The sequence below is a fragment of the Delphinapterus leucas genome, chromosome 20 (genome assembly GCF_059928025.1).
Source record: "Delphinapterus leucas isolate spDelLeu-1000000601 "Yukka" chromosome 20, BTC_Dleu_Yukka2, whole genome shotgun sequence".
NCBI classification, from domain to species: Eukaryota; Metazoa; Chordata; class Mammalia; order Artiodactyla; family Monodontidae; genus Delphinapterus; species Delphinapterus leucas.
In genome coordinates, this window is record NC_143148.1 from 2,600,644 (window position 1) to 2,671,900 (window position 71,257).

The window sequence follows — 71,257 nt, forward strand, 5'->3', positions numbered from 1 at the left end:
ACCCCTGCGGGGAATTCCTGTGGCATGCCAAAGGTTGTGGTTGTCAGGGATCTCCAGTCCTTAAATGGCCTACAGGGCTTTGCAAGGTCTGACTTCTTGCTCCATCCTTTGTCTTAAGCCAGTCTGTATTTTAGCTGCATGGTTCTCCATACTCCTCCCTGCCTCCTAACCTTTGTACGTACTGTTAATTAGGCGTGGAATGTCCTTCTTCGGCACCTGGTCCAGATCAGATTCTCTAATTATACATGCTTATAGCACAGTGTAGATCAGATTCTCCCATTATACATGCTTATAGCACAGTGCATCTTCATCACATTTACTGCTTGTCACTCATCTTATTTGTGTGGCTATTTTTAATTGTTTGGTGTTATCCATATACCCCATGAAAGCAGCAACTGCATCTCCTTTATCATTTTATCCCTAGTGTCTGGATGTATTTGATAATACCTGTTTATTGAATGGTTGAATAAATGAGTGTCTACCATTTTGCCAGTTCAGGATTAGAGCTTTCTGGTTGGCAAACCAATGTGAGAAAAAAGTATGTGAATACCTGGTGGTGCAGTGGTTGAGAGTCCGCCTGCCGATGCAGGGGACACGGGTTCGTGCCCCAGTCCGGGAGGATCCCGCATGCTGCGGAGCGGCTAGGCCCGTGAGCCATGGCTGCTGAGCCTGCACGTCTGGAGCCTGGGCTCCACAACGGGAGAGGCCACAACAGTGAGGGGCCCGCGTACCGCAAAAAAAAATAAAAATAAAAAAGTATGTGAATAACCCTGTATTTTTTAAATAAGTATTTTGATTAGCATGCGATAACTTGACTTCTGAGTGATTTTGCTTCCTGTGAGAGAAGGTGCCTAGTGTCCTCTTGGACAGGGACATGTGAGTAGAACTTTGTGTAGATGAGCCTTCCTGGCATACAGGAACTCTTGTGGTTCTGAACCTTAACCCCATCTGCCAGACTTGACATAGCATTTTTCTTTTCTAACATCAGACTTGTGACAGGGTTCTCCTTTGCCTATCTTTAATCTTATGTGTAATTAACTGTTTGTTTAATATTTGAATTTAGAAGCAGTTTTTGTGAAATAGTTGGTTGCTTTTAATGTGAATGTTTGGTTTTCTGTTATCTTGAAATTCCTTGAGAGGGTTAACAAATAAAAGTAAGTTTACTCTTTAAAAAATTGGTTAGATTTGCATTACTGAGGAACTATACAAATTTGTATACTAAGATAATTACCTATCCAGCACTGAATGTGTACGCGAGAGTACTAAATACTGAAGAACTGATTTTTTTTTTTTTTTGCCGTACGCGGGCCTCTCACTGCTGTGGCCTCTCCCGTCGCGGAGCACAGGCTCCGGACGCGCAGGCTCAACGGCCATGGCTCACGGGCCCAGCCGCTCCGCGCGGCACGTGGGATCTTCCCAGACCGGGGCACAAACCCATGTCCCCTGCATCGGCAGGTGGACTCTCAAGCACTGCGCCACCAGGGAAGCCCTGAAGAACTGATTTTTAAATTTATTTTGTAAAGTAGTGTTTATCTTAACCTGACTATTCACGCAACAAACCAGCTCTGTGCGGAAAACTTCCAGAGTTAGAGCTCTAGCAGACCTCTCCCAAATACCCACTCAACATCTTCACTTGCTTGAGCATAAGCATTTCAAATATAACATATCCAAAAGAGAGCTCTAGGTTTTCTGCTCTTCCCCTGCCCAAACCTGAGACTCGAAGACTCACTAAATAACACTTCCATCTACCCAGTCACTCAAACCAGAAATGTAGGAATCATTTGCAATACTTTTTTCCTTTGCCACACATACCCAAATTATCAGCAATTTTTGTCTCTTTTGTGTCTTGTATTTGTTCACCTCTCCTTGTCTCCACTGCCACCATGCTAGTTCAGAGCACTGTCATCCTGCCTGGACAGCTGCCTCCTAACTGGTTTTCCTGCTTCCTCTCTTTCCTATCTCTAGTCCTCTAGTTTTCCACACAGCAACGTGAATCATCTCTCAGTGGATTATGTCAGACCTTATTTAAAAGTCTTTAATGGCTCCTTATCACATTTAGGATTAAATTCAAGATCTTTATCTTGGCCTACAGTTCCTAAAGAACTGGTTTTTGCATACCTGTAAAACCTCATTTTATGCCCTTCTACCCCATTCTTGCTATCCTCCAGACATTCTGGTGTCTTTTCCATTTTTTTCCTTTATGGTCTTTGTATATTGCTATTTTATCTGTCTAGAATGTTCTTCCCCTTGCTCATCCCAGGGCTGGCTCTTTCTCACAATTTAGTTTTAGCTCCTTGTCCTCAGAGGAGCCTTCCCTGACTGCCCTATCTAACCACCATATAAAACCCTCCCCCTCCCCACCTCATTTCAGCATCCTGGTTTTTTCTTCAAAGTCCACACCGCAATTTTTAAAGGTTTATTTTGTCAACTTAATGTATGTATCTTCCCAGCTAGACTGAAGCTCAAAGACATATATATCAAATAAATGAATTAGGGCAAGGGCCATTTCAATTTTATTTGCAATGAGCCAAGAACCTGGCCTAGCACTGGTCCTTATATGTAGTAGGTAGTCAAATATTTGCTGAAAGAATGGATGAATAAGCATTCATTGAGAGACTTACATGTATTAAGCTCTGTGCTAATCCATGGGATCATACCACCCAGATAGTAGCCCAATCTAGTATAGATTTATTGTAGACCAGAGGTTCTCAAACTTTTTTGTCTCAAGACCCATTTACACTCTTGAAAATGATTGAGGACTCCAAAGAACTTTTGTTTATGTGGATTATACCTATCGATATACATAGTTTTAGAAATTAAAACAGAATTTAAAATGTATATTAATTAATTTAAAAATAGGTAGTCCATTACATGTTAATAGAAGCAACATTTTTTAAATTAAAAAAAGACATGATTCCCAAGACAAAAGATTACTGAGAAGAGTGGCATAGTTTTACATCTTTGCAAATCTCTTTAACATCTGGTTTAAATGAAAACAGCTAGATTCTCAACTGCTTCAGCATTCACTCTGTCATGATACCACATGTCATATAGCCCCAGTAAAACTCCATTGTACACTTGGGAAAGAAGTGAGAACTACTGCTATAGACAATTTAGAAGATAATATTTTTGATTGAGATGGTGCTGTGAGTTCTGCATTCACACTTCAAACCAACCTCTTTTAAATATAAACTTGTAATGATCTAGATATATATGACATCTGTATGGATCAAAAACTGAACAGAAAAACAAGGATTTGTGGGGTTAAAGACATGAACCTGCTGGACTTCTGATCTTTAAATAGGCAGAGGTAGTTAACAATTTGACTGCTGTGGATTAATGAGGTCCAGAAGTACCCTGTGCCTATTGAGGTCCCAGGCTTATTGTGTCAAACAGGGGCTGGGGTGATATTCTCCTGACATGAAATGAGACTGCAAAAAGACAGTAATAGTTACTCAGGGCTCCAGCTTATATTATGAGCAGTGGCAGGAGATAAAAACATGGCCATGCAGAGTGGACCCAGTCTAAGCTTAAATTTTGCTCAGTGACTAATATTACCCCTTTATCACATGGCACAGAGCCCCCAGTTGACGATATAAGACTTGTCTCACGACTAAGTTTCTCAGAGGCAAAGCAGACACTACCAAAAAAAAAAAAGGCTAGATATGGAGGGAAGATGGGTGGGGTAGGGGGAGATATCCCATAGGAGAAACACTTAGAAATTAAAATTGCAAAGCACTCAGTTAAACATAGGAAAACTTAAAATAAATAAGACAACAAAGTCAGTCAGGATATGAATTCATTCCTGACAAAATGCCATTCTAACAGTTTTAGTTTGACTTTAAGATTCTTGAAAGATAAAGAACAGTATGAATAAAATGTTCATCCATTTGAGAAAGGTGGATATAAAAGAGTACTGATTAAAAATCTTAGACATGAAAACAAAATAGCCATTGTAAAACACATCAAGGGAAACAGTACATTGGATGCAGTTAGAAAGAGGAGTTACTCAGAAAACAACCCAGAAAAGAATATGAAAAATAGAGAAGATAAATGGAGGATAGATTAAGAAGGGCCAATATACTCTAATAGTTTGAGAAAAATAGAATAGAGTTGGAATGACAGAATATATTGGCCAAGAATTCTCCAGAATGGAAGAAAGACCTTCATTGGTCACACAACTCCTGAGCAGGAGAAACAAAAATAAATCCATATGTAACAAACACCTTTTGAAAAGCTACAGAGGGAAAAACCAGTGTTAGGAACATTTAGATTATAGCACACCTCATCAGCAATGTTAAATGTTGAAGACAATAGAATAATATCTTCAAAATAAGGAGAGAAGATAAGGGTCACTTCAGAATTCCATACCTAGGTAAACCGTCATTCAAAAAATATCTTTTAAAGCCATTGTTAGAAATGCAAATAGACTGTCTGAAAGGCTTATTTAAGGATTTATTACAATGAGAAAAAAAAGAACCTAGAGGGAAGGAGTAAAATTCAAGAAACAAGAATAAATTATCAAAATATCAATAAATTAATCATTGACTGTAAAAATTGTGCTTTTAGTTGTTTTAAAAATATATAGCTAAAATTCTAGACAATAACCAGGAAAATGGGTATAGGAAATTCAATGAATTGCTAAGATATGCCAGGATCCTTTATTATTTTATACTCTTAAAAAATATGTACTTGTATATAAATTAGGAATTTAAAGATAGACAATAAAACAACTGAAATATAATTCAAAGCTTTCAAATTAGCAAAGGGAAAAAAGAGAAGTAAAGAAAACTTGATCAACTCAGTAGAAGGCAGGAAAGGAGAAAATAAGCAAAGGAAAAGGCACATTTAACAAGCAAATATATCAGAAATTTAAAATGGGATCGATTAACTCCCCTATTAAAGGCAGACTTCTAGATTAATTTCTTTGATATCTGATTTAGAGGAAATCATGGACTTGTTCCTACCTAAAAACATGGCCTTGAAATATATAAAGCAAAAGCTAAAAGAATTACCAGGAGCAATGGGTGAAACCGTAGGCATAATGGGAGATTTTATTATAATTATTTAGAACTGATATATCAAGCAGACAGAAAATTAATAAGAATACTGAAAATGTAAACACAAAGAAAGATTGCTCTTATGAACATAAATAGAAACTGGTACCTGATAGTTAGAGAATGCTTATTCTTTTCTAATACATTGAACAATTAAAAATTGATCACATCCTAAGATCACAAAGGAAATTTTAACAAATATCCAGTAGTAACATATAGGCCATATCATTTGGCTATAATGCAGTTAAATTAGAAATCTATAATCAAAAGATTTTTAAAGAACTTGAAAACCTAAACACATTCCTTAATGTGACTAAGAGGAAATCTAATTGAAACAATGGAATATAGTACCAAACAACAATGAAATACATGGAATGCAGTTCAAGTGGTACTTGAAGGGAATGTTACAGCCTTAAATGTACCTGTTAAAAATTAAGAAAGGTTAAAGGTAAATGAGTTAAATATGCAACTTAAGTTGCTAGGAAAAGAAACTCAAATAAATAGAAGGAAGGAAATAATAAAATAAAGAACAGAAATTAATTAAATGGAAAAGAAGAAAGAATATGGTCAAAAGACCAAAAGCACTTTAAAAGACATAAAATTGTCAAATCTTTAGTGAAACTGATGATAAAAATAATAGATTAAATGATATTAGTAACAGAAAAGGGGACAAATTATTAATTACCAATGAGGACTAGATTAAAAATCAAAAGAATACTGTGAATAATTATGTGCTAATAAATTTAAGTGAGGTGGACAATTTTCTTGGAAAATATAAATCACTAAAATTGACTCAAGACAAAGCAGAAATATAAGTACAAAGCTAAGGAAACTAAGTCAAAAATATTCCATGCAAAAAGACATCAGATTTAGACAATTTTATAGTGAGTTATATTCAACTTTCAAAAATCAGAGAATCTCTATTTTTTATGAACTGTTGTAGAGAATATAAGCAGCAAGGTAATAATCCAAATAATTTTATAAGGCTAGTGTAACCTTGATACTGAAACGAAACAAGTATAATAAAGTAAAACCTTAGGTGCAAAAACAAAAGTAAAATATAACCCAGTAGAATCCTCCTGTATGTGTATATAAATCAGACCCTCATAATCATGATTAAGTAGGGATTAGGAACGCAACATGTTTCAACATCAGAAAATTTGCCTTAATTCTCCACATTAACAGATTATATAAAATAAAGTATAATCTTCCCAATAGATAATAAAGTCATTATATAAAAATTAAACTTATTCATGATAAAATTTTTAGAAAACTAGAATTAAAGGGAATTTCCTTAACCCCCAACAAAGAGGCTCTACAAAAAAGCTTATTGTAAACATTTTTACTTGATACTGAAAGAAAAGTATCCCCTTTCAAGTCTAGAACAAGACTTATTCCGTATCACCCCAGAACGCATTATGATAGAAATGAGATATAATTGTCAATAAAAATTAAAAATTGTCATTAATAAACAGTTTAACATTTTAAAAAATCCAGGAAAATCTGAGAGAAACTATTAGAACTAACAAGGAGAGGTCAGCAAATTCACTGAATTAAAAAAATCAACATATAAAAGGCAAGAGCAGATAATTCTTCTCAAAAACTCATAACCCAAGACAAATCATGAGAAAATATTAGACAAACTCAAATTGAGAGATTTCCTAAAAAACCTGACTAGTACTCCTCAAAACTGCTAAAGTTATGAAAAACAAGGAAATACCAAGGAGCTGTCACAGCCTGGAGTTGTCTAAGGAGACATAACAACTAAATGTAATGTGGCGTTCTAGATGGGATCCTGGGACAGAAGGAAGACATTTATGGAAAGTTTGTAGTTTAATTACTAGCTTTGTACTAATGGTAATTTCTTCATTTTGACAACGTACCAAAGTTAGGTAAGATGTTAACATCAGGGGAAACTGGGTAAGGAATGTTTACACTATCTTTGCACCTTTTCTGTAAATAAGTTATTTTTAAAAAGCTATACTACTGTTGTAACCCCAAAATAACCAGTTAGGTAAGTAATAGGAAGAAAGACCTCCTAAAGCCAAATAAGATCTTAAAGGGAAAAAAATTACAATGTACTGTTGATGGCTGTAGATGACATGAATAAATGGGTAGCACAGATGATAGGCAAAGATGGGAGGTGTTGATAAAACGTTTTTAGTTCTCTTTAAATTTCTCTATGGATTTAGTAAAATGTCAGTCGAGGGCTAAGAATAACCAAAGACACTTTTGAAAAACAAGCTAGGGCAAGTGTCCTTCCAGATATCAAGATACTGTAAAGCTCCAATAATTAATATGATGTGTAAAATGCATACAGATAAACAGATGGGCCAGTGGGACAGACTAGAGAGTTTAGGAGCAGGTCCACTTGTACAGAAACATGACATATGTCAGGAGAAAAATTAGATCCATACCACAGAACATATATAAAACTAAACCTAAAAAACTAAAACTTAAGGCTATTATAATATCTTTATGACTTCAATGTGGAGAGGGATTTCTTAAGGTAAAAAATGCAGAAATCTGAAGGAAATTATTAAATTTTACAGCACAAATATTTAACATTCTTCCATGACAAAAGATATTGACGCCTTTTAACCTTATATGGATTTTAGACTTATACTGAAGTGTGATTGGGGTAGGGAATAGGAGGTAATTCAAGCTGCAGCACGATGTCTTATTCTCAGTTAAAGAAGATCACCCTGGATGCTGTCTAGAGAATATTGGAGGGAAGGGTTTGGAATGGAAGCAGGTAGTCAAATGAGTGGGCTAATATCTAGGGGAAATCATGGTAATTAGGACTATCATGCAGAGGAAAAACATAGGAAAAATTTGGGATGTATCTTGGATGTAGAGTCAGCAGGACTTGCTGACGAATTGGATGTTGATGGTAAGGAAAAGGGGAATCGAGAACAATTGTGAGATTTTTGGCTACTGCAACTGGTGCTGTTTATAGAAATGGGGAAAAGGGAAATTACTATTTGTTGTCAATGTTTTGAGTTGCCCATTAGGCATCCTGGTAGAACAGTCAGCTGTTAAGAAGATAGTGGGATATATGAGGCTGGGCTTCTGTGGAGAGTTCCGGGGCAGAGGGAGCTGTTGGCATGCAGGTGCTATTTAAACCATATGGCTAGGTGAGACTGCTACCTAGGGAGTAGACGTTGATGGAGAAGGCTAGTGACTGAGTTCTGAGCCTTGGGAGGTTGAACAAAGCAGAAGCCAGCTAAGAGGACATGGGGGTAAAACCAGGGCAGTATAGTGTCTCTGAAAATAAGATAGTTTTTGTTATCATTGTTTGTTTTAATGAGGATGTTGAATGTTACTGAAAGATCAAGTGAGATTAAGAACAAGTTTCCTAGCCACATGGAGAACTGCTGAAATTGCCAGGCAGTTTCAGGGGTGTGGAAAGGATGGAAGCCCGTGTGGCATGCCAGGGGGAGAGAATGTGTGGTAAGGCTGTTGAGTCGGTGACAGAAGGCCACTCTATCAAGAGGGCTTTTTTGGTGGGGGCAGGGAGAGAGTGCTGAGAAAAGGGGTAGTAGCTGGAGGAGAGCATGTGATATTTGATGGGAATGAACGACCTGGGATCCGGAGAAAAAGCTGTGTTGCAGATAGAGGTCTTTGAGAAGGAGAGAGGGGATGGGGTCCCTAGATTGCATTAAAATCACCTCCTAAACCATAACCAAACTTGAGGAGCTCCAAAACAAACACCTCTCTGGGACCCTGGGCACCTGCAATATTTGACAGCTCCCCCAGGGGATCCTAATGTGCGGCCAGATTTGAAAACCTCTGACCTAAGGGTAGTACCACATTCACTTCTAGTGGTGCCTCTAGAATTTCTATAGAAGCTCCCGGGGAATAATTTTCAAAGGTACAGAGCAAACACAATGTTTTCATTCAGATTTTATGCTTATGTGGCACTGCTGGGTGAGAAGAGACTGCTGAAGACTTGGGGAGTTTCAAACATCCCCCACCCCAAAAGCCAGTAGTTCTTAATGTACCCAGCAACCACTGATTTATAAATATTTATACTTATTAAGTATAAAATTTAAATCTGGGTATTATGTTCTTTGTGCTTAGGTAACCTGCTTTTTGTAATTAACTGTATTTTATGAATCTTTTCCTTTAAAATTAAAAAATTACATTTTAATTGGCCACATAAAATTGCAGTGTATGGCTTTGCCAGAATACAATTTATTTCTTCCGCAGAGTACATTTTTCTAATAAAAAATGCTACGTGAATATGCCTGCATATAATCTTTCGTACCTCTTAGTTTAGGTCGTTTCCCTTAGCTCCTGGAGAGTGGAATAGTTGGATCAAAGGGTGCATCAGTGAGCTTTTCGTAATTCATTGATTCTACTACTGGGAAAGAAATGCATATTTCTGGCCAGGATATTCAAACAGTATGGACTGGAGACGGGAAAGATCCCTCCTCCATATCCCTTCCCCTCATCCTTTTTCCCTAGAGGTAACCGGCTAACAGTTTCTTGTACAGTTTCCCAGAGGTTTTACCTGTGTGTGTGTTCATCCTTAACAAACAAATGAAAACACTTACCGGGTCATGTCTACAAACTTCGGCCACTTGAGTGTTTGACTAACTCTATTGAGTCCTCGGCCGTCGTTCGTCCCGAGCGGCGCTACCTCGTCGTTTCCCGCCGCATACGGGTTTCCTCACGCGTCTGTGTGCCCTGCACGGCCGACGGTCCGGGTGGCCACGGGTGGGACTGACCCAGCCTGTCCCAGGCGGCGACGCGCGAGGCCGCCTCAGGAGAGCATCCACTAAACCGCGCTGGTCCGGGCTCTCGGTTTTACGTTTCTTTGGGAGTCAGGTCGTGAGTTTTGTCCTGTAGGTCTGTCAGCCATTTGTATTTTCCTGTGAATTGCCAGTTTCTTCCCTTTTTGCCCAATTTTCTGGCTTAGTTTGGTCTTTACCGTATCGGTTTCCAAGAGGTCTTCGTTTATTAGGGAAGTTAGCCCCGTGTCTTTCATGTGTCCCAGGCGGAAAAGTCTCGTCTCCCACTTTCTCGTTTGTCTTTAACTTCAACATACATATTTTTGTCCGCCGGATTTTCATTTTCTTAGACAAATGTATGGTTTTTTTTTTTTTCTTTTTCTTCAGAGGTTTTGCGTTTGGGAGTTGCTAGCGGGCCTTTCTCTGCGTCACCCCCCTTCTTTGTTTGGGGGTCGCACACTCACTCCCCCTCCCCCTTTTCCAGACCCTTCCTCAGGGCCCCTAGCATTGGCTTCGTTGACGTCAGCCTACTGCCTTCGCGCCAAGCCGTCGCCACGGCAACTGCGGCCTGATTGGCAGGGCTTGGGGGCGTGGCGAGGGGGGCCCAGGGCGCGTAGCGCTGCCTCTGATTTGCCCGCGCCGGGGCCCCGCCTCTGCGGAGAGCCTGACAAGGAGTCGCGGGCCGGGGCTCGGTGCAGACGCCGGGAGCCGCGGGAGGACGAGGTCGGAGCGGAAGAGTGGACATGTCCACCATGGGCTGGTGGCGCTGCCGGGTGCCCGGGGCCGTGTGGGGGCAGTAGACTGTGCACGGGCTGCGCCGCGGCTGACCTTCGGCCAGGGGCGGGGCGGTGCCTTGAGGTGCGGTGTGGCGAGGTGAGTCCGGCTGCCTCGGCCCGCACATCCGCGTCTGGACAGTGCGCGGGGATGGGATGCCGCAGGTTCGGGACCCTGGTCAGCGGGCCGGGGCTGCCGCGCTTGCCGCAGCGGCGCCATCTTGCGCTGCCGGCCGGAGTCTATGGTGGGGGCTCCCGTGCCACCTTTCCTGGGCATAGTGGAGGACAGGGATGGCTGGCCGTCCTGGGTAGGGGGCGGGAAGGCCGCGGGCTCCTGTCACCGCAGTCCGCTGGGGTGGGTGCCGGAGAAGTGGCGGGCCATCCCTAACGAGCGCGGGAAGGCTCAGCGCGCCCCCGCCCTGCGCCCCGCCCTCCCGTTTCCTCAGCTTGGTCGGGGGGCTGCAGAGGACACCCCATCCCACGGGGTCCCAGATTGGCCAGGTCCGCTCCGGCCGCCCCTGCATCCTTGCCGGTCTTTGGGGATGGGGCTTGCTTGCCGCAGTGGCGGCGGGAGGAGCTAAGGGGCGGGGCCGAGGGCGGTCGTGCTGCGGAATGTTTTTCTCTGGGCGGTGACAGACTGCGGGCCCGCCCACCCTGGCGTCACTTTTGATGTGTCAGATAAGAGTGGCTGCGCAGGCGCTGTCCTGATTGGTTGGTGCGGGCTGGGGTGGGGCCAAGGGCTGTCTTGACTGCAGGTCTCAAAAGAGATCGACTGGTCAAGCCCCGCCTACCTCAGCGCCATCTTTGATGGGGGCGGCTGAGGCTCGCTGCGCATGCGCGGCCTGGTCTTGGCTGGGTGGCCGCAGGGGCGGGGCTGAGGGTAGCGGTGCCCTGTGTTCTTTGCTGTGATTGAAGGCTGCGGGGGTCCTGCTACCTCACACCTTCTTTGCTGGTCACGGGCCTGGCCGCCAACCTTTGCCGCAGACGCTTGCCGCGACATGCCACCCTGACTAGCGTAGGTTTTGAGGTCTGACTTGAGATTGGGCGACGGCTGGTGACTGGGGGGGCTGTTTTATCGGCAGGGTCCATGTGGCCCAGAGTTTGCCGACACTGTTGTTGCTGGAGAGCTGTCTGTCCTGAGGGACAAGGCTACGGGCTATCATTGTGCCCGCTGTTTCTCCTTGGTTGGTCTGGGGGTTGCAGAGCATCACCCCTTCCCCTGTCGTTGCCTTCCTGGACTGCTCTCACCTTGGGATGTTTCTGGCTAGATCTTTTGGCTGGGGGGGGAGGGCTGGGGCGGGGGGTACCGCCCAGCCGTGTTTCGCAGGTGCCCTGTCGACTGGGCTGAGGGGGTGGGGCCATGGGCCGTCTTTGGGGACTGACAGTGCTGCAGAGCCCCGCCCACTCTGATCCAGTGCTTGTTGGCCGACAGGTGGCGCCGAGGCTTATTGCGCAGGCACTGTTATGAATGAGGACGGAGCTGCAGGGGGCGGGCCAGAGGAGGGGCTGCAGAGCCCTGCCCACTCTAGCGCTGTTTGTTGGCCGTCAGGTGGCGCCAAGGCTTACTGCGCAGGCGCCATCTTAAACTACTGTGGGGCTGCAGGGGACGGGCCGAGGGAGGGCTGCAGAGCCTTGTCCACTCTAGTGCTGTTTGTTGACTGACAGGTGGCGAGCAAGGCTTACTGTGCAGGCGCTGTCTTGAATGACAGTGGTGCTGTCTGCTGGGGTGGGCCCAAGGGAGGGGCTTTTATGCTTTGTATGACTAACAGGGGACTGCAGACCATTTCCCATCTAGCGCTGTGTACTTTGGCCTAGGGGTGGTAGCTGAAGCTTATTGTGCAGGCGCCATCTTGAATGACGGTGGTACTGCAGGGGCAGCCCGAGGGAGGGGCTGCAGACCCTTGCCCACCTAGTGCTCTGCCGGCCAACAGGTGGCAGCCAAGGCCTACTGCGCAGGCGCCATCTTGACTGACACTGGGCCGGCTACAGGGGGCGGGTCCGAGGACGGGGCTGTGGAGCCCTGCGGCCCTTGCTTTCTGCGCATGCGCCATATTGAGAGCCAGTAGGACTGCGGGGCGGGCTGTGTATGGCGTCCTGGGAGATGGAACTCACCCTGCCGTCTTCGCTGCGCAGGCTCCAGGTGGACCGCTGCTTGCCGCTGCGGCACATCTTGGCGGCCGCGCGACGGCGTCGTGTTCCCTGGAGGGCGTGCAGAGCCTTGTCCCTGGGACTGTGGGACGGGTTTCAACTGCGCATGGCTGGGGGTCACATAGGAAAGTGGGAATTTTAATAGATTTGGGGAAGGGGGGATCTAAGTGAGAAGGTGGGGGAGAGGGTGGCAGGCTCTGAGGGCGGTGGGAGGTAACGTGAAGGAAAAGGCCTCAATCCGTAGACAGCCTGGAGAATGCGGAGCGCGGACGGTGATGAGGGAGGCGTGGCATGAGAAACGATGGGACGGAGGAGGGGCTGGCAGGTGGGGCGGGGCTGGGAGGGGCGGGGCGAGAGGGAGCAGCTCTGGATTCCTTGTTTGTGGGCGGACCTAGTTATATATCTGCCCATGACTGATAGCGTTAACATAAACCAGAGCCATAGTCCTGAAGGTGCATCCCCCTCGGGGCCTCTGATTGATTGAACGCATGCTCTGAGGCACAGTGGGGCTTGAAACATGTAGTGTCGTCCACGGGGATCATGTTGACAACCTCAACTATTGTGTAAGGTTAAGTAATGATACCATTATCTACTGGTAATGTTGATGATAATAGCATTAAGATTGTAATATAAGCTAGTCTTTCATGCTACTTAGGTGTACAGCACAGTAAAATTTCTGGCATTGCATCACTGGCTATCGCATGGCAGAACTGGAGTTTTACTCACCTTTCTAAGGGGTGCCTGTATCATTTATTCCACAAGGTTTCCATGAAAAATGTCTGTAGATTACTGTTTTCCAAAAAGACGTTAGTTGATCTGTAATTGCCATGAGTTCTGAGGTTGAGTTCTCTGAGCCTCTGCTTTTTTGTGTGTGAAATAAGTAGAAAATAATGTTGTGGTGGGAATTAACAGAGATGCTAAAAGTAAGGTGCTAATAAGCACTGTATGAGGCACGTAATTAGCAGTAAATAATACTACCTTCTTAGCCATTTTTTCCCTCCAATTTGTACCTGCAGTGTGTGTCCCTTGCCTTTAGAGGGATGGCCAGTGCAGCATAGCTAATAAGTGGGAGATTGGGGTCTTAAATAGGATTTCTCAATCCCAAGTCTTTACTGTTTTGCTCTGCTTATTAGAGAAGTTTCTAAGACACTCAGAGATTGGCTTGCACACGATTGACATACCCTCACTAGAAAAAAGCTATGATTATAGCCAGGGTACAACATACACCCCAGAGAGCAATGCCGATGGCCCTTCCACCCTGGGAGGAAAAGCTGTTCTTCTTGGTATCATTTTACCTCTACCACTGTAGGAGGCAAAGATGCAGCTGTGTGGGGTCATTTCCAGCCTGGAAATTCAGTAATTGGGAAGTAAGTTCGGTGGCTCACATTTTCTTTTCCTTCCCCAGCTCTACCCTTCTCCGAGACGACTTGCGAGAGGAAGAGGGACTAGGTCCAAACGCTAGGTGGCGGTGTCCAGGTGAGCTGAATTCCCTCCTCGCAGTGCCACACCCATCCTTGGAGTGAGCACATCCTTCCTCAACCTGACACTTTCCTACTGTACACGTGTTCTGTATGGCCACACGAGCACCCTGTGTGCTCTCTGAGAATGCACATGCTCTTCTGGTGGGTCACGTGTTCACCAAATTCTCCTTGGTCTTCGTAACATTCAGCTACTCCTTCAGGCCTGCCCTTTCTTTCTTATTGGATGAATAAAGAAACATGAGAAATTCATTGATTCATCTATCAAACATGGCCCCAAGTGGAAAAGGAAGTGTTTTCCTGGAGCTCATAGTCTTTTGGGTAATGAAAGACATTGAAAAAATAATTCTGTGATTCATGCCTTTGAAAGAGAAGGTTCACTTCAGGCAGTTAACTTAATCTGGGAGAGGCCATGTAGGGTCTCCCTGAGAAAGTGAGGGACATTAAGGCTGAGCCCTGAAGCGTGGTGGATGGCAGTGTGTCGTGAGAAGAGCAGTCTTAAGGGAGCTGGGAGTCCAGGATCTAGTCTAGACTAGAAGCCTAGAACAAAGGAAAGAAAAGAATGGTGTTTGAGATGAGAAAAAGGTAAAGTGGAGCTGCACTGTGAAAGGCTTTGCAATCCGTGGTAGGTAATTGGGCTTGACCTGAGGCACCATGGGAAGCCATGGCAGCACCATGATAATCAGATTTGTGTTTTAAAAGTATCATCTGGTTGCAGGGTTCAGAAGGGGAGGGTAGAAACAGTGGGTCCAGGAAGACCACTTCGGATCTGGGTGAGAGATGGTGGCTTGGGTTAGGGTCACAGAAGAGGGATAAGTGAATTGGATGGATCTGAGAGAGGTACTGAAGAAGGGGACTCAGTAGGTCTTGTACTCTTTGTTCATGGTTTGCTGACTGATTCAGACCATACTCAGTGAATCATATCATGGGGGTAAGTGAGCAAAATAGCCAAATATTGCTCATTCTGTCAGCAAGCATTGATACTGTGCCTGATCTGGGACGTGATCATGCTGGACTTTGGGTCTCCGGAAGTGAGTGACATAATCCCTGGTCTCAGTGTCTATTGAATGAGAACTCCAGTTAAGTGGAGAGTAAGAAAACATGCTTACCAAGATTGGTGGCCATGCTGATGGCATATTACCACCCAGGGAAAGATTAACATGCTGTCCCAGTGAGCCACCGGGGGTGGGTTGGTTTTTTCTGGCCTTGGTGAATGCTTCAGACAGCAGTCCAGTGTCTGGCACTCAAGCCTTTGGAGACTCAGAGGCCCTACTTCACCTGGGGACTCATCTTACATCAGTAGATCCATGTTAACGAAGCTAAGCCATAATGAATTATTGGTTTATGTCGGAAAATAGTGTGACCAAATACGACGTTCCTGTTTTCTCAATCTTGGTAATCGATTCATGGTGGGAGAGCACTACCGCAGGAACCCAGATATTCAAAAGTACGCATGATCAGCACATTCTCTCCCTGTCGGCAGACCTACATGGGAAAGGAAGCCATAGTGAGAGCTCGCTTGGTGAGTATGGAATCAGAGTGAGAGGATGTGGAAAAATTTTGGTAGCGCTGGCCTGTAAGGTCACCTGGGGATACCATCTGGTTGCAGTGAAGCTCTTGCTAGGGTCACCAGGACACCAGAAGCCCCTTGTCTGCAGCCCCCACTCTCCCCAGTCTCCATTCACATTAGGTCTGACCAGAGTAGCGTGCTCTCTCCTATAGATGGTTAAATGAACCATGCTTTGTGGTCTGCCTTTTCATGCCCTCACCCCTTTAAAAAAAAAAAATCTGATCAGCCAGTTACTGATGTAAAAATTGGTCAGATATGTCCTACTGGCACAGAAGAGGTTTTATCTCTTTAAAGTAACTCTTTTTCTTGAATCATTTGGGGGCTGACCATAAAACTAAACTCTTAGTTACTGTTTCCTCTTTTTTGAAATTTTTGGGGAAACTCCTCCAGAATGGACAACGATAAGGAACTTTTGCTGCAGAGTGGTAAGTGCTCAGTTTATATGATGGAGGTAAGCCCAGGGCGACGTGGCGATTATCTGCGAGGAGCCACCTGAGAGTCCAGAGGGTGGAGTCGTGGCTGGTATGGTAGGGGTAGTGGTTGTTTACTCCATGCTCACATTCCCCTGTGAAATTGTTACCCAAACAGCCTCTGTTGTCCACATGTACCTGTTCATGGTTGTGGACCACACTGGACGCATCAGCCTAGAGCAGTGGTTCTCAAAGTACAGCTCCTGGCGTGCTTCCTGCATGGCTGTTTCCTGGGGAGCCACAAACCTCCTAAATACCCACCCTGGAAAGGCTGGTGCATTTCTCCCAGTCACCCCAGGCTTGAGAACCACACCCTAGAAGGCATCGAGCTGTAGTGTGCACTCATAATGTCGGAGTGGGTGTGAGCAGAGGCACGGGCTAGCCCAGCTGCTAGAGCTGGGAGGTGAGGCGGGCCCAGGCTGGGACAGCACTTTCCTCCACGTGGTGCTGAAGGAGAGAATGTCGGTTTGCAGAAAGAGGCAGGAGAAAGGAGCAAACAAGAGCAGAGAAGAGACCGCACACCCTGCTGTCCCTGAGAAGCGAAGAAAGTAACTTCCTCGGTTCGTGACTTTAAAGTTCTCAATTCCAGCCCCCTTTAATGAGGTAGGTAGAATGAGAGAGGGGCTGAATCTAGGTGCACCATGATGAGGCACCAAATTAAGTAAGTAGAAACGGGCTTGGAGAAGAGACCATGAGCTTCTCTCACTCGTGGTGGGATGTGGGGAACCTGAGGTCACACAGGGGGCCACAGAATTTCTTTACCTCTCCTCACACATCCGGCCACATTTTCAGCCACCACTAGTTGAGTTCCTTCCAGTTCAGTTGAACACTTGACCCACTGATCCTTTGATTGAGGCCAAAGACCCCCCCACTTGTGGCAGGGGTGCCTGATGACTTCCATCTTTGTTTCAGATGAGTTAATTGTGAGACTGTGCTTTTGTTTGCTATGCATTTTTATGAAATAGAAGTAAAGGGCTGTAAAATACTCAGAGAATGGCATAAACACCTCCACGTGGACCACAGTGGCAACACTTGTCCATCAGGCAGGACCACTGCCCTGTGGTTGGGGTCCAGCTCTTGCCCGAAACTAACTCTGCATACGGTGCTTACGACACACACCTTTCATGCTTAGACATCCCGTGTATTTAAGAACAGGTCTTTGGAGGGTGAAGAACAGCTGGAACCCCGTAAGCCCCTCTGCCCGGTGTGGAGGGTAAGACCTTTTTCTGACCAGCTGTCCTTGTTTGTCTCTTCTCCTTCGAGTTAGTGGCCTCCCTTGGCCTGTACGACCAGAGTCAGGCTGGGTCCCTGTGTGTCCCCATCTTCGCCCCCGTCCTCTGAATGTGGTCAGACCTTTGGCTTTTAAAATCCTGCCCTTGGGTACTACTTGACTCACGCTGGGACTCCTGCTGCAGAGAGAGTGCGGAGGGAGCTGTGGGAGCTTCAGTAACTAGGGTGTGTGAGAGCCCACCTCCAGGCCCGGAAACAAAGCTGATGGGTTTGCCGCGTGGCCAGAATTGAGACCGAGAGGACAGCTGGCAGTGAGGTCAGGGTCTAGGTGTGGCGCCCCAGCAGTGGTGTTCTGGCCCAAAGGGTGTGTGGGGAGTGGAGGACTCCACAGGAGCACTGTGGGTGGTCGGAGAGAGGGGGAGCCACGCAGGGGAGGGGGTGCTGATGCTCAGTGACCGGCGCAGAGGAGAGGACAGACAGACAGCAGCTGAACTTCCAAATTTATATTCAGCTACTTTTTTCTGATGGTGAACTTAAAATAACATTCTAAGTTGAAATGCAAAATGAAGTATCTTTTATTCATCATTTATTTTTTCGATTTTCCCCGCTTTACGCATGGTCTTCATACAAGTTTTTATGGAAGTTTTCTTCCAGTTTGCTTTTGTATGTACTTCCATACGTTTAAGTACCTATGTAGTTTTTTGTTTTTTGGGGTTTTTTTACGTAAATGAGATCATGCCCAATTCACTAACACTTCAAACTCAGGCTACCAGAGTGAAGTATGCGGGGTGTTAGGCAGTAATATTTGGTTGTGGGGGAGTGCGTGGTGTGGCGTCTGGCGAGCTCGTATCACGTGCCCGTCACGTTTACAGCCTCCGTCGTATGCATGTGTCTGTGTGTGCGAACGCGATACTGTGCAGCTATTTAACAACATCTACAATAACTTCTGTATAAATACATCTCCATCATTTTATTCCATTGTGTGGACATCCTCATTGTTTTCTGTGTACATATAAATGAGTATATGTGCGGTAAGAATGCCACATATGCTGTATAATTTTATGCCCTTGTATTTTCATTTAATGCTTTAGACATTTTTTACATTGGTCATTTCCATCAAGTGTAGATAAACTGGTATATCCATAGAATGGAAGACTATGTGGCCTTTAGAAAAAATGATATAAATCTATATGTACTGGTTGGAAAGATGTCTACCAAAAATTACTGGGTTTAGGGCTTCCCTGGTGGCGCAGTGGTTGAGAGTCCGCCTGCCGATGCAGGGCACATGGGTTCGTGCCCCGATCCGGGAAGATCCCACATGCCGCGGAGCGGCTGGGCTCGTGAGCCATGGCCGCCGAGCCTGCGCGTCTGGAGCCTGTGCTCCGCAACGGGAGAGGCCACAACACTGAGAGGCCCACATACCGCAAAAAAAAAAAAAAAAAAAAAAAAAAATTACTGGGTTTAAAAATACACACAGAACTCCTGGTATGATCTCATTTTGGTAAAAACAAGATGTTATATGTACAGACTTTAAAAGTTTTAGTATAGGAACAAATGTGATCACTGGATGTGGCTTGCAGTTTCTACGTTGGGTAATCTGTAATGTTTGAATGTTGTACTGTCTTCTATGTTTGTAATCAGAAAATAAAGCTACAAAGTTTCTTGGCAACATGACTTAATGTTACATGACATTTTCTTAAAGATTCTGTTTTCATTTCTTCTTGCTTGATGAAATTTTGGAGGAATGCTGTCTTTTGAATGCAATGATTTCCTTTTCTGAAAACAAAGTATGTTTGTCATTGGCCTTAGTGGCCTTTGCCTTCTAGAGATGAAATACCGAATTTCTTGGAGGAGAGGCCAGACACCGGCACTGATGTTATTGGTCTTTCCTAATGTCAGACAGAGGCCTGCTCCAACCTTCTTAGAAATCCATACTCGAATAGCTGGTCAGAAATGGAAGTGTTGGCTGATTTTTCTTGCCACTTTCCTTAAAAAGACCCTTTATCATTTACTCCTAAGGAAGTTCCTAGTTCGTATTTAAACAGTTAATGCTTTTCTTGATTTAAAAGTCTTTCTTTACTATAAACTAAATTCCCACATGTGTATATACTTTCACACGAGTCAGATTCTGGAGTGTATTTTGCTCCATCAGTGTATTTATCATCGCACCCCCATCCTTGTGTTGGAAAGAATACTTTATGTTCTTATATGTTTGGGTCACTTTACAGACAATCCCCCACCCTTGCTGCACACATACCTTCTTGTTCACAGTTGTCTTGATATTTCTGTACATTTAGTCTTCTGGAGAAACTGGATTCTCAGTTTGTCAAAACTCCCACATTTTATTGGATTTTAACTTATATCCAAGGGAGGATTGACAACAATTTTCATGGTCCTGTGCAAAAACATGTCTTCATTTATTTAGGACCTGCTCTGTGTCCTTCTGTACATTAAAAAAATTTTATTTGGAGTTGCAAATACTTCACTGAATTTATTAATGAGAATTGGTTTATTTATTTTGCTATTCCTGGAGGTTTTTTTCTTGCTGTATTAACTGCCAAGGTTTTTGAATTCAAAATAATGCTTTTTCCACATTTATACCTTTCACTTCTTTTTTATCAGTTGCATTAGCTAATAAGACTTCCAAAATAGTGCTGAATGGTGGGTATGGTGGAGGGCTTCCCTACCTTTAGTGTCTAATGCTTGCTTGCACTTGAGATAAGTCTTCGTTGTGTTTAGATGGTCTCCTAGTCTTACTCTTTGCTAGGGACGTACAAGGAAAGGTTGAAGTCTGCAGATGCCTTGTCATGTGCAACAGTGCTCGTGGAATCCCCTTCCCCCTCTAATCCCTTATATAACAGCCTACCTTACTGGGATATCATCCTTGTATTCCTGGAATAACCTTTCATGGTCAAGGGCTACTATTTAGACTTTTCTAGATTGGATTTAAATGTTTTTGCATCTAAGTAGAAAAAAACCCAAACACAGTTTGTTGAACACCCTCTACGTGCCAGTCCTGTGAAGGTAACAATACAGTGATGAGAAAGGCGATGTAGTCCTTGCCTCAGGGACTTTGAGGCCTGGCCTAAGTACAGGTGCTCCCTTTCTCTGTTGGGCTGTGCGTCCCCCAGCACATCTTGATTCTGTGATGGCCTTTCTGGGCCGTCCTTGGACAGGCATCCCCCTCGGCCTCAACACTGCCTTTGGTCATGCCAGGCAAGCCCATGGATGACTCTTCCCTGATGCTTTCTTCCTCTCAGCCACCCCCGACACGTATCTTCTGTCCTCTTCAGTGGTAGGCATGGCTGTTGCCATGGAGGCAGGAGCTGGACTGGGGAAGTGGGGGCAAAGTGGGAAGAGCAGTTATGCTTTCGATTGGCCAGAGTCGCTGTCACAGGAGGAGTTCACCTGGGTCTTCCAAAGGGTGAGGTGAGTATGGGGCCCTGGCAGGTGCTGAGTCCTCACTCCTGGGTGCCCTTTGGGCTGCCAGCGGAGGACAGGGTGAGTCGGGGCTGAAGGCTGGGTCACTCGGCTCCTCCTGAGGGGCCACCTGCAGTCAGGTAAGCCTGTAGGAGAACGTTGACCAGTGCTTCCTTTCCCTGCTTTGCCTCTGGTTGGTGTGCAGGGATCTGCCCTGTGTTAGGGCCGCCATTGCATAATAGCACGTTCCCGGATGTGCTCCTTGGGTGACGTTATGTCACCTAACATCACTCCTGCAACATATTTGAGAGTAGATGTACATACAAGGACTTAGTGGTGGTGGGCAGCTGACTTTGTAGCTTTTTTCTTTTTTTTTTTTTAACTTATATTTTTATCTACTTGACTGTCTTTGTCCTTAAGTGGAGACTTGCTGTTTCAAAAGGAATAGGCATTTTTAATGTTTTTTAGATATATGCCAAAATGATATCCAGAAATAGGATTCACACTTGTACCAGCCAGCTTCCCACCAACACTGATTTTTATTTTGAAATAGTTGCCCATTTGGTAAGCGTAAAAAGTGTTCACCATAATATTTCACGTTTCTTTGATTTCTGATATAGATATTGGCTCCTATCACTAATTTTATGAACTGTGTATTAATGTTCTTTATTTTCATGAGGAGCCACTTACTTTTTTCTCACTGCTTTCTAAGACCTATTAACTGTCGTCTATGTTGCAAAATATTTTTCCCCGTCCTTTTCTGGTTTGCTTTTATTCTGATTCGTTTTTATAGCGTGGAAAATGTGTACCGTTTTTATTTTCACGTCTGCTGCGTAGCAGTCAGTGGCCTCTGCCATTGAACCTGCTCGAGCATTCTCCTGCCTGTCCCTGCTCTTCACTGTGGAAAGCAGTGCTTCTGTGAACACCCTCGTGAACCGTGTCTCTGTGCTCATGGGCACATAGGTCTGTCAGTTCGAGTTCAGAAGTGGAATCGCCAGGATAGCGAATGGCATTGCATTTATGTACTAATAGTTGCTAGAGTTGTGAGTGCTGTTTCAGCTTGGAGCGGCAGTACTTCTTGGGTCTGAGGAGTTTCAAAGTTGATTTTCGGGCGTTTTCTAAATTGCCTATCATATCATCGGCAAACGGCCAGTTCAGGGTGTGACCTTGGACTCAGACCAGGGCGGGGGTGGGGGGTGGGGGTGGGCGGGGGTGGGGGGTGGGGGGGTGGGCGGGGGAGGGGAGGAGACCCCTCAGCGTTAAGGTGGTAGTGCTGCCGGCACCCACTCAGTGGGCGGCACGGTCTCAAAAGACCTCCACTAGTGCTTTTGTTTATCGTTTTGTTTTAACTGTGAATTTATTTTTTTGACTAGGTAATACATGTCATGATAAAAGAAAAACAAAAGGGGAATATACAATGAAAAGGTTAAGTCACCCTTCCTTCCCTGGCCCCCAGTTCCCTTCCCCAGGGGCAATCACTATTAATCACTATTAACAGTCTCTTCTGTGTCCTTCCAGAAATCGTTTAAGTAAATGACATCTGTTTTTATAATTCCTTAGAATGCTATGCACATTGGTGTGTCCCATTTTGCACTTAACTACCTTAGAGGTCGTCTCATATCCATTTATTTACAATTGCCTCATTATTTTAAAAGGTTTCATAATCATAATATAAACATACCATATTTTGCCCATTGTCATAACAGTACTTCAATGAATATATTTTTGCACATATGTCATTACATATCTCTGGGATAAATTCATAGTAGAGTTAATAGGACAGGATATTACATTTTTTAATTTTGATAAGTAACCAATTTGCCCTTTATAAAATTTGCAGGATATGTGTATCCAGTTTTTTCTTCACATGACATATATGTTATCTATCTTTATGATTATTCTGTTCCCAAGGCCCTTTCTTACTCTCAAATGAATTTCCTCTGCCATTGTGGGAAGGAGTAGGTAAGGTCCAACTGTTTTTCAGGTTTTTCTATTAAAAATCTTTTCTTTTTCAACGCCCTTGCAGACCAAGGGCTGTTTCGTCGGCCTGGTCAGAAAATCTTGAGCACATTTAACAGAGATCACATTTGTTGACTCTAGTCCTGAATTTGAATTGAGCAAAGGAATAGGTGAATTTTCAGCATACACGTTGGCATCTACCTTGTGACAGGATATTTATGGGTGTTCACAGAGTCATATTATCAATGAGCAGGAAGTCCTCCGTCTCTTTTCTGTGCTCTGGAAGGGTTTTTATAACATGGTAAATACTTCGCTCATGGAAATTTTATGGGAAGTTGCTCCTTCGGTCATTTCATCTTTTTAAATTTCTTCCCTGGATTTTCCTCTGCTTCCTGAGTCAGGTTTACCAAATATTTATATTTTCTTAGCAAAATTGTTGCTTCCTTATCAAACTTTTTAAGCCTACAGTTCTTAAGTATAATTTTTACCTACTGGTGCTTTATGCTTCAAACACATGCCTAGTGGGAAGAAAAATTAATGTGATTAGAGAAGTATGTATACAAAGTCAAAGTTGTCCCTGTTTCCCAATTTTATTGTCAGGTTAGAAGATCCCGTCCCTGCTCCAGGATTATAAAAATTAATCTTTTATTTATTTTATTTTGATCTTAGTTTTAGCATTTTCATATATGTTGTGACCTCTTTCCCCAAGTGAATGATTGGCTAGATCTCCTATTACCATTATTATTTATTGAAGTAATCTATATACATTCCTTACTATTTTTTAATGCCACTTTCATAGAGTTCTACATACTCAATTGTGTACATACAGTAAACTTATATTACAATTCTTAAGTGAATCAGTCTTCTTGTCTTTTTTGGTGCTTTTTTAGATGGTTGATTTATTGCTTTGGCTTTGATGGTATAGACAAGAACATCATTTGTTACTTTTTTGTCGTCTTTCTGCCTTTAGGCATCATACTAGAAAAGAACTTTCTTAACCCTGAGATTATATTAAGATACTTCTTTTTTGTGTGTGGTTTGTTGGCCTTTTGATGTATGAACTTTCAAAATATTGATCCAAGTGAAATTCTTCCAGGTCAACTTTAGAACCATTGTCAAGTTCCCCAACATTTATATTCTTTGAAATTCCACTAGGTAGTATAGGGGGTATTTAGAGCTTTCATATGCTAGATCCGTATATCTTCCATGATTATCCTGTGTCTCTCTAGTTATTGCCTTTTCTATTGCAATATAATGTATAAGTTTGTTCCTATGGGTGCTGTCTTCTTCTGTTAAATCTTTTGTATTTTTACAATGGAGTTCTTCCCATTTTTTCAGATTGGTTATTGTCGGTCCATATTTAGGGAGTCTGTTATAAATGGGTTTCTTACTAAATTATTATTACTATTATAAGGTCTGTTTCCACTGATTTGCAGTATCTGAGTGGACAGTCTTACATAAGAGAGTGATAATTTTATATCTTTCTTTGTTCATGCCCCAGATTTTCTTGTAATTGGCTGAAACTGTAGAATGATGTTCATTAGTCATAGTGTTAAGACTGTTATGTCTGCTTTTATAAGTGAGTTTGGTCTGCAGTTTGCTAGTGCTCTCTTTGTCTTAGATGTTTTAATTATTCTGGTTTCATAAAGAAAATTTGAAAGCTTTCTGCTTCTTGTCTCTGGTTGGTCTATATGACATGGGAATGGGCCTTTTCTTGAATATGGTGTATAAGGCCTCACTCCCAGTGCTATCTCAGTCCACAGCCATTTGGAGAGTGAATTCTCTGACACTCTTTACATTTCTTCCGTGTTTATTTGTCCATGTATTTCTTTAAAATGTCTGCAGGTCCCTGGCATTTTGACTCTGTTCCTGTGGATAAGAACACTTGTTCTGAAGTTCCAGAAAGGATCCTATTCCCAAACAGGTGATTTACATACCCAAGGGTGTCCTGTGGCCTCTGAGAGGTGGGGCTGCTGTCATCTAGGGGACTGGAGTTCTCTCTGGAATTGGATGCCACAGAGCAGGCTTGGGCTTCCTGCCCGCCCCTCTGTCCCGCACAGGCCTGCTGGCTTTTGAGGGCCCTGCTCTTGTCACGGCAGTCCCTCTTAGCCAGTCGTTGGGTAAACTCGACTGTGTTCTCTTGTCCCAGCTGTCTCATCAGCTCTCCAGAGCCTGGACGCTTGCCCTTTCTTTCCCCTGCCCAGCAGGGTGGTATCTAGTGTCCTGTCTGTCATCGAGGAGGGCAGGGCAGGCAGGGCGGGAGTGGCAGGGTCTCCAGGGTCTCCGAATGGAGGTGCATCTGTGTGGTTGGTGGTGAGCTCCAGAGGATGATGCAGAGAGAGTGGGAGGGCAGTTTACACGGGGCGGAGTGGAGCCCACCACTGTCTGGAGAGAGTCCCCTGCATTCATGCCCAAATGATGAAGGCTACTTTGAGACTGAATAATTGAAACACCTTTTGTTTTCTCTTTAGACATTAAAAAAAAATCCTTTTTAACTTACTGGTTTTTCCTTTTAAAACAAAAAGAATTTTTGCTGCATCTGGTTTTGTTCTTCTCTGGAAGTAAAGCCAGAAGTACAAAACTGTCAGGTAAGTTAATTCACCCAAACCTAGATTTCTTTCCTGTATTGCCTACTTCCTTGCTCCAGTTGTGGCTGACCACTAATAACAAGGCTACATAATAGAAACCACATGCAACTAAAATGGTTTAGGTGAAGGGAAACGTATAGCCTTAGTTGGTTACGTTAGAACAAAAGGAAAATGGAAAATCAGCTTTTATAACTTGGTCTAAAAAGTTTTCTTAAGAAGGGAGGGAGCAGATACTAAAAGACAAGTAAGGAAATAAATGATACAGAGGAGTATCGAAGTAGAAAGCTGGTTCTGTGGAGGCAAGCTAGATATTTGAAAAGATTGATAAAGCAGGAGGATGTGCAGGGGTGTGAAGAAGCCCTATGGTCGCTTGATCACTTTCTCACCATTGATATGAATAATAGGTGTTTATCACCTGTGTAGGGTTTCTGTGGGTTCACTGGTACATCCTTTAACCTTCCTCCTCTGTGCTAGGCAGCGCTGTAAGAGAGCTCCACATATACCGCACAGTGCTTCCCATGCCTATTTGTCGGGAATACCGGGAAGGGGCGGGTAGAAAAGTGGGCAGGTGAGGGTAAGTGAAACGCCAGGGTGTTCTTTTGGAAACAGTGCTGCAGAGCTTAACCCAGAAACTACACTGTGCTTCTGCAGGCCTGTAGTAAGAATGCATGCCTGTGTCTAAAACCAATTATAAAATGGGTTTGTGTACATTACCTTCAACATGCTCTATCAGTGTTGATAGCTGACTCTTCCAGTGACGGAAAAGTTCGTCTCTCATCCCTTTACCAGAGTTTACAGTGGGGGCAGAGGCACGCGAGCTCAAATATTTAAGACTAAATGCAGCAAGTGCTTGGAACACTAGTAGAGGAAGTGAGTCTCGGGAAGGCTCCCAGAGGACGTGGTGTTAGCACAAGCCCAAGGCTGGGCTGTGGGGCAGACGCTCCTCAGAAGGGGGGGCACTGCTGACGCAGGGGTTCTGAGCTTCCCTGCAAGCTCAGATGCTGTCCAGCCACCCTGGCCAATAGAACTTGCCCCCACGAGGGAGATGTTCCGTGTTGTGCAGTAGGGTAGCCACTGGCGCTTGGAATGTAGCTGGTGAGACAGAGGAGCTGAACTTTTAATTTCATTGAATTTTAACTTAACAGCAGCGCGGGTTCAGGAAAATTATTAAGAGCACTTGCAATCGCATTACCCAGAGCTGAGCACTTGTAACATTTTTATGCGGTCTTCTACCTTTCACGTGTTGTATGCTGTTTTAACAACCATGTTAGGGGAAGAAATGCTCAGAAATGGCAGGATTGAGCCCCTCACGACCCCCTTTCCGTTTTTGCTAAGGAAAAATACCGACATCTCATTTTAGTAATGGCCAGCACCTTGGGCATCCCCATGTGCTGTGTGCTGGGTGGTTAGGCCTTTTAGGTGTATTGGCTTATTTAAGCCTCACAGTTCTAGAAGGGGTGTAGGTCTGTTGTTCCCATTTTGTAGATAAGGGGACAGACTGCAGGACGTGGGCTGTGTGGCCCAGGGTCACAGAACCAGTTAGTAGCAGAGCTCACTCCTCACACGGGTGTGTGTGGTGCTTTAACGCCTGCCTGTGCATGTGTCTGTGTGCTGGGGTTTGATGCCTCTCTTCTGCCCTTGGCCTGTTCACAAAGCACTGTTGGTGCCCTTGTCGGGCAGCCCCACACTGCTGCCCGGTCCTCGACTTCTGGGACATGTGTATGTCTCCTTACGATCCGCAGGTCCCTGAGTACTGACTGTCCCAGGCTGCCGCGTCTTTCCTGTTGACTCATGTTGGGTTCCTCCAGTGAAAATTTTCCTTAGAGAGATGCTGCCTCCAAAGTACTTGTCTGCCACCAAACCCAAGAGGTCTTGGGCCCCAAATCTGTGTGAGCTAGACAGTGACTTGTCTCAGGAGCCGGATGCCGCCATAGGAGAAGCCGCCACTGACTCTGAATTCTTTCATCAGAGGTTTCGGAACTTCCTCTACGTGGAATTTGTCGGGCCTCGGAAGACCCTGCTCAAACTCCGAAACCTCTGCCTCGATTGGTTGCAGCCGGAGACTCGCACCAAGGAGGAGATTATCGAGCTCTTGGTCCTCGAGCAGTACCTGACCATCCTTCCAGAAAAGATCAAGCCTTGGGTGCGTGCAAAAAAGCCAGAGAACTGCGAGAAGCTCGTTACTCTGCTGGAAAATTACAAGGAGATGTACGAACCGGAAGGTGAGCGGGAGAGGAAGGTGGAGCTCCCTGGGGTGCCCCGCGCAGTGCCCCTGATGTTCTAGGCCGATCGACCTCTTCGCGGGGAGTGGGGGACTGCCCTGCCATAGGACATAGGTGGCCTCCCGGCCTTTCTGCCCACAGCGTGCCAGTTGCACCTCCCTCCCCAGCTGTGACAGCCCAGTGAGAGCTGGTGCCCCGTGTCCCCACGGAGCAGAATCCCTCCTGGTTAGGATGCGAGAGGGAAGGAGACCGTGGGCCTCTGACTGGAAGGGAGCTTGCACACACCGCGCCCTGGCCCAGGCTCTGTGGAACCGGGGCGGGGGCAGGGGGCACCCCAGCAGATTGTACCTGGCGCTGCCATCGGGAGGGTCACAGCCTCGTTCCTGCCCAGCACGGGCAGAAGGGCGGGGCGAGAGGGTCTGACCACTGCAGCAAGGGGTGGGGGCCACCCGGGGGGGCTACTTAGAGGGGACTGGCGAGCACGGACGAGACCTTAAGTCGTGTGTGGTGCCCCCTCAGACGACACCAGCAGTGACGCCCACAGCGAAGGCAGCATGAGCCGGAAGGCAGCAGAGTCCCCGCCGCCACACTCCGCCTGCTGCAGTGAGTAGCCCGGTCGCCGTGCCATCCAGGCCGCGCAGGACTTCCCTGGGGCAGGGCTGCTGCTCAGAGGTCTGAGGGGGAAGGAAATCAGTGAGGATGGAAGGAGTCGTTCTTACATCGAAGCAGACACGTGTGTGGAGTGAAATACAACTGTTTCTCTTAATGATGAGAGAAAATGTTTAAAGCTATGTGAATTTTGCAGTAGGCTGTTTCAGGTTGTGTCCACAGCCTCCCAGGAGGGGCAGAGTTCATCACCCCTTTGCCTCCAAAGCTGTTTTATTTGTTAAAGGTTCTTCGGTGAACTTTTTGAAGGAACGTTGCTTTTGGGGCAGGTGGGTGTTTCATTTCTTTGGGGTAAAGTTACGTGCACATTAAGACTGACTGGGGTAAGCGAGGCGGCGGAGGGTCTGAAGTCCATTTTCCCAAACGTGGACCTGACCACGTGGGAGTTGGGAGACCAGGAGAACCTGAAGGGGGAACCAGCTCCTCAGCTCAGTGTTAGCCCTGACTGAGACCAGGCCCACCTAGGCGAGGCCCCCAGAAACAGTGGTCCGGGGCCCGGGTGTCGGGTTGCACTTGGGACCCCTGTTCGGGATCCGTCTCCTAGCATCCCTTCCAGAGGGGTATGTGCACGTGAAGTGAGCGCACTCGTGTCAGGGCACGTGGTCAGCTCCTGAAATGTCTGCTTCCTCAGGTGACCGGGACTGGGACCGGGACTGGGACCGAGACTGGGACCGAGACTGGGAGCGAGCCCGCGAGCGGGAGCACCGGAAGGGCAGAGGCAGGGGCCTGGAGTCCCGGGCCCGCTGGCCGTACGCCCGGAGCCCCAGGAGCAGTAGGTCCTCCTCCGACTGCTCCCCAGTGCGCGTGCCAGGTTGACTGTGCCTTGTTCCCTCATGACGCCTGTTGTCTTCCAGGGTTTCATCAGCGGGATCTTTCCCTTCCTCTGATGGAGAAAGTGGCTTTTGCAAAGGAAAGAGAGCACAAGCGTCGGGACTCTGTGATGGATTACGAGACGAGATCACAGGTATGCTTAGGTCTCCACTCATTCTGGGAAGGCTGTCTTCATTTCATGGCAGAGATGCCTTTCTTTCCCGAGAGGCTGAGTTATCGGCCCGCTAGAATCCTACCTGAGTTGGGGAGAGCCCCAGCGACTCCCCAGGAGGCTGTTCTGTCCCCAGGGGTGACTGGTGGCTGGGGAACTGCTGCCTGTTTTCTGGTTCATCCACGGGATCAGAGGAGCGCTTTTCTGCTCAGCGTTTGTGTCTCGTGGTGCGTCGTCCGCAGCGGCTGTTCCTCCTGGGCCAGGGAAGCCCATCAACCCTGCAGGTGTTTCTGGTCCTCAGTAGGGAGCCAGGAAAGTTGCACATCCACAGAGCAGACTTGGGGGGAGAGCAGAAGGCCCCGGGGCCTGGAAGAGCTGGGTCTGGAGCCTGGCTCTGCCACCTGCTAGCTGTGCAACCTCAGACCATTAACGAAGCCGAGCCTCGGTTTCCTCATCTGTGAAGTGGGCGGGCTGTTGTGAGGAATGGGTGAGAGTCACACGTAGATAGAAAGGGCACAGTGCGATGCCTGGCACGAGGGAGGCATTGTGGGAATCACTGGCTGTGGGTACAGGGAAGACGGGCCTTGAGAGAGAGGGTCACGTGTGACACGGCAGCGTGGAGGAGGGTGCAGGGCCTGCGGCCCTGGGCGCGTGGTGGTGACCAGGCGGGACCCGTCCTGGGAGCCTCCTGTCTTGTAACAGGAGGGTGTTCAGCAAGCATGCGGGGAGTCTCTGTAGAGAGAGATGCTGTGCCTGACTCTGGCTGTCGAGCTCGCTCTTAAGGAAGAGACAGGGTAGCGGACTGTCACAGGGACAGGAGCAGCTGACCAGGTGCCCCCTGGGGCGGGGGATCCCAGGTGTTCAGGAGAGCCCGGCGCAAGCCCCAAAGCGGCACCAGATGAAAGCCAGAGTGGGTGGAATGCAAGGGCAGAGGTGCAGTCTCTCCCCAGTGCCCCGAGATGCGGTAACGGTGCTCCCTGTGGCGGGGTTTGAAAGGTGGGGTCAGGTGACAGAGGGCTCTGAATTCTACCCCCAAAACTCTTGTCATTTGTCCTGTGTCCTGGAGGCAAGCCAGAACGCGCAGGTGTGTGAGAAGGAGGGGGATGGCATCCCGTTACTGAAAGCAGAGCTTCTGCGGCAGCAGTACTGATGGGGGAGGGGATGTGGAAGGGAGGGAGGGATGTGGAGGGTGGGCTGGGTCGGAGGTGACCCCGGTGCTCCAGATGTGCGTTATGACCTTGTCCCAGGGAGAGGCCTCTATGTGTGGGACACACTTAGTTTGTCACTAATTTTGGTTTCTTATTCGGAGAAACCAAATTGACCAAATTTTAGGAATCCAGATAAAAACATTAAATCGTAGAAACTCTGAAGAAGAAACCTCTTTAGTGTGCATTTGCCCCCACGAAGTGATGGATGTCAGGGGTTTCCAGTTAACTGCTCTGTGAGCCTGGGACCAAGCGTTCACTCATCTTCAGGGAAAACAGGAACTGCGGGTGTCCTTATTTGGGGGTGTTAAAGTACTCTTATGAAATGAAGGTGATAGCAGATTGGCAGTGGGATTGTGTCTTATTTTGCTTTTCAAATGCCCGTCCTCGCTACTGGAAAGCGTTGGTCCCCTGTGTGTGGTCCAGAGGTCTGGGAGCCACTGGTTCCTCCTACCTTGGTGTCATAGAAATAACAAACAAAGTTCTCATCTTCCTTCAGCATGCATTGTTCGTGTGCGTAGGTCATGTGAGGATGCAGCAGTGTGGGTGCTGTTCTCCGGACAGCATCTGTAACAGGGAACGTGGCGGTGGCTTGTGCCACCTTAGATCCGTGGTTGATCACAGATACAAAGAGAACAACTGCTTAGGGCTACCCACTTGAATAGGTCAACTTAATTTAAGTCAAAGCAGCATTTTTCTTTCCTAGCAACAACGTAGTCCAAAATTTAACATACATTACATTTATGTTACTCAGATTAGGCAAGCGGAGAGAAATATATGAGAAATGCCCCTTCCCTTTTGCCATCGCCCTTTGGCGTCTGTTAGCACCAGGGATGGTGCCCTTCTGGCACCCTCAGCCCCCCGGGTTCTTGAACTCATCTGCTCTCTGGCAGCCCGCAAGTTAGGAATTCTGGTTCCCTCCCTCTCCCACCACAAATACATCTGTGCTCCCAGCGGGCTTCTCCTGCTTTGCAGTAATCCAGGGCTGAAGCCTTAGGATGGAGGCACTATCGCCCCCAAGCACAGCGGGGTGCCCGCTCTGGGGAGCCGCCCTCTGACAGGAGGAGACAGGCTCCCACCAGAAAGGGTGTAGTCTAGCTTTCTGGCCGGTGGCGGTACCAGCCGATTTTGCAGTGAGTGCTTCCTGATCTTTTGTAGCGTGTTGTCCTAAATTTCCTAAGGCCTGGCCTAGTAAGAGTTTTCATTTTTGAAGTTCTGCTTAGTTTTGGTGGTGGCTCTTTGCTTTTTAATCACTGCACATTGGCAGTTGTATTACAAATGAGGCTTTCCTCATAAACCCCAGTGCCTGTGCCTGTTTATTTTTTTCAGTAGGCGATGCACCTGATTGTGTCTTTTTGTGTGTGTGTGTGTGTGTGTGTGTGTGTGTGTGCATTTGTGCATAGCTATAATATCTGTGCCACTTTCCAGAACTGTAGCAAATTTAATATCAAAATATCTTTACATAATAGTTCAGTAGTGACAACAATTTACCTTTCCCTTACACGATTTTTCTCCATGCTTAAACAACAAATCACATCGCAGGACATCCACTCCCACAGTGCTACAGGGCAGGCCGATGCCCTTCTCTCCATTTCACAGATGAAGGACCTGAGGTTTGGAAAGACGTCTGCTCCCAGGGTTGCTCGGTCGTAAACGGTGCATAAGCTCCTTTGACCCTGGAGTCTTCTCTGGCCCCACAGCCTGCGGGCTTCCCACGGCTCCACCTCGCTCCTTGAGTCTGTCTCCAGGCTCCCTGGGACCACGACTCCCCGAAACTAGTGACGTTCTAGTGCAGCAGTGAGAAGAGGTCCTGTGAGGTCCTGTGCAGGAGGCTGTCCCGCGTGATGTGGGGACTCCTAAGATGCTTTGCAAGGGAATGTGCGTCAAAGCAGAAAAGGCAGCTGGGAGAGGAAGGTGCTCTGTGCTTAAGGTCACCCCCGGGTTCTTCAGAACTTGTCCATACCCAGAAGGGCCCACAGTGTACGGCGGAGGCGGACACAGGACACAGCGGGCCTGGGGATGGAAGCCGGTCACTCTGCTGACCAGGTGTCTGGAAACGCTGCGTGCAGTTGACACTGAGCCTGTTGAAGCTTCCCACCCCTGTCCGGGCCAGAGTCCCACCACCACTTACCACCCCACCCACGGCCTCTGCGGTCTTTGCTCACCGTCCCAGCCCACCCTGAGCTGTCCCCCTGCTAAAGCCGCTTGGCGCTGGCTCTCTGCACCCCGCTTTGTTGTTTACTGCTCTCTGATTGTTCCTCTCCAAACAAATGATAAGCGCATGAGGGCAAGGAATATGTGTCCTGCGTCTTTGGGAGCTTCCTCAGAGTGTAGCACCAAGGTAGGCGCCAAGTAGGTCCCTGGTAGAACCTGACTTGGATCATTCGGAACCCCAAGTGGCGTGAGCACTTGCTGCACACCGTGTGCGCGTGTGTGTGTGGCTCCCATGCCGCCAGCGTTGTCCTGTCCTTGTCGCCCACGGGAGTGGACTCCACTGAGGAGAGGTGTGCATTTGCTGTTGCAGGATGCGGTGTCGTACCAGGATGTGGTGGCCCTCACCGAGGACCGGAAGCCCCAGAACCCAGTTCAGGACAACATGGAGAACTACCGGAAGCTGCTCTCGCTGGGTGAGCGCTGCTCTCCCGGCCTGGCCCCTCAGGCTGCTGCACGGAGTCAGGGTCCGCAGTGTGTGTGGACTCGGGTCAGAGGCCCTCAAGCGGCTCCCAGCAGAGACATAAACGATGAGGCTGTGTTTTACGAATCCTCTGGCTTTGGGGGAAGAGTGTGTAGTGTGGGGTCAGGGAGCCCAGGAGACAACTCTTGCCCCCAAGAGTGCTGACCCTGGAAATTTAAATACTCATTTCGGATGGGGTTCCAAGTTCCAGTTTGGATTCCCCTGGAAGACATCTGGCTCAGGTCCTAGTAGGCGGTTGGCTCTGCAGGAGTGTTGTGTGGGCAGTGGAGCCTTGAGGAGCTCCCATGTTTGGAGACCAGGTGGGGAAAACAGGCACGAGTAGGAGGAGAGCCAGGAAGCCCAGTGAAAGGATGTCAGGACTGAGGAGGTGGTTACGAGAAGGGGAAGACTGAAAAGAACGCACTAAATTTAGAAGGCACTCGGAGGTCTCTGTACAAACTTCTAGGTGGAGTCAGGAGAATTAACTAAAATTCAGACCAGCAGAGGCTGAGGAATGAATAATAAGGAAATGAGACTGCAGACAGAAGACATGGTAGGGCTTGGATATGGGCCCCTTCACACTTCGTGGCTGAGAGAAAGACAGACATCATTTATGGTGATGAGTCTTGGTCCCCAACTCGAGTGTGAGATGTTGTGTTCTTCCTGTGGACAGGGGTTCAGCTTGCCGAGGACGACGGCCACTCGCACATGACCCAGGGCCACTCATCACGGTCAAAGAGAAGTGCCTACCCGAGCACCAGTCGAGGTGAGCACGCGAGGCCCTGTGGAGTGGCGCTTGCACCAGTGAGATGGGAGCCGTCCGTACACACTGATACATGATGATACACAATTGATGCACAAAAATACAAGCATTTTACAGTTTATCTTCACACCACCATCACGGAGGTCCCAGTGTTACTTTGCACAAGTACAGGGACGAGGGAGCATTTACATTTGGGATTTCTTTTCAGGTCTGAAAACTATGCCTGAAACCAAAAAGTCAGCCCATCGGCGGGGGATCTGTGAAGATGAATCTTCCCACGGGGTGATAATGGAAAAGTTCATCAAGGACGTTTCGCGCAACTCCAAATCGGGAAGGGCAAGGGAACCTAGCGATCGGCTGCAGAGGTTCCCCAGGAGGCCAGACAGTGACTGGAAGGAAGTTCCATTCAACAAGAGGGAGTCGGTGATTCAGGAGAGGGGCCATGAAGGGAATGCCTTTGGGGGAGGAGGCTTTAATTTGAACTCAAACCTTGTTTCCAGAAAGAGAGTTCTTGAGAGAAAAAGGCGCTATCATTTTGACACAGACGGGAAGGGCTCCATGCACGGTCGGAGAGGTGGTGCAAGGAAGCGGCCCTTTGAGCGCAGCGAGGTGAGGAAGGCCGCTAGCGGGAGCAGCCTTAGCGCGCCGCCCTTCCCCCAGTTGCAGCCCTTCGACTTTGGGGCGACGCCCTATGTGTGTGATGAGTGCGGGAGGTCCTTCAGCGTGATTTCGGGGTTTGTGGAGCATCAGATCACGCACACCAGGGAGAATCTGTATGAGTACGGCGAGTCCTTTCTTCATAGTGTGGCCGTCAGTGAGGTTCAGAAAAGGCAGGCCGGAGGGAAACGCTTTGAATGTAAGGAGTGTGGGGAACCCTTCAATAAGAGCGCCGCCCTGGCCGAGCATCGGAAAATTCACGCTAGAGATTGCCTTGCGGGGTGTAAGGACGAGGAGTACGAGGAGCCCTTCATGCCCAGCCCAACCTTCAGGGAGCTCCAGAAGATATACGGGAAGGACAAATTCTATGAATGCAGGGTGTGCAAGGAAACCTTCCTTCATAGTTCTGCCCTGATCGAGCACCAGAAAACCCATGGCCGAGATGACAAAGGTAGTGAGCATGGGGAAGCCTTCAAACCCAGCCCAGCGCTTAACGAGCTTCAGAAGATGTATGGGAAAGAGAAAATGTACGAGTGCAAGGTGTGCGGGGAGACCTTTCATCACAGCGCATCCCTGAAAGAGCACCACAAGGTCCACACCCGAGGAAACCCATTTGAAAACAAGGGCAAAGTGTGTGAGGAAACCTTCATTCCTGGTCAGTCCCTTAAAAGACGCCAGAAAACCTACCCAACAGAGAAGGCCTACGACTTCAAAGATGGTGGAGATGCCTTTAGGCAAAACTCAGACCTCATCGAGCATCAGAAAATTCATTCTCGGAAGAAGCTCTTTGAAGGCCGGGGGTACGAGAAGTCTGTCATTCACGGTGTGTCCTTCCCCGAATCTCAGAAGAGTCACACTATAACAAGGCCACCTGAGGACGAGGAAGACGAGAAGGCATTCACTGTCAGCTCCAATCCTGATGACAGCCGGGAAGCCCTGTCCTACGAGAGGAACCCCTATGAGAGGTCTTTCATTCATAGCTCAGCCTTCCCTGGGGCTCATAAAAGTCACAGCAAACCGAGAGTGATAGCAGAGGCGACCGTTCAGAGCTCGGGTGCCACCGAACATTGGAAAGTCCACGCTGGGGAGAGTACCTCTGAAAGAAAGGGGTATGAGAGGTCCGTCATCCACAGCCTAGCTGCTTTCAGGCCTCCCCGTGGTCGCGGTGGAAATGAGCTCCTTGGCTGTGACGAGCAGCAGGAGTCCTCCGCTTACCTCTCAGACCCTTGTGGCCAGCCGCAGAAGACCCTTGCCCTAGAGAGCCCCTATGCAGGGGGTAAGAACAACATCTTCAAGGGCTCTTTTGTGCACGGTGCGTCCCACACCGTATCTCAGGACAGTCTCGCTGGGGAGGGCCCCAGTGGATGGAAGAAGGATGGTGAACCATCTGTTCCCAAGTCAGATGTGCGCGAGCATCAGAAGGCTCGTGCTAAGAAGAAGAACATCGAGCGTAGGATTTATGAGACCTCTGTAATCCACTCCCTGCGTTTTGGTGAACCTCAAACGTTTCACCCGAGAGAGAAGTTTTACGAATGTCCGGAGTGTGGAGAGTCCTTTGTTCATAGCTCTGACCTCACTGAGCATCAGAAGATTCATGATAGGAAGAAGCCCTCTGGAAGTGGAAACTACATACGATCTGTCATTCGCAGCATAGCCTCCACGGATCCTCAGACCAGTTATGCGGGCCAGTCAGCACAGGTGAGTTACGCTGAAGAGCAAGCTCAGACCAGTTACGCTGAACCACCAGCTCAGACCAGTTACGCTGAACCACCAGCTCAGACCAGTTACGCTGAACCACCAGCTCAGACCAGTTACGCTGAACCACCAGCTCAGACCAGTTACGCTGAACCACCAGCTCAGACCAGTTACGCTGAACCACCAGCTCAGACCAGTTACGCTGAACCACCAGCTCAGACCAGTTACGCTGAACCACCAGCTCAGACCAGTTACGCTGAACCACCAGCTCAGACCAGTTACGCTGAACCACCAGCTCAGACCAGTTACGCTGAACCACCAGCTCAGACCAGTTACGCTGAACCACCAGCTCAGACCAGTTACCCTGAACCACCAGCTCAGACCAGTTACCCTGAACCACCAGCTCAGACCAGTTACCCTGAACCACCAGCTCAGACCAGTTACCCTGAACCACCAGCTCAGACCAGTTACGCTGAACCACCAGCTCAGACCAGTTACGCTGAACCACCAGCTCAGACCAGTTACGCTGAACCACCAGCTCAGACCAGTTACGCTGAACCACCAGCTCAGACCAGTTACGCTGAACCACCAGCTCAGACCAGTTACCCTGAACCACCAGCTCAGACCAGTTACGCTGAACCACCAGCTCAGACCAGTTACGCTGAACAGCCAGTCCGCAATGAATGTAAGGAGTGTGGGGAGTGTTTTGCCACTGTTGAAGACCTTGGCATACATCAGAAAATCTATGCCCGAGAGAAATTCCATGGTGGGGAGCTGTTTGGAGGCTCTGTGATTCAGGGTGTGGGCCTTGATGGACCTCGACAGGAAGAGCCTCGGCAGGAAGGGCCAGATGAGCCGGATGAGCCTGAAGACACCATCTATGGGTGTAAGGACTGTGGGCTGGGCTTCGTGGATCGCACAGACCTCAGGGACCATCAGAAGGTTCACGGCAGAGAGTACCTCATCGACAGCCGCGAGTACGCGCGTTCTGTGATGCACACCCATTCTGTCAGTGAGTATCAGAAAGATTACATTGGAGAGCAGCTTTATGAGTGCCCGGCATGTGGGGAATCTTTCGTTCATAGCTCATTCCTTTTCGAGCATCAGAAAATCCATGAGCAAGACCAGTTTTACGGCCACAGGAGGTATGATGAGCCCTTTATGCAGCCCTTGGCCATTAGCCCGCAGCGGCCTCGGGCCCCACAGAAGAGTCCTCCTGCTGGGACTTCCCTGCAATGCCAAGTGTGTGGACAAGACTTCATCCACGGCTCTGTCCTTAGCGAACACATGAGAGTTCACGCTGGAGACAGCCTGCTGGAGCAGGGCCAGGGAAGCACAGATGCGGTCAGCCCAGGCTTGGCCCCCACAGACCTTCAGAGAGACCAGGCCAAGGACAAGCACTATGAGTGCGCGACCTGTGGAGAATCCTTCCCCAGCCAGGCCGACCTCCGGGAGCACATGAGGATTCACGAGAAGGACGAGCCCTACGACTATGGGGCCACCTTCGTCCATACCTCCTTCCTCACCGAGCCCCCCAAGAGAGATTCACCCTTCTATGAGTGCAAGGACTGTGGCAAGTCCTTCATCCACAACACAGTCCTCACGAAGCATCAGAAGCTGCACCTCGAGGAAGAGGAAGCAGCAGCAGCCGCCCAGGAAGTCGAAGCCAACGTCCTCGTTCCACGGGAAGTTCTGCGGATCCAGGGATCAAATGTGGAGGCCGCAGAGCCAGAGGTGGAGGCTGCCGAGCCGGAGGTGGAGGCTGCCGAGCCCAACGTGGAGGCCGCCGAGCCCAACGGAGAGGCCGAGGGGCCGGAGGGGGAGGCCGCCGAGCCCAACGGGGAGGCCGAACAGCCCAACGGGGAGGCCGAACAGCCCAACGGGGATGCTGATGAACCAGATGGGGCAGGGATCGAAGACCCAGAGGAAAGAGCCGAAGAGCCAGAGGGAGATGCGGATGAGCCGGACGGTGCAGGGATCGAGGACCCAGAAGAGGAAGGTGACGACCAGGAGATCCAAGTGGAAGAGCCCTACTACGACTGCAGGGAGTGTGGCGAGACCTTCACCTCCAACTCGGCCTACGGTGAGCACCTGAAAACCCATGCCAGGGTGATAATATTCGAGCCTGGAAGCGTCTACGGGGAAAGCTCCCACTACACCGAGCACGCCAGCACCAGCAGCAATGACAGCGGCAGGGCTGATGACAAGTACTTCAAGTGTGACGTCTGTGGGCAGGTGTTCACTGACCGCCTGTCCCTGGCCAGGCACCAGAACACCCACACCGGCTGAGGACTCGGGTGTCAAGGTTGGAAAACCTTCACTAGGACTGGACCCTTACTAAACTACAGATAATTGGAACCAACCCACGATGATGTCGGAAGGAGGCTTCCCTTGGCGTATACACACCTGACTTTGAACATCAGACAACTCAGCCTGGAAAGAAACTGAAGGTGGAGACTCCTTCGGACTTAGCAATTCCCCATCAAACATTGGCGTATGCATGTGGGAAAGCCATAACACACATCTTACCTTCCACCCGAGTAATTGCATTGACGGAAAGCTGGAGGGGTTTTCAAGGCTACAGAAATCGCCCACATCTGTAAATGACACTCCTGGAACCTATATATAATGAATGTTTCCTGAGATGTATATAAAATAGCAAATCATAGCAAACAGTACTCATATTTAGACTTAATATGGTATCCAGTTACAGTTCACTTGCAGAGGTACCTTCCTTACCTGGTACTCTTTGATTTTTTTTTTTTTTTTTTTTTTTTTGGAGGAGGAAGAGAGCAACAAATTAGAATATATTTGTAAGCATCTTAGATCCTTAGAAAGATTTATTGTGCGTTATTTGAATCCCATCCATATTTTTTTGAGTAATTGACTGTGTTGTTCCTTACTCTTAAATATTCCTGTAAAGGTGTAGGCATGAAAGATAAAATGTCTTTTCCGCTTTGCTGTTTGAAAGGGGAAGTACTTGGAGCTTCCTTTTCAGCTATTTCGTCTACACTAACACTTTGGAACCTAATGCTGTGTAAGCCTTTACGATACGTGGATTGGCCTTTTGTAACCCCAAATTGATTGGTTGCCACCTTGTACTTTGCAGTGGTTCTCATGCAAAAAATAGTTACAAGTTTTGTTATTTGTTTTTAAACCAACTTGATGTCTGTTGGATAGTGAATTCACAAAAGCTGAAGCTTCTCCCTGTGCATCTTGCGTCTTTGCCTTTCAAGAGTGGTTGCAGCCATCCCTAGATCGCGCGCGTGCCTGATGAGGTTGAGAACCGTGGGGGCTCTCGTGTAAGTTAGGACGGGGCTGCTGCCTCATCACTCCCTTTGCGCGCTCCCTGCCTTAAGCGACAAGTAGCAACGGGGCTTCGTCCGTGTGTGCCGCTACAACTCAGTTTTTGCACCCTGGGCGCCCAGGGGCGAGTATCCTTAGAGCTTTCTAGTGTGAAACTTAATTCTCGTCTTTACCTGTCTGACCCTCAACCCCATGTCTAACTTGCATTTAAAAAAAAAACTTTCTTTACAGTCAACTCGAGCTTAACATGGACTCAGGTTCCCTAGCAGCCTTAATTTGTTTCGTTGCCATCTGTCCCTTCCTCTTAAAGAGTGCCCCCCTAAATAAGCAGTTGTCACCTATCCTTCAGAGCGTCACGTCTGTCTAGTCGCCTCGGTTGCCCGTGTGATCACAAGTCGACCTCACAGCTCGAGGTTTCCTGTGTCCTGTTCTGTGGACCACCTGTGCTCCCTTTGCTTCCCCGCCCCTTGCATAATGACTATTAAGAACTCTTTTTGGCTTTGAGTTGGCTGGAAAAAAAAAAAAAATTAAAATAAAAAAAAAAATTTTTAAGAGGATCTGGTAGATTAAGGGAGCAGAAGATAAGAGCTAGATTATTTGGGCGAGCAAAGTTAAAGTACCTGCTGGGGAAATGTGTTTAAATCTCCCTCTCCTAGGTCCGCACGGTTAGGGCTCGGGGAGAGCATATCGCAGCTGGAAGGAATGCCAAAGTCGAAGGAGGTTGGTAGGGTGAGAGCAGGAAGCAGAAAAGAGTAAGCCAAAGAAGGGGGAGTCCTGATAACGTCTCCAGACCTCGGAGGGTGAGGAAGCAGTTGGAAGCAACATCAGGAGCGGGGATGGGAAGGCCAGGATGGGAAGAATGAATGAGCAGGATATCCTGGGCCTCTGAGAAGAAGGGGCCGTTTTGATGGCATGGTGTAGGCGAGGGCCAGCTGCATGTGAAGACCCGAGGTTGGACACCTGGGAGAGCTGAGGGACAGTGAGGCACGGCCTCAGAGGAGGACCCTGAGGTGGGGGCCGGCGTCAGCGTCGGTGGGGTGAACCTGTGTTCATCACTGTTGGCAGTATTAACTGGTAGAACTCTTCAGAAAGAGACTTGCCAAATGTCAGGGTGTCCGTTCCAGCCTTTGCTTAGTGAAACATTAGGAACAACTTAATGCCAAAAATAGGAGGACAATTAAGGGAACTTGTCGGTGAACTCCTAATGCAGCTGTTTAAAAATGATAAGCGTGGAGAGTTATGTAGCAACATGGAAATATATTTACGGAATACTAAGTGGAAAAAACAGGACACAGAATTATATTTATACTACAGTTATAACTGTTTAAAAATGTATGCTTATAGTCAAAAGCTGTCGTGGTGGTGGTGTTGTAGGCTTATAGTCGAGCATTATTTTCTTAAATTCCTTGAATATTCTTCATCGTAGTGTTACTAAAAAGTTTATAATCATGTTTCCATTGTGAACATAATTTGAACTCATTATCGGGCACTTGGAAAATACAGAAAAGTGGAGGAAAAAAAAATCCATATACCCCCCATCCAAAGACAGATACGCTCCTCACTATATTGTTTATCCTCGTTTCTGTGCACAGGTTTGTGACTATAACTGTGTCAAAATGTGTACTCAGAGTAACTGTTGCCTTTGCGGAATTAAACACTTTCATCTTAATGTTTTCAGATGTTCCTTATAGTAGTGTCCTGATAACAAAGCTTATTATGTTTGTTTCCATTACAAGCATAATACGTACCCAGAGGAATAATTGGAAAATACAAAATAAATTCGAAAAGTCGCCCATATCCCCAACACCCAACAACTGCTGTTCACATCTTGATCTGTTTTCTCCATCTCGTGTCAGTGCACACGCTTGTGATTAGGACTGTTGAGTACGTGTGCATAACGTCTAAAATGAAAAAATACGGAAAATAATTAAGAGTGTTGTCGTTATGGGATTATGGTTAAACGTTTTGTCTCAGATTCCTTGAATGATCTCTGGTGTTTTGGTACTAAATCTTACGTATGTATTTTTCCATTACAAATATAGTACATACTTATGGCAGACTTCGGGGAGATTCAGCAAAGCAAAAGAAAAGAAATTCATCCATATTCCCGACACCCACCAACCATTGCTGTTGACACCTTGACCTGTGCACAGTCTGATGACTGCGGTGTCTGTGATGAGTATGCAGAGGGTCAAAGATGGGAAGAGACGCAGAAAGCAGTGAGGAAATGGTGTGTGGTCATTGTGGGATTACAGTTAAGTATTTTGTCTCGGTTACCTGGGACAGGCTTTCTCACAGTGTTTTGGGAACCTACCTTTATTACATGTATTTCCATTATAAACACGGTATGTGTTCATCACAGAGACTTGGAAGTTACAGAAGTGTAGAAGAGAAACTCACCCATATTATCATCACCCAAAGACTGTGGTTAACATCTTCATATATTTTCTTCATCTTGTGTCTGTGCACAGGTTTTTGGTTTGTTAATATGGTTGTGGTCGTTCTATCTATCTGTAATAGTGTCCACAATAAAAATAAAGTTAAAAATAAGATACTTCTCAGTCTCTTCTTTTGTCCATTTTAAGTGTTTGGGGTGGTTAAAAATCCCAAAACTTAGCGTCTCCTTAGGCCCCTTTAGGGTTAGTTTACAAATCTTATTCCAGTTTTAATTATTGCATATATCAAGAGTTACTTCTAAGGGATCTTTTAGTACTACACGATCCCACATTTTTAACTGCACGAATAAAATTAAAACGTATATTCCAATAGTGTTTGTTTTGTTTTGTTTTTTTTGCGGTACGCGGGCCTCTCACTGCTGTGGCCTCTCCCATTGCGGAGCACAGGCTCCGGACGCGCAGGCTCCGGACGCGCAGGCTCAGCGGCCATGGCTCACGGGCCCAGCCGCTCCACGGCACGTGGGATCTTCCCGGACCGGGGCACGAACCCGTGTCCCCTGCATCGGCAGGCGGACTCTCAACCACTGCGCCACCAGGGAAGCCCCTCCAATAGTGTTTTAAACTTGATAATAACCGCAACACAACAAGTATGCTTCAGTTACTTGAGTCTGCATTTAAAATTTTAATCCTATATAATATTCTCTCAAAAACAAGAATGATCCTGTAACATAGAAAACATGTTGCTGTTGTGGAGTCTCTTTAAAGTGTCCGTCCCTCACTCTTCCGTGAGGTTAGATGGTTACCCCTGGTGGTGCCTGACTGACTCCAGGGTGGTCACAGCGTCGGTGATCCTTCTACGATAAGGGGCACCAGCGTCGGTCAGGGTGCGAGGGTCAATTCTCTTTTAAGACTACGAAAGGAAGTCTAGGAAGGGAAGGAAGTGAGGGTCGTTGGAGTTGCTTGACGGGCATTTAGGGAACTCTTCTCTCCACCCGCACCTCACTTGCAGGGGTAACTATGCCCCTGCCACGTTTATTCCCTGAGGTTTGACCCTTCCCTGGCCTCAGCTGATTGGTACCCATGGGTTCCCCGTGTCCAGTCAGACTTGGACTGAGGGCCACCTGGGTGGTCACACAGGCTGGGGCTGGGTGTGTTGGTGAACAAGGCCACGTGCCAGAGGGAAACTTGGTTCCTGGTGCTTCACCCACCCCAGTGCCTTGGGGATCCTGGCTGAACTGCCTACCTTTGGGTTCCCTAAGAACTCCCACCTCATTACAATGATCGTCCTTGCACTTGAGCTGGCTTTGTTACTAGTGTAGTGTTTTGCTGCTTTCAGCAGCCCCAAATCATTTCCCCTTTCTGGGAACCACCGAGTCTTGTGGGAATACCACAGTGCCCTGCCCCTTCCCTGTCCAAAGGCTGAGCCCTGTGCCAGTCGGGCTCCCTGAGCAGAAGGGCACACAGAAGTCATCCCAGTGGCAGCACTGACCATACATGAGTTCCTGCTACAGAGATAGCCAAGAGCTGTTCTGGTAACTGTCCTTCCTGAGGCCTGATTGTTTAGTTCTTCCTTTGATTCTCTGAGTACCCATTATCCTTCCAGGCTATTCCTTACTTGCTTTACTTGGCCATAGATAGTTATTTATAACCCCAAAGGGTCCTAACTGATACAGAAATGGATGCAGAAATGGGTTGGAGATAATAAACCCTGAGGGAAATTGGGATACTTGGAAACATTCAGTATTGGGCCTTGGAATGGGAAACTCAAAGACCAAGGCATGTGGCCTTAAAATATTTAAGTACTGCCCATGGTCGGTCATCTGGAGTCACCTGCTTCCTGGGGTGAAGGGCTTGATAGCAGCTGTCACAAACAAATCCAAAGACTATGAAGGATGTCGTCAGGGAGCTCAGCTCCGTGCTCTGTGGTGACCTAGAGAGGTGGGATTGGGGGTGGGGGTGGGGGTGGGGGTGGGAGGCTCAAGACAGAGGGGATATATGTATGCGTATAGCTGATTCACTTTGTTCTACAGCAGAAACTAACAATACTGTAAAGCAATTTTACTCCAATTTAAAAAAAAGACTACGAAGAGTGTCGAGATCAGAGGTACAGGCGGGTTTCTACCTTTAACCTGCAGGGCTCTGACTTTGGTCATTTAAACCCATAGCCTTGCCCTATTCCCAATGTGAAAAGCTTGGGCAGCCCTAGGGAAACACGATCCTGGCAAACAGAATGGTGGGTCTAGGAGACTCGGAAACACTGAGACCACCCTGAAGCTCCAAACCCTTGAAAACACTCCTCATTCACCACTTCCATCCCACACAGAGGAAGTCGTGGGGGATGCCCGTGGGAGGGGCAGCCGTTGAAATGCTCTCTGATGTTCTTGGCAATGGGAAGAACCTGAGTATTGAAAAGGGGGCCGCTTCTCAGAGGAAGCATGGCTGGTGTAATCGGATCCTGGGGGGGATGGGAGTCCTGACACAGATTCATGGATGTGATGCCCCCGCAAAGGATTTATATAACAAAATAAGCCAAAGTCTAGGTCCAAAAGAGGCTGACTAGGGCCACCATACTGGAGTCACAACGTCCTTGAGTCTGTTTATAGACAATGTCACTAGAGTCCAGGGACCCTTGAGGAAGGACTCTGTTAAACATAACACCTGTGCCTTATGGAGGTAATCCATTTGTTGATAAACAAATCTTCCAAGGACCAGTGGATGTTGCACCTAAACAAACACTCATCCTTGGGGTTGGGAGCGTTGCAAGGTGAACAGCAATTAAGATGTAATGTGCTGTCTGCAGGCAAGCCAGCTCCCGAGAGCTGGGCTCTACATCTCCTAGTTGTACCTTCCTAATTCTTCACTTGGTTTAACTCATTCCTCCCCTGGGAAGGCATGAGTGAGGATGAAGCCAGGACTGGTACTATGTCCACCCTCCAAACAGCCAGACATCTTGGGGTAGGTTGATCACACCAAGCCCCTTTCATCGCAGAGAGGGCAATGTTTTATCCTCAATGGAACAGTGATGTGTTCTGGATTTAGATTTTCCTTTCCCTCCCCACCAGCCTCTTCTCAACATCTGTGGGCTTACTGTGTGTTTCATACAGCACTTAGGCACCATATGTAGCAGTCATCCATCAGAATGATGCTCGTAACAAGCAACCACAAAACCTCGATGGCACCCAATAAATGTTTATTTCTCACACATCTAGGATCAGATCGGTGAGATGGCTCTGCTTACCTTGGCTGGGCTTGTTCATGTGCCTGGGGATTGGCTGGCTGTCAGCTGACGTCGGCTAGTAATAGCTGGGGTTGGGAGACTCAAACAACTCCCATCCTCCTGAGACTAGTGGACCACCTCCTTATGGTGGTGGCAAAATGCAAGAGAACAAGTGAAAATACCCAAGGCCTCTTGGAGCCTAGACTTGGAACTAGTATACTGTCACTTTCATCTCATTCTCTTGGCCAAAGCAAGTCACTTGGGCTGGGGAATATACTCCACCTTTAGGAAAGGAGTTAAAGCCACATGACAGAGAGGAGTGAAGAATCAGAGACATTAATGGAACCTCAATACCTTGCTGTTAACCAAGGAATTCTCTTCCCATGATTTATATCCCACACACCTGTATAATCCCTAAAAAACATCCTAGGTATATCCTAAGGAAAACTAAGCCATGGTCTTCGATGAGAGAAGCCACCATCTGACTTTGGAAAGCTGTTTTGCCAAATGTGATATATGCCCCAAACCTACTGTCTGTAGTTGGAAGACAAAAGTCCAGGATCAAAGAATTGAAAACAGAGGTGTACTTCCTTCCATTGCATCTCATTACCCAATCTCCAAATTCTTGTTTCAGGGAGCCTGTTGATTTAGAACTCTTACTACCCAAGGGAACTTTTACAGCTGGAGGCACAATAGTTCCATATAACTGGAGCTAGACTGTCCCCTAGCCTTCTGGGGTTCCCTCTCTGACCACTAGACAAATAGGCCAAAAGAAGATTATGATGATAACTGAGGTTGGCCCTAATTAACAAGTAGAAATATGATCGGTTACTGCTTATTTTGATTATCTCTTGTCATGTAACAATTCCAAAACTTAGTGACTTAAAATAACAACCAACAATCATACATTTGCTCACAGTTCTGCAGACTGGATTGGACCCAGCTAGGATCTTCTGCTGTCTTGTCTACAGTCACTCATGTGTTATAGTCATATATCTGGAGACTCAACTAGGGCTCCCTGAAGGGTTGGCTTCTCTCTTGCCTCAAGTTGAGAATTGCTGGCTGGTGAAGATCTCTCTAAGTCAGATCCAGCCCATAAAGACTGGAAGAGGTAGCTACTTGTTCAAATGTACAGAACAAAGCAAACCTACAAGGAACATGAATAATCAAGAAAACACAGCACAATCAAAGTAAGAAAACAAATCTCCAGTAACCAACATGGTAGAAATGGAAATCTGTGAACTGTCTTACAAAGAATTAAAAATAATCATCTTTTAAAAAGCTCAGTGAGTTACCAGAGAACGTGGGTAGACAACCAAATGAAACCAGGGAAATTATACATGAACAAAATTAGAATATCAACAAAAAGAAACAAACAAGCAAATGAACCAAGTAGAAACACTGGAGCTAGAGAATACAATAACTGAACTGAAAAATTAATTAGTGGGGTTCAGAAGCAGAATTAATCAAGGAGAAGAAAGAATTAGCATACTTAGGGGCAAGTGATTCAAAATTTTCAGTAAACAAAGCTACAGTAATCAAAACAGCATGGTACTGGCACAGAAACAGACACAGAGATCAATGGAACAGAACAGAGAATCCAGAAATAAACCCACACACTATGGTCAATTAAACCATGACAAAGGAGGCAAGAATATAAAATGGAGCATCAATAAATGCTGCTGGGAAAACGGGACAGCTACATGTAAAAGAATGAAATTAGAGCATTCTCTAACACAATATACAAAAATCAACTCAAAGTGGGTTAAAGACCTAAATGTAAAACTGGAAACCATAAAACTCCTAGAAGAAAACATAAGAAGAACGCTCTTTCGAGCCCTGGTCTGGGAAGAGCCCACATGCCGCGGAGCAACTAGGCCCATGAGCCACAACTACTGAGCCTGCGCATCTGGAGCCTGTGCTCCGCAACAAGAGAGGCCACAACAGTGAGAGGCCCGCGTACCACAAAAATAAATAAATAAATAAATAAACAAATAAAAATTAAAAAACTAGTCCCAATACCACTATTACACTTAAAATAATTTCTTAATATCTCCAAATACCCTGTGTTCACATTTCTCCATCAGAAACGACAATCTATTTTAAAAGTGCTATTTTAAATCTATTTTTTAAATTACTCATATAAAATGAGCATAAACTTGTGATCTTGTTGAACGCAGTTTTTTTTTGTTTTTTGCTTTTCATTGGATGCACGTAGCTCTTGGCTGCACAAGGCTGCCGAGGGGTGCAGGAAGTTTTGAGGCAGGGTCTCTAGGGACCTCTATGCTATTTAATACTTTGCCTCCTGGTAAGGGGATGAGGTGCAGAGCGTGAAGGCCCCCTCCCCCCCATGCTCCCTCCATCTGCAGGAACCCAGGGCTGGGGTGAAAGTAGTGAGGCGTGCCACTTCTTGCTCCAACCTCCGCCACTCTGGCGTCCCTGGACCGCCCCCTTCGGTCTCGGGACTACATTTCCCAGAGGTCCTCGAGCGCCACCCGGGCTCGAGCTCCTTAGCAGACACGGAGCGACTAGCGTGGCGAGGCGCGGTGCCTTCTGGGACAGGTAGTTCGGTGGGCGGCTCTCGGAGCGCTTTGGTCCAGGTTTGAATTCCGCCCACCCGCATTCGGCTCGGAGGGAAGGCAGACAGTACGCCGAGCGGTGAGTTTTCGGCAGGAGAGGACGGGAGGTGGGTTGGGAGAGGAACACTGTGTGTGTGTGTGTGTGTGTGTGTGTGTGTGTGTGTGTGTGTGTGTGTGTGTGTGTGTGTGTGTTGGGGGGAGGGCTCTGTATCGGCCAGTGGAGGAAGCGGGGATGGCTCGGCTGCGCGCTAATGGGGGTGACAGCGGGCGGGTCCTCGGCCACCCCTTCCTGACCTGTTGTGTCTCCGAGGGTGAAGGGTCTGGGCGTGGGTGTGAGTGAGTGACTGGCTTGCCAGCAGGTGACTGTGTCAAGGTGGGGGTGTGGCTCTGCGGGGGTCCGGGGAGTGTGTGGCCTTGTCTGTCCGTCCCAGGGCGGGAGATTTTAATGAGATTCCACACAGCACGAATTCTGAATTTGTGAGGCGTCTGTGTGAGTCCGCGTCTGACTCTGCGGAGTCGTGCCCAAGGGTGTGCATTTTTGTCTGACAGGTGGAGTCAATGGGTACTCAGGTGTGTGTGTGTCTCTGTGTGGGTGTGTGACTGCAGCAGAGTCCGATTGTGTGTCTGAATTTGGGGAGCTCATGTCTCCACTATGTGAGGGGCGTGCTAATCTGATGGCGGTGGCAGACGGTTATTAAGGGGCCTCCAGGACCCTGGAGGGGTCAGTTGGGAGTTAAGGGAGCCAGTTACGAACTTGGCCGGCTGCGGGCATGGTTGAATGATTTGGAGGGAATACCTGAAGCAGTTTAGGGGGCGTTGGAGCTGCGGAAAGAGGGTTCTCGGAGGACGCATATGAAGTTTTGGGAATGAGAAGGGCTTTTGGAAAACGGCTTTTGAGCCAACAGTGGTTATGCACATAAGTGTCCGGCTGTCCGGGGGGCTGGGAGCATGAATGGTCCGCACCTGTGAAAGGAGGCAGCTTCTCGGCAACGGGACCTGGGTCTGTCCTGGGTGTCAGCCAGAGGGAATCATGTGTCTGGAGGGTGATTTTGAGTTTTGAGATGTGGCTGCAGGTGTGTTTGTGTCTTTATGCCCCAGTGTCCAACGTGTTTATCTGAAAGCTGTGTGTGTGTGTATGTCTGTGTGGGTGTGTCTGCATGGGTTACCTGTGGTTTGAAGTTGTGTGAATCTGCACATTTGTAAGTGGGGAGCAAGTGGGTTTTATTGTTTTTAAAAGGCTTGCAAGGCTGAGGGGGTGACTCCGATTTTCCAGGTGTGTGTGTGTGTGTGTCTGTGTGTCTGCATGCCTGTATTTCTGTGGATGGATTTCTGCATATTTGTCTCTCTGATCTGCTAGGAGGTCTCAATGTTTTCAAGCCTACAAGGCTGAAGGAGTGATTCTGAGGTTTAAAGTGAGCCATTGTGAGTAGGAGTTGGGGGGGTCCAAAGGGGAGTGACAGGGGGCATCTGAGGTGAGAGGCTACTGGGGGGTTGGGTCCCCAGGTGAGACTGAGGGTGGACCCTGGGGTGTCAGGCAGAGGTGGTCTGAGTATCCCATAGGGCGCCCTTTGAGCTTTAAGTGTGCAGATGTGTGTCCTGCGTGTGTGTGTGCCTGGTGTGCCCAGTATTTGAAGCTGTGTGTCTATGCACATTTGTGTGTGTGTGTGCGTGTGCGTGCACGTGCCTGAGTGTTACTGAACCTCAGGTTGTGTTACTGCCCATTTGTGTGTATTTGAGGATCTACAAGTGGGTCTTAATCTGTACAAGTAGAACACCGAGGCCAAAGGGGTGTCTCTGAGTTTCTGAAAGTATCCCACTGTGAGTAGGCGTGTGAGTCCTGGGCAGGAGGTCACCTCGTGGGAGGGAGTCATTGTGTGCCTGATGATCCTGCAGGACCCACCCTGTCCCCCAACCACCCCCAAGGGGTCCCCAGGCCCCAGTGCCTCTGATGCATGAGCCTCTGTGCCTTTCCTAGGAAGGCCTGGCCTGGGCAGTGGGGGAGGAGCGCTGGGGGAGGGGACGGATTCTGAGGCCCAGTAGGAACCCCTCAGTAACAAGGATAGTGATGCTGGCAGGCTGGGGGCCTTCGTGGAGGAAGAGGCCCCCTGACCCTCCCCCCTACAAATACAATTGTAGCCAACACTCTGATGTCTGTGCTGGTGTCAGAGACTGTTTTAATCACCTGACTTGTGTTCGGGGGCGGGGGTTGGGGGTTTGTGCATATCACTGAGCAACTCATTCCCATTCATTCACCTAAGTTTGTCCACCGCCTCCTTGGGCATCTCTGGAGCCAGCGCTGCTCAGGCGCCAAGGACAAGCACTGAGCAAGCGCACCCGCTCCTGCCCAGCGGCCCAGGCAGAACCTAGGTCGGGAGGTCAGTCCCAAGGCCACAGCTCTGAAGGGTCCCTGTCATCAGGGCGGGGACAGTTTGGGGCCAGGGCAGTGCGGAATCGCGCTGCAGAGTCTCCTCCGGGATGTGCGGGTGCGTTCACGGCAATGGGGCGCAGGAGCTGCTGCCTAGGAGCCCCTGAGACCCGATGGTGCCCGCGGTGGGGCCCCTTGAGGAACCCGTGTCTCCCCTGAGGGTGGTCGGGATGCTCAGATCCTTGTGAGCCACGGGGTGACTCCAGGTCAGGATTCCTCTGGCCACTGGAAGGAGGGAAGAGTGGAGGGGACAGAGGAGGCTGGGGTGTCAGTAGTAGGGGTGGCGGGGACTCTGTCCAGGACAGGTGGAGGAGGAGCCCGGGTCCTGGTCCTGAGGTTTTAGGGGGTAGGACGGGCAGACGGGGGACTCTGTACTTGGATGGAGGAGGCCGGGGTATGGGGGGAGGGGATACTTTGGGAGAGGTCTTTTCGGGATCAGGGGGCCAGGTACGGAATTGGCCTAAAAGAATAACCAGAGGGCCATTCGGGGGACGTGGAGCCCCTCCTGCAGGCTTTGGGGGGGCGCCTGAGGAAGCTTATGGAGATTTACTTAAGAGAAGGACACTTGGCAAAGGGCTGTGCAGCCTCCAGTGATTCTGCGCGTGCACTTGCTTAGCTGCGGACTAGGGCTGGGAGCGTGCCAGGGGCGCCCGCCTTGGAGGGGCAGCCTCTGGGGGTTGGGCCATGGGTGAGACTGGGGATCGATCCCTTGGTGTCAGCCAGAGGGGAACTGTGTTGGAGAGGGTGACTTGTATTTTCAGGTTGTGCATCTGCCGTTGTGTGTGTCCCAAGCGTGTGTGTGTGTGTGTGTGTGTGTATATCTACTGGTGGGTCTCAATTTTTAAAAATAGGTCTGTGGGCTCCAAGGGTGTCTCAGAGGTTTTCAGAGAACATCATGGGGTGTTGGAGTGTGCGTGTGAGTCCCTGATGGGGGATCACCAAGTTCCTGGGAGGTCATCGTGTGTCTGATGGTCCTGCCGGGCCAGCCCTAACTCCCCAGCCACACTTGAACTGGCAGCCAGGCCCTTGTGCCTCAGCTGCTCTGAAGCATGAAGCTCTGTGACCTGGGGATCTTCTTCCATAAGGTTCTGTCTTCCCTGGAAGACCTGGCCCAGAACCAGGGCCTGGATGGGTGGGGGAGGGGCGCTGCGGGAGGTCAGAGGTCAGAGGCCAGGTTGGAAGGTCCTGGCATCAGGGACAGTGATGCAGGGAAGGTGGGGGTGGGAGAGGAGGAGGAGGAAGAGGCCTCCTAACCGCCCCCCCACCAATAACAATAGAGTTGGATCCAACACATAAACTGCCTGGCCGTGTGTCAGGCTGTGTTCTCAACACCTGGCGTGTGTTTAATCATATCCGACCCTCCTGTTGAATCAGTCGTTGTCCTGTTTTTACGGAGGGGACACCCGACAGCACAAGAGGTTAAATACCCGCTGAATCGGGGCTTGCTAGGTAAAATACAGGATGCATACTTAAATTTGAATTTCAGACAAACAAAGAATTACCTTTCAGGGTAACTATGTCCCAGATATTTCTTGCCTGTACGTAAACATAACTTGGCAAAATAGATAAAGGGTGATTTTTTTATGTAGACACGTCCCATGCAGTGTTTGGGAGCTACTTATACTAAAATATGATTTGTGTATCTGAAATTCAAATCTCAGTTTGCTGTGTATTTCTTGTAATCTTGTTGTTAAATCTGGCGAGCTTGATCCTTGAGATCTCTCGGCTGGTGACTGGAAGGCTGGAACCCCCCAGTGCACCCTCCAGACACACTGGCCCAAGTCCTGCCCAGGGTAAAGCTGGGGTGGAGGCAGGGTCCCAGGACCCCACAGCTGAGCCTGCTGCTAGGCACCCTTGCTGCAGTGCTGGCCCCTCCCCAGGGGCTGTGGCGAGGTGTCTGTGGACCGGCTCCCTCGTCTTCACAGCCGTCCTGAGAGGCAGTCACTTGAGCATCCTGTACCAGAAGAGGCCCCCGAGGACAGGGAAGAGGGGTCCTGGTCTGAACCGTTTGGTCAAGCTGCAGTGCAGCCTTAGGACACAGCTGAAGTACAGCACTGGGAATGCTGGCCCTGAGTGCACATATTGAGTGCCTGCTGTATGCCAGACACCACAGGCCCTTTTGATATAAAGTTAACTGAGCTGCACCTTCAGGCCCCAGCACTTTGTGTCATAATATTTCTATTCTTTTCTTAAAGGGACATGAGACCCAGGCATCATTAGCCGTGGTCTTGTCCTTTGCAGGTGCCATGCCAAATGCTGTCCCCAAATTATGCAGTGGGCCTTGGAAGCCACTCTAGGAGGGAGGCATTGCCAACACCTCCCCTTGGATGTTGGGGACCTGGAGACTTGGGGAGGGGATGGAGCTGTCTGAGTCCATCCAACATCTGAGGGCGGTGCTGGGGTTCACACCCAGGCCATCTGGGTCCGCAGCCCAGGCACTGACTGCTCTGGTCCCCTGTCCATAGGGAGCACCTGTGGTGTCACGATGCTACCTCTCAGCACCATCGAGGGCCAGGAAACGGAGGAGGTGCAGACCAAGCCGCCAGAGAAAGGAGGTGAGACACACACGGAGTGGAAAACTGTGGGCAGGTGGCAGTGGGGAGGGTCTCCAGGGCACGGCTGATGGGGAAGTGTTGACCCTGAAGACTGATCCCAACCCCAAATAGCTCCCACTGGCTCCTGCTGGGGAGGGAGGGCCCTGAGGGGCACCCAGGATGGAACCCCCCTGACATCACCTCATGTCAGTGCGTCCTGTCTCTCCCCTGTTCAGAGCCTACAGCAGTGTCTCCTGGGAGCTGAATGAATTGGAGCTTCTTTTTGTGGCCTGGACACCCCTGTTGTCTTACCCCAGCCCCTTCACTCACTGACATTCCCTGTCTGTTCCCTGTGAGACTTCAGGATGCAATTTAATGCATGTCTGCAGGCACTGCTGTGCAACGTCCCTAACCTTTCTGTGCCTCAGTTTCCTCATCTGTAAAATGAGATGATAATAGTAGTTATTTCAGGGAGTTATACTGAACAACCAGACAAGCTAATACTTGTAAAATGCTTAAAAGCATGCCTGGCACATCGCAAGTACTCCTCACATATTAGCTCTTGTCAAAGGTTCGTGATGAAGATTTTATTATTATTGTTTCTCAAGCCTCAGAGGGCAAGATGGCCTCATGCCTCTTTCCTCCTCCCTCAGCCCTGCCTTCTGAGGTTCCTGATGATCTGCTGAACAATCCCTCCAAAACGGAAGGAACGATATCAGCCAAACTCCTGCCGATCTGTCCCTTGGTAAGTCTGCTTGTTTCCTCGCTTGACCAGAGTCCCCTGGGTTCTGAGAGGAAAGGCACATCCACCACCCCCTCTGCCCAGCAGAGACCCTTGGGTGGCTCAGTGCCCCTTGTACCCTTGAGGATGTAGCCCCAGCTCTGGGGGATGGTTTTCTTGGAGATGCTGCCCTCTTTCCTGCCTTCTTTTCTTTCCTAATTCCTGCCTCTGCTCCAATGTCACCTCCTCCATGAAGCCTCCCTTGCTCACTTTGGCCCCATTTCTCTCTAACCCCCTGCTTTGCTCAGTTTCTTCAGCGTTATCATTGCTACCTGAGAGCACACCTGTATCTGTGTGTTCATCACCTGTGTTCCCTACTCGAGTGGTTCTTGGGGAGCAGCAACCTCCTCTGTTGTTCAATGGCATATCCCCCTGCCTAGAACAGATGTAACCAGCGTTAGGCACTGTATACACATGGGCTGATTAAGTGAGGGAATGAGTTACGTAAGGGTCTCTCCTGCGTAGGCAGCTGTGGCTTTGTCCACCTGGACACCATTCCTCCTTCTGCTACTAACACCATTGATTTTTCTTGGGGGACCACCTGTCTCCATGCCCTTTGGATAGATCTGATCCCATCCTCAGACCAGCTCCAGGTATGCCCCTGACCAATCAGAGCCAGCAATGAAAAGATTCCCTATGATTGGTTCCAGGCTGGGCAGGTGACTCAACCTTTGCCAATGAGGCGTCTGCTCTGCGTCTGGGATTCTTAACGGGTAGGGGGGGAGTTTGGAGCGGCCCTGATGGGGAACCAGGTGTGCCACGGGGAGAGGTCAGGAGAGGCACGGGGTGAGGATGCTCACAAGAACACGTTTCCTATTAGTGCCTGCAGCAGTCCCAGGGAGGACTCTCTAGAAATGTTATTAGAAAAGAATGTAAGAGTCACAGATTTTGCAAAGCAGTACAAAGGTCATCCAAATTCACCAATTGTTAATATTTTGTATTTTCATGTTCTCTCTAATATATACATTTATATATACATTCCTCAGTCTATCACCTTAGATATAGAATATACTCTTACCTAAGTGTGGGACTGTTGTTACATTCAGGCTTTTGTCCTTATGCACACTTTCATCTAATCTATGTCCATAATCCTGTTTTGTGAATTAGCTACATACTACCTTTTTTTTTTCGTTCTTTTCCCCACAGCACAAGGTCCATTCTGGTCCAGGTATTGTGCTTAGTAATGTATCTTTAGACCTCTTTAATCTGGAAAATCTCCTCAACCTTTCTTGCCTATGACAACTTTGAAGACCAGAGTCACCCCACCCCATATTGTTTTATTTATTTGTTTGTTTGTTTATTTATTTTTAAACCATTTCCCCGTGAATGAGATTCAGGGTAGCTATGATCTCTGGAATACCACCTAAGTGATGCCCTGTCCTTTTCTAGACACCACATCTAGGTGCACACGAGGTCTGTCTGCCATCCTTGCTGATGTACTCGGAGGAAATACTTGTCCGATTTCTCTACTGAATACTTTCTGATTTTGTTTTCTCCATGCAGCTAGCTAATAAGAGGTCAGTTGGGGCACATTTTTCATGAAGCAAAAATCTTAGAAGTGGAGAGCATTCTGTTTGGCCCATTTGGGGCACTTTGCCCACCACTGAACCAAGCATCAGCTGAGGGGATGCAGGACCCTAACTGCCCCAGCCTGGGTCACATGACCATGGGAGTGTGTGGGGTAGAAGGTCCTTACCTTTCCCCAAACTCAGAGAACAGAAGTATGGATGAGGAAGTGATTCTCAACCAGAGGCAATTTGCCCCCCCTGCAGACACCTTCAATGTCTGGAAACATCTTTAGCTGTCACAACTGAAGGGGTGATGCCGCTGGTGTACAGCAGGTAGAGGCCAGGGATGCCTCTCAACATCCTGCAGTGCCCAGCATGCAGCGTCCACTGCAAAGGATGATCCCGCCCCAAAATGTCCGTAGTGTGGATGTTGAGAAACCCACAGTAAGGACATTTTGGGGAAGAACTGTTTTGCAAAGATGAGGGCACTGAGTAGAAGAAAAACCCTCTCAGTAAGCAGCAAGCATTGTTAAAGATGCTTTTCTTGGATTACCCTGTTCAATCCTCACGACTCCCCTTTGAGGAAGCACTTATTTATACTTCATTATACAGAAGTGTAAACTGAGGCAGGGGAAGGTCAGGTCGCTTGCCCCAGGATCCCCAGCTGTTTGTAGCCAAGTTGGAATTCAGCCCCAGGTGGGCTGCCGCTGAGTGCACGTGCTCAGCCCTCACACTTGGGAGAGTGGATGCTACCCAGGGCACTAACGTCCCCCTCTTTCTTCTGTGTTCTCGTTCCTTTAAGCCAACTGTTTGCTTCGCCTATTACTTGGAAACGGATGACTCTGACTCTGATTCCCAGTTTCCTCCTGAACCTTCGAAACCTGGCTCGAACCGCACCTCCCCTTCCAAGCCTGGTGCAGAGTACGAGGAGATCCAGGCGTGGGAATGTCCCCTGTGCTGCCTCAGCATTCTCTGCCTTTCCTAATACCCGAGGTCCCTCTGCTTCCCGCTCTAGACCCCGCGCTCCCAAAACATGCATGCTGGGCTACTGTGATGTAAAATTCCAAAATACAGCTGCTTAAATATGCCGAGATTGATTTGTCCTCCGTGTTGGTGGTCTGTGTGTGATCTCTCGGGGCGAAGGTGTAGACATTCTTTGGAGTTGGGGAGTCAGGGTCCTTTGACCTTGGTGCTCTGTGCCACGTGGCTGGAGAGGGCTCACCCCCACATCCCATCCACATTCTGGCTCAGGAGAAGGCGAGGAGGATGAGGGAAGGGGAAGACACACTTTAGTCCTTCAAAGGGCGACTCCTACAAGATGCCCAGATCACTTTTCCTCAAACCTCATTGGCCAGAGCATAGTCACATGACCACATCTAGCTGCAAGAGATGCTGGGAAGTGCAGTCCTTAGCTGGGCAATCCTGTGCTCACCTAATTGCTTCTATTATTATAGCAAAGGAGAATGGCTATTGTGCCCCTACTGACTGGGTCTGTTAAGTTAATTTATCCTCAGCACCAGGCTGTAATGAATACATGAGTGAGTAAGTGTATCCTTCAGTTCTGTATCTCTCTGCCATTAACTAGGATCTCCTCCATTTTTACACAATATTTAGAATAAGGAATATTTCGGGACTTCCCTGATTAAGACTCCAAACTCCCAATATAGGTGCAACGGGTTTGATCCCTGGTCAGGGAACTAAGATCCCCCATGCGGCATGGCATGGCCAAAGAAAAAAAGGAATGTTTCTTGAGCACTGACCATGTGGTAAGCACTGAGCTAATTTCTTTACACTTTTTGATTCCTTTAATCCTCACAACCACGTGACAGGTTCTGTTATCTCTCTTTCCAAGACAAGAGAACAGAGGCACAGAGAGTTCATGTCACTTGCTTCAGGTCACACAGATCATAAGTAGCCAACCCAAGATTCAAACCCAGGCAGGCTGGCTCCAGAGTCTATGCCCTTAACCATCATGGTAATAACCTCACACATGTGGACACTGGGACTTTCCCAGATGGTCACACAACTGTGAGTGGAAGAGCATCTTCCAACATTCATACCTTCCAAGATTCATAGCATCCATTCACTTACCTCTTCACGTATTGCATAAATACTTGGAATATGCATGTAGCACTTATGTTTAGACACAATAATGCCACTTAACTACAACAACAACAAAATCCACAGAAATTGTCAACTGAAGTGAAAATGTACAATGTGAGAGCTGTGAGTTTCCATTTTGTTTGGGGTTTACTGAGGACTATAGCCCAGGAGACAGCCGCTCTGCTCCACAAGGTAGGTAGGAGGTCAGGTTCTATGTGATTTTGGAGAACGTGTATGTGCAATGAAGCACACCGCTTGGTAGAAGGGTACTGTTAGTCACAAGGAACACATATGTCACTTATGATTTTAGCACTTTTCTAAGTATGAGAAGATACAAGAATAGTGGTTTTTTAAATTTTCTCCCGAAAATATCTATCTGAAAGCCTTTCTGCCGGTTTTCCCAGAGCATAGAGTACCTCAGCCTGATCTTCACTCTTAATTACTTTCCAGATGTATTGTTGGTATCAACTGCAGTGGTTAATGACTTCATTTTTGTAGAAGTGGGTGGTAGGGAACCTTCTTTTGTTGGCAGTGCCTTCCTCTTGGTCATAAATTCAACCAAGGTTTGGGAGGCATTTTATAGCCAATTTCTCCCTCAGCGCTAGTAAGGTTTGTTGCTAGCTCAGGCGAGTATTTAACCGATAGCCCATTCAATGTGTTATTGCTGGACTATGCCCTGTTAATGGTAGCCATACATGTCTCTGGACCACCTATCTTACTAGTCCCTTATGGTCCAGGAAATGGTTCCCTCTTGTTGCTTCTTCCCATATCTAGGATTACACTATTACGATCATTGATCTCACGTGGAACTATATGTTTGATCAGTTGTTTCAAGGCACCTAGGCATCATTATATTATTGGAGGCTCAGTCACACAATTCTATTTTATTTTTTTTAATATTTATTTATTTATTTTGGCTGCGTCAGGTCTTAGCTGTGGCACATGAGATCTTTGTTGCAGCATGCAGGCTTCTTAGTTGCGGCATGCATGCGGGATCTAGTTCCCCGACGAGGGATCACACCCGGGCCCCCTGCATTGGGAACGTGGAGTCTTACCCACTGGACCACCAGGGAAGTCCCAGTCACACAATTCTTAATGCAAGAAATAACAATATTGTAAATAGGCAGAATACAAGCAATATAGCTAGTAGCGTCATAAGTAAATGTTTAAGACAAGAAATTCCATTAGGTGCAGCCCAGTATATCCCAGGTCGTTTGTCCCTGTCTATTACGTACCAATCACTAACTTTAAGAGAAATGATATATTAGCATTGTTCATGAAGCACCCAGCCCAATTCCCTGTCATTAGGCTGATTATCCTTAGTATGATTTAATTTTCCTCCACATAAGGGAAACCCTTAAATTTCAATGACCATACCCTGATAGTTGCAATATAAATTCATCTGTAACTGAGGGACAGTCCCTCCTAAAAACCAGAAAGTTATATTCTTTGACTGAAATTTCCCTCATTGCTCTGATTGAGCTTGAGTAACTTTTAAAGATGATTCATTAAAAAAAATTTATTGTATTAAAGTATAGTTGATTTACAATGTTGTGTTAATTTCTGCTGTACAGCAAAGTGATTCAGTTACACGTATATGTACATTTTCATATTCTTTTCCGTTATGATTTATCAGAGGATATATTTATTTATTTATTTATTGCTGCGTTGGGTCCTCGTTGCTGCACGCGGACTTTCTTTACTTGTGGCAAGAGGGGGCTACTGTTCACTGCGGTGTGCGACCTTCTCATTGCAGTGGCTTCTCTTGTTGCGGAGCACGGGCTCTAGGCGTGCAGGCTTCAGTAGTTGAGGCATGTGGGCTTAGTTGCTCCATGGCATGTGGAATCTTCCCCGACCAGGGCTCGAACCCATGTCCCCTGCACTGGCAGGAGGATTCTTAACCACTGCACCACCAGGGAAGCCCTATCAGAGGATATTGAATATAGTTCCCTGTGCTATACAGTAGGACCTTGTTGTTTATCCATCCTATATATAACTTGCATCTGCTAATCCAAAACTCCCAATCCATCCCTCCCCCACCCCCCTACCTTTGGCAACCACAAGTCTGTTCTCTATGTTTGTGAGTCTGTTTCATAGATAAGTTCATTTGTGTCATATTTTAGACTCCACATATAAGTGATATCATATGGTATTTGTCTTTCTCTTTCTGACTTACTTCACTTACTTTGATAATCTCTAGGTCCATCCATGTTGCTGCAAATGGCATTATTTCATTCGTTTTCATGGCTGAGTAGTATTCCATTGCATATAAGTACCACATCTTCCACTCATCTGTCGATGGACATTTAGGTTGTTTCCATGTCTTGGCTATTGTGAACAGTGCTGCTATGAACATTGAGGTGCATGTATCTTTTTGAATTATAGTTTTGTCCAGCTATATGCCCAGGAATGGGATTGCAGGATCATATGGCAACTCTGTTTTTAGTTTTTTGAGGAACCTTCATACTGTTCTCCATAGTGGCTGCACCAATTTACATTCCCACCAACAGTGTAGGAGGGTTTCCTTTTCTCCACACCCTCTCCAGCATTTGTTATTTGTAGACTTTTTAATGATGGTCATTCTGACCAGTGAGAGGTGGTACCTCATTGTAGTTTTTATTTGCATTTCTTTACTAATTAGCGATGTTTAGCATCTTTTCATGTGCCTGTTGGCCATCTGTATGAAATATGATTCATTTTTATGGCTATGGTCAGAGCAAGTAGTTTGATTGGCTAAGTGAGGGGGTCCCATCTTGTAATATGAGTAGTGGCCCAAATAAAGCAAAGACACTACAAAAAAGAAAATTACAGACCAATGAATAAAGGTGTAAAAATCCTCAACAAAATATTAGCAAATTGAATATGATAATATATAAAAAGTATCATACACCAGGATCAAGTGGGTTTTATTCCAGGGATTCAAGTATAGTTCAGTATCTGCAAACCAATCATTGTGATACACCACAGTAACAAAAGGAAGTCTAAAAGTCACATGAGCATCTGATAGACACCAAAAAAGCATTTGGCAAAGTTCAGCCTCCATTCGTGATGAAAACTCTGATGAAAGCGGGCATAGAGGGAACATACCTCAACTGAAAAAAGGACATTTATGACAAACCCACAGGGAACACCGTACTAGATGGTGAAAGCTGAAAGCACTTCCTGTAAAATCAGGAAGAAGACAAGGATGCCCACCCTCACCACTGCTATTTTACATAGTATTGGAAGTCCTAACCACAGCAGTCAGACAAGAGGAGGAAATAAGAGGCGTCCAAATTAGAAGGGAAGGAGTAAAGCTGTCACCATTTGTAGATGATGGGATACTATATACAGAAAACACTAAAGTCTCCACCAAAGCTATTAGAATGGCAACAAGGTCCTACTCTATAGCACGGGGAGCTATATTCAATATGTACAGCAAAAATTAACACAACATTGTAAATCAACTATACTTCAATAAAAAATAAATTTAAAAAGCTATTAGAACTAATAAATGAATTCAGTGAAGTTGAAGTTTACAAGATTAATATACAAAGATCTGTTGATTTTTATACGATAGTAATGAACTATCACAAAGAGAAACAAGAAAGTAATCCTGTTTAAAATGGCATTAAAAGGAATAAAATACCTTGGAATAAAATTAACCAAGGAGCTTAAAAACCTATACTCTGAAAACTATAAAACATCAATAAAGGAATTGAAGATGATAAAAAGAAATGGAAAGATACCCCATGTTCATCATTGGAAGTATTAATATTGTTAAATGTCCATACTAAACAAAGCAAACTAGAGATTTAATGCAATCCCTATCAAAATACCAAGGACGTTTTTTCACAGAACTAAAACAAATACTAAAATTCATATGGAACCACAAAAGATCTGAATTGCCAAAGCAATCTTAAGGGAAAAGAATAGAGCTGGAGTAATAATGCTCACTGACATTGGACTATACTACAAAGCTACAGTAATCAAAACAGCATAATACTGGCACAAAAACATACACATAGATCAATGGAACAGAATAAAGAGCCCACAAATAAACCCGCACACGTATGGTCAATTAATCTATGACCATAAAAGGGCAAGAATATGCAATGGGGAACAGAAAGTCTCTTCAATAAGTGGTGGTGGGAAATTTACACACTACATGTGAAAGAGTAAAATTAGAACATTTTCCCACACCATATACAAAAATAAACTCAAAATGGATTAAGGACCCAAGTGTAAGACCCAAAACCATAAACTTCTGAAAGAGGACAAGGCAGAACACTCTTTGACATAAATCAGAGCAATATTTTTTTTTGGATCAGTCTCCCAAAGCAGAGGAAATAAAAGCAAAAATAAACAAATGGGGCCATATTAAACTTAAAAGCTTTTGCACAGCAAAGGAAACCATCAACAAAATAAGGACACAACCTACTGAATGAGAGAAAATATTTGCGAATGATGTGATGGACAAGGACTTAATTTCTAAAATGTACAAAGAGCTCATACAACTCAATATCAAAAACAAACAAACAACCCAATCAAAAAAAGGGCAAAAGACCTAAATAGACATTTCCCCAAAGAAGACATACATATGGCCAACAGGCACACGGAAAGATGCTCAGTATCACTAATTATTAGAGAAATGTAAATCAAAACTACAATGAAGTATCACCTCACACCGGTCAGAATGACCATCATCAAAAAGTCTATAAATAATAAATGCTTATTATTATAAATAATAATAAGTGTGGAGAAAAGGAAGCCCTCCTGTGCTCTTAGTCGGAATGTAAACTGGTGCAGCCACTGTGGAAAACAGTATGGAGGTTCCTTAAAAAACTGAAAATAGAGCTACCATATGATCCTGCAATCCCACTCATGGGTATATATATATATATATATATATATATATATATATATATATATACAAAAAAAAGAAAACACTAACTTGAAAAGATACATGTACCCCAGTGTTCATTGCAGCATTATTTACAATTGCCAAGATATGGAAGTGACCTAAGTGTCCAACCCCACATGAATGGATAAAGATGTTATACACATATAACATCACACACACACACACACACACACACACAAAATGGAATACTACTCAGTCATAAAAAAGAATGAAATTCTGCCATTTGCAACAACGTGGATAGACCTGGAAGATATTAGCCTTAGTGAAATAAGTCAGACAGAAAAAGACAAATACTCCATACTATTACTTATATGTGGCATCTAAACAATAAAACAAACAAATGAACATAACAAAACAGGAACAGACTGACAGATGTAGAAAATAAACTAGTGTTTACCACTGGGGAGGGGAGGAGGGGCAAGATAAGGGTAGGGGGTTAAGAGATACAAATTACTATGTATAAAATAAATAAGCCACAAGAATGTATTATACAGCACAGGGAAATATAGCCATTACTTTGTAATAACTTTAAATGGAGAATAATCTATAAAAATATCGAATCACTATGTTATTCACCCAAAACTAATATATTATATATCAACTATACTTCAATAAGAAAAAAAAATAATGGCCCCAACAGAAGTATAACTTCTTTCTCCTAGAATAAATTTCTTAAGGGCTATCCAATTAGAGTCTTGCACAGGAGAAATCCACCAAGATAACCCAGTAGTAGATGTAGTGGATGTAGGTAACTGACCATAAACCCAACAACTGGAATAATCTTTAAACTCTGCATAGATTGTGCTAATGATAGCAAAACATTTCATTCACATGCAAAAGTCCTCACAATCAAAAAACAGTATAAATAATTATACGGGTCAGGTCTGGCATCTTGGGATAGCCATCTACTTCTGATGCCACCTTCTTTTTGTCCTGGTCTGAATATAATTTCTCCTGTGTTTGAGCATCGTTGTGAGATGAGGTTGAGGTCAGCAGTCCTCTCCATAGACCAGTCATATTCCACCTGCGATATCTACACATTTGGGTGGTTTCCTCTCTTCTCAAGGTCTGCAACGTGTCTTGAGATTCCTCCACCTACTAGGAGGTATCCTTCCTTATTTACCTGGTAGTGTTGCTGGGAACTCTGAAGCAAGGTGCCAGGTTATTTTTCCAAAGGGCTTTATGGCTCCATAAAGTTCACCTTGGTTCTTTAAAGCTTAGTCATATCTGATTCTGTGCATATTCTTAAATATGACATGCCAGTCAAAGCAATGGTAATAAAGCAAGTGTTTCCATTTATGTCCTGTTACAAGGAGAATAGATTCTTATTGAACTTATGCAAATAACTATGTTGTCATAAAAATAAGAATACTAAGAGTTTCCAAATGCTGGAAGGATCAGGTAGAGAGAAAATACAAATGTTTCAATTCTGCTTACAAAGGTGTAATTTACCAAACTGCTGTCATAATTAGTTGAAAGTGAAATGCTTCCTTATGTCTAGAAAACAAAGATTAAAAGCCAGTGATATTTCAGACAAAAAGCCATAAAAATTAAAAACATATTCATCCCTTCACTGAGTCCTATGGAACTAATCCTTCTTGATCTTAATCTTGTGTTAACAATTTATGAATTCATCAGGTTTTCCATTTGAATGCTTTAATTTCTTACCCAGTTCAGTGGTATGATTCGCAAGTTATCAGAAATCTGTATCTGTCAAAAAGACATTTCAATGTAAACAAATTAAACATAAAGTTCAAAACAGTTTCTCAGCCCCGCCAGGCACATGTCAGTGGCCAAATGTGGCCAGAGGCTACCGTACTGGACACTGCAGATGCAGAACATTTCCATGGGCACAGAAGGGTCTGTCTCAGGACTGCTTTAGATGTCTTACATTATCAGAATTATTACACACCGTCGCCCCCAGAAAGTGAGGATGTGGGCTTGGTGCTGTGAGACACTGAAGAAGCACAGCCAGATGGAGCATCTTATCAATGGCTCTTGGAGACTCCTGGCTCCATGCACGGTCCTCTGGGCAGTTTGAGTCTCAGGGTGGCCAGTGCCCTGCCCGCAGGACACCCCCCTCTGCCTGGGGCAGATTAACCAGTCGGTTGCTGATAATGTTGGATAAATGCTAACATTTCCTGGGCACTTTCCACCTGTCAGGTATGGTGCTGAACACTTTACCTAGATGATCTCATTTACCCTTCACCAGAGTCCTAGGAAACAGGAACTAATATGATCCCCAATTTGTAGGAGAGAAGAACAAGCCTCATGAGAGCTTTTTAAAAAAGATCATTATTTCAGGTTTTGAACATAAATCAAGGCCCTATGGCTATTTTTTTATATTACACTTTTTCAACTTCACGGGGTTCAAATTTTCACAAACTATATCTTTAAAAAATAAAGTATAACTGTTTTCATTTCTGCCCAAACTGCCCCTTTCCCAGGAGCAGCTTGGCTTTATCTACTGTAGGAGCTGGCACAGAAAATTCTCTTGGTCAAGGGTGGGCGGACTCTGGCCATCCAGCCCACAGCCTGTTGTATAAAGAAGGGCTTGTTGGCACAGCCATGCCCATTCCTTATTTACAGTCTGGGCTGTTTTCATGCAAAGTCTTTTAGCTGCGACAGAGACTTATTGGTTCAGAAAGGCTAAAATATTTGCTATGAGACCTTTGACAGAAAAAGGTAACTGACTGCTGCTTCTGAATACCTTCAGGATACATAAATAAGATTGAGCCAAAGGGTGTGCTAGGGACTGGATGTGGAAGACCAAGGAGTGGTGGGCGTCCTTTTTTTTTCCTTTTGGCCACACTGTGCAGCATGCAGGGTCGAATCCATGCCCCCTGCATTGGGAGCACAGAGGCTTAACCACTGGACCACCAGGGAAGTCCCTGTGGGGGGCGTCTTGAATGACTTCATGAATTCTGGCTTGAGCCACTGGAGGTGCTGGGTTCCAAGTTGAGGATGACTTGGGAGGGACAGAAGTAGGATGATAAGGGTTCATTTAATTTTGGACGTGTTAAGTTGAATTATAGCCAAATAAGCCTTAGCAAGCGCAGGGAGTGTGCATTAAATCTACAAATATTTAATTGACCTTCGTGTCTGTCTGGTTTTTCAAATTACCTTAATATTCACCCATTCCCTCTTGTCCAGGAATCTGGCACTGCCCAGTGAGTTCTGATCTGCAGGTCAGGCTTGAAACTTGATAGTCAATTAAGCTATTCATTCATTTATTCCAAAATCTTTTACTGACACCATAGATAAAGTCAAAATTTGAATAAGAAATGGATCAAAAGTACATTCAGTACACATTACAGAGGAAAGATCAATATCCTTAATATGTAAAGAACGCTTACAAATAGATAAGAAAAAGACCAATGACCCAATCAAAAATTGGTGAGATATATGAAAAGGTAATTCATAGCAAAGAAATGAAACTGCTTCTAACCATGTTTTCACCCAGCAGTTGGTAAAGATTAAAAAATATGTTCAAAAAATAATAAAAAATGTGTTCATATACTGACTTGGCCTCTCCAAATGCATTGTTAGTTGGGTTCTCATCTGGCACTCTTTGCATAGAGCACTTTGGCAATAGCTGTCCCCAAATTTGAAATGCACATACGTGCTGATGCAATTCTTTCAGTTCTAAAACCTATCCTGAGAAGCTTCCAATTGTGTGCAATGACACATTTTCAAGGAAGGTCATTCCAGTAGTGTTACTAGTAAGAAAAAACCAGAAGGCACCCAACTATCCAGTCTTAGGAGACTTGGTTAAACAAATCATGGTAAAGTCATTCAGGGGAATAGTCTACCACCATCAAAAAGAATGAGGCAGTTCTGTATGGACTGATATGGCAAGATTTCCAAAATATATTCGTTAGCTAAAAAAAGAAAACAAAAGCAAGAGTGTGTATAGTAGGATGTCATTTATGTAAAAAAAGAAACAGGTGGCTAGTGGCAGATGAAATATATTTTTTATATACACACATGCATATACATGTATAATTAAACCTATAAATTAACATATAATTAAGCATACAAATAAATGAATAAATATTTATCTCTGAAAGCATAGATAAGAAATCCGTTAATGCCAGTGGGGATTAGTCTAAGGAGGGAACACGGTGGGGAGAGCTGGAGGGGAAGGAGACATACTCTTTTCCATATGTTTTATCCTGTTGGAAGTTTTCACCACCCTTGCAGAAACCGAAGTTCCTCTACATCCACTTCCCCTTTCTTCCAGGACATTAGAACCCTGAATCTCAGCTGGGATATTGCTACCTGAACGAAGGACAGCATTTCTCACCTATTGTGCTGGTAGTCCGTTTGATTAAGGTCTGGCCAGTGAGGCATAGGGTAAGGACCATCCTTACCAGACAGCCCAGGTGGGGTGTGTTTCTGCACCTGTGTGCCCATCCGCAAGTGGGTCTCAACTGTTACCAGCAGGCCTGGGAGGCTGAGGCGTTATCTCGGGGGTTTTGAAGGTATGCCATTGTGAGTAGCAGGGAGTGTGTGGGCGTCTGGGAGAGGGGTCACCGCTTGCCTGGGGGTCACTGTGCTTCTGATGGTACTGCAGGACCAGCCCCCAGCCCCCAGTAACCGCTTCCCCCGACCCAAGCATCCAGGCCCTTGTGTCTCTGCTGCTCAGAAGCATAACTTGAGGTTCTTCCCTGTCAACCCGCACCTCCCTTCTCCTGGAAGACCTGGTCCAGGACAGAAGGCTAGACTCGTGGGGGAGGGGCGCTGGGGGGAGGACGGCTATCTGGGGCCCAACTGGAAAGCCCAGCAACAGAGACAGTGATGGAGGGAAACTGGGGTCAGAGAGGAGGTGCAGGACCAGGATTTCCAGTCCTCAAACCCTGACAACATTATACTTTGTTTCAGGCACTGTTTCAGTCACTGGACCTGAGTATCTATGTGGTCAGGAAAGGGGCGGTGGTCGTGAGCGGCTCCTTTCGCGCTTTTGTCTTGCGCGTCCCCGGGCACGTTTTCTGGACCCCCTGCAGGATGCCAGGGACCAGCACTGAGCTAGCCCGCCCCGCCCCTGCCCCCCGGGAAGCCCGCGCCAAGTCACAACCCGGGAGGGGAGGGCAGTCCCGCCGCTGCCGCTCTGAAGGGTCTGCGCCATCAGTGCGAGTGCGCAGTAGGGGGCGGGGGGCGGCGGGGTGGCGCTGTGGGGTCTCCGCGGGGAGGGCGGGGGCGCCCAGCCAGGATGCGCGGGTGCGTTCTGGGCAATAGGGCGCAGGAGCTGCTGCCTAGGAACCCCTGAGACCGGATGGTGCGCGCGCTGTGGAGCCTCTTGAGGAACCCGCGTCTCCCCTGAGGGCGGCCAGAGTCCTCAGACCCTTCTGAGCCTCGGGGCGACTCCTGGTCCGAGGATTTCTCGGGCCACTGAGAGGACAGAAGGCTGGAGGGGACCGAGGAGGACTGGGCTGTCCGGGTTAGGGGATGGCTGGGACTCCTTCCAGGTCAGGTGGAAGAGGAACAGGGTTCCGGTCCCGAGATTTTAGGAGGTAGGAGGGTCAGATCTGGGGACTTCGTAGTTTGATGGAGGAGGCGGGAGGTATGGGAGTGGGACACTGGATAGATCAGTTGGGGGTCGGGGGCTAGTTACCGAATTGACTGAATAGAACGTAGGAAAATGACTTGGGTGGGGGGGAGTCCAGAGGGCATTTGGGGAGTGGGGAGGGTCGTGAAGCCCCTCCGGAAGCTTTTGGGGTAGCCAGAGGAAGCTTGTGAGAAGGACGCTTGGAAAAGGGTTTTCGAGCCTCCAGCGATGTTGCGCGCCCGTGCCTGCCTGAGGGTGGTGGCTGGGAGCTTGCCGGGGGCGTGCATCTCGGAGGGGCAGCCTCTGGGGTATGGGCCCTGGGTGAGACCTAGGGTCGGTCCTGGGTGTCAGCCAGAGGGGATCATGTGTCTGGAGGGTGATTTTCAGCTTTGAGATGTGTCTGCAGATGTGTTTGTGTCTTTATGCCCTGCTTTCCAAAGTATTTGAAAATATGTGTTTCTACAAGTGTGTGTGTGTGTGTGTGTGTGTGTGTGTGTGTGTCTGTGCGTCTATGTCTGCCTGGGGTGTCTGCTGTTTCGAGCTCTGTGAATCTGAACCTGCACGTTTGTGTGTGTGGATCTGTGAGTGGGTGGTATTGTTTCTAAAAGGCCTGCAAGCTGAGGGGGTGTCTCTGATTTTCTAGGAATGTCTGTGACTGCAGTGTGGGTGTGTGTCTGCAGTGTGTGTGTGTGTGTGTGTCTGTGTGTGTGCACGACTGGGTGTTGCTGAGCTTTTGGATGGATTTCCACATATTTGTCTGTCTGATCTGCTAGGAGGTCTCAATGTTTTCAAGCCTACAAGGCTGAAGGAGTGATTCTGAGGTTTAACATGAGCCACTGTGAGTAGGAGCTGGGGGGCGTCCAAAGCAGAGTGATGGGGGCATCTGAGGTGAGAGGCTACTGGGGGGTTGGGTCCCCAGGTGAGACTGAGGGTGGACCCTGGGGTGTCAGGCAGAGGTGGTCTGAGTGTCCCATAGGGCGCCCTTTGAGCTTTAAGTGTGCAGATGTGTGTCCTGCGTGTGTGTGTGCCTGGTGTGCCCAGTATTTGAAGCTGTGTGTATATGCACATTTGTGTGTGTGTGTGCGTGTGCGTGCACGTGCCTGAGTGTTACTGAACCTCAGGTTGTGTTACTGCCCATTTGTGTGTATTTGAGGATCTACAAGTAGGTCTTAATTTGTACAAGTAGAACACCGAGGCCAAAGGGGTGTCTCTGAGTTTCTGAAAGTATCCCACTGTGAGTAGGCGTGTGAGTCCTGGGCAGGAGGTCACCTCGTGGGAGGGAGTCATTGTGTGCCTGATGATCCTGCAGGACCCACCCTGTCCCCCAACCACCCCCAAGGGGTCCCCAGGCCCCAGTGCCTCTGATGCATGAGCCTCTGTGCCTTTCCTAGGAAGGCCTGGCCTGGGCAGTGGGGGAGGAGCGCTGGGGGAGGGGACGGATTCTGAGGCCCAGTAGGAACCCCTCAGTAACAAGGATAGTGATGCTGGCAGGCTGGGGGCCTTCGTGGAGGAAGAGGCCCCCTGACCCTCCCCCCTACAAATACAATTGTAGCCAACACTCTGATGTCTGTGCTGGTGTCAGAGACTGTTTTAATCACCTGACTTGTGCTTGGGGGCGGGGGTTGGGGGTTTGTGCGTGTTGCTGAGCAACTCGGCCCCATTCATTCACGTGAGTTTGTCCACAGATTCCCTGGGCATCTCCGGAGCCAGCGCTGCTCGGGCGCCAAGGACAAGCACTGAGCAAGCCCGCCCGCTCCTGCCAAGGGGCACAGATAGACCCGGGTCTGGAGGTCAGTCCCACGGCCGCAGCTCTGAAGGGTCGGCGCCATCAGGGCGGGGGCGCATCGGGGGGGGGGGGAGGGTGGCGGCCGGATGGCGCTGCAGGGTCTCCGAGGGGAGGGTGGGGCACCAGGCCAGGATGCGCGGGTGCGTTCAGGGCAATGGGGTGCAGGAGCTGCTTTCTAGGAGCCCCTGAGGCCCGATGGTGCCCACGGTGGGGCCCCTTCTGGAACCCGCGTCTCCCCTGAGGGCAACCCAGGTCCTCACGCCCTTTGAGCCTCGGGGAAAGTCAGGGTCCTATGATTTCTCTGGCCACTAGCTGGAGAGGAGACTGGAGGGGACAGAGGAGGCTGGGGTGTCAGTAGTAGGGGTGGCAGGGACTCCGTTCAGGACGGGTGGAGGAGGAGCCCGGGTCCTGGTCCCGAGATTTTAGGGGGTAGGACGGGCAGACGGGGGACTCTGTAGTTGGATGGAGGAGGCGGGAGGTGGGGGGGGTGCTGTAAGGACACTGGAATGGTCGGGGGGCGGTGAGGGGGCCAGGTGCAGAATTGGCCAAAGAGAACATAGGAAAACTATCCGGGGGGAATGCAGATGGGAGTTTTGTGGACAGCTTGGGGCAGGGAGCCTTTTAGAGGCGTTTGGGGGTCCACTGAGGATACATATGATGATTCACTGACGAATAAGGAGATTGCAAGTGCAAAAGTGTTTCTGAGCCTCCAGTGATTCTGGCTGCAGGTGGGGGCTGGGAGTGTCCTGGTGGCATAGAGGGGCATCTGCGTGAGAGTAGCGTGGGCCCAGGGTGTCAGCCAGAGGGGAACTGTGTTGGAGAGGGTGACTTGTATTTTCAGGTTGTGCATCTGCCGTTGTGTGTGTCCCAAGCGTGTGTGTGTGTGTGTGTGTGTGTGTGTGTGTGTGTGTGTGTATCTACTGGTGGGTCTCAATTTTTAAAAATAGGTCTGTGGGCTCCAAGGGTGTCTCAGAGGTTTTCAGAGAACATCATGGGGTGTTGGAGTGTGCGTGTGAGTCCCTGATGGGGGATCACCAAGTTCCTGGGAGGTCGTCGTGTGTCTGATGGTCCTGCCGGGCCAGCCCTAACTCCCCAGCCACACTTGAACTGGCAGCCAGGCCCTTGTGCCTCAGCTGCTCTGAAGCATGAAGCTCTGTGACCTGGGGATCTTCTTCCATAAGGTTCTGTCTTCCCTGGAAGACCTGGCCCAGAACCAGGGCCTGGATGGGTGGGGGAGGGGCGCTGCGGGAGGTCAGAGGTCAGAGGCCAGGTTGGAAGGTCCTGGCATCAGGGACAGTGATGCAGGGAAGGTGGGGGTGGGAGAGGAGGAGGAGGAAGAGGCCTCCTAACCGCCTCCCCACCAATAACAATAGAGTTGGATCCAACACATAAACTGCCTGGCCGTGTGTCAGGCTGTGTTCTCAACACCTGGCGTGTGTTTAATCATATCCGACCCTCCTGTTGAATCAGTCGTTGTCCTGTTTTTACGGAGGGGACACCCGACAGCACAAGAGGTTAAATACCCGCTGAATCGGGGCTTGCTAGGTAAAATACAGGATGCATACTTAAATTTGAATTTCAGACAAACAAAGAATTACCTTTCAGGGTAACTATGTCCCAGATATTTCTTGCCTGTACTTAAACATACTTGGCAAAATAGATAAAGGGTGATTTTTTTATGTAGACACGTCCCATGCAGTGTTTGGGAGCTACTTATACTAAAATATGATTTGTGTATCTGAAATTCAAATCTCAGTTTGCTGTGTATTTCTTGTAATCTTGTTGTTGTTAAATCTGGCGAGCTTGATCCTTGAGATCTCTCGGCTGGTGACTGGAAGGCTGGAACCCCCGAGTGCACCCTCCAGACACACTGGCCCA

The 71,257-nt window shown here is 47.4% G+C and overlaps 1 protein-coding gene and 1 pseudogene across 16 annotated transcripts; one reads left to right on the forward strand and one right to left on the reverse strand.

Annotated features, from left to right (window-relative positions):
* Positions 1-5,691: 5,691 nt before the first annotated feature.
* LOC149744545 (uncharacterized) lies at positions 5,692-10,715 on the reverse strand (annotated as a pseudogene).
* PEG3 (paternally expressed 3) lies at positions 10,483-41,759 on the forward strand. 16 transcript variants are annotated; one of them, XM_030761160.2, is made up of 11 exons: positions 10,483-10,666; positions 14,120-14,190; positions 24,687-24,765; positions 25,313-25,429; positions 27,172-27,651; positions 28,171-28,254; positions 28,949-29,089; positions 29,172-29,281; positions 33,029-33,131; positions 33,852-33,944; positions 34,150-41,759. In XM_030761160.2, the coding sequence occupies exons 5-11, from the start codon at positions 27,258-27,260 to the stop codon at positions 38,580-38,582; spliced, it is 5,358 nt and encodes a 1,785-aa protein (XP_030617020.2). In that variant the 5' UTR covers positions 10,483-10,666; positions 14,120-14,190; positions 24,687-24,765; positions 25,313-25,429; positions 27,172-27,257; the 3' UTR covers positions 38,583-41,759. The 16 variants fall into 16 exon arrangements, with proteins under 16 accessions (XP_030617020.2, XP_089758056.1, XP_030617019.2 ...); XM_089901930.1 differs by having other exon boundaries at positions 27,486-27,651; XM_030761159.2 differs by having other exon boundaries at positions 25,367-25,429.
* The last annotated feature ends 29,498 nt before the right edge of the window (positions 41,760-71,257 follow it).

Excerpts from the sequence above, each read along its gene's own strand:
- PEG3 (XM_030761160.2), top strand. The coding sequence starts at position 27,258 with ATGCTGCCTCCAAAGTACTTGTCTGCCACCAAACCCAAGAGGTCTTGG. Across the intron at positions 27,652-28,170 it reads GGAGATGTACGAACCGGAAG|ACGACACCAGCAGTGACGCC; the intron begins GTGAGCGGGAGA and ends GTGCCCCCTCAG. Across the intron at positions 29,282-33,028 it reads ATTACGAGACGAGATCACAG|GATGCGGTGTCGTACCAGGA; the intron begins GTATGCTTAGGT and ends TTGCTGTTGCAG.